This window comes from Adiantum capillus-veneris, chromosome 28 (genome assembly GCF_014529385.1).
Source record: "Adiantum capillus-veneris isolate H3 chromosome 28, ASM1452938v2, whole genome shotgun sequence".
Lineage (NCBI taxonomy): Eukaryota > Viridiplantae > Streptophyta > Polypodiopsida > Polypodiales > Pteridaceae > Adiantum > Adiantum capillus-veneris.
The window spans coordinates 78,065,664-78,137,752 of record NC_140958.1 but is presented as its reverse complement, the minus strand read 5'-3'; the positions used below and the strand labels follow the sequence as shown (position 1 = coordinate 78,137,752).

The 72,089-nt window shown below is 42.5% G+C and overlaps 1 pseudogene; it reads right to left on the bottom strand.

Moving 5' to 3' along the window:
* Positions 1-16,024: 16,024 nt before the first annotated feature.
* On the bottom strand, positions 16,025-69,131 carry LOC147420726 (uncharacterized; annotated as a pseudogene).
* Positions 69,132-72,089: the final 2,958 nt, after the last annotated feature.

Sequence of the window (72,089 nt, the reverse complement as noted above, 5' to 3'; positions counted from 1 at the left end):
GTTAGTAGTTTGTGAGATCTCCCCTTCTTGAAAGAGAGTAATTGTTCGTGATTACAACATATCTGCAAAACAACTCAAGTTAGCTCAAAAATTTCCGAGGGACATAAGCTTGCTCTTTTTGTTAAGGAGTTATCTTCTCCTTTTGGCTCTTTTGATCAAGGAGTTGGCTTCTCCTTTCGTCCAGATCGGAACTCTTGATATTCTGGCATAGTAAAATTAGCCATCACACCCAAACCGCATCGATCTTCCACGGGTGTCTTGATGCACTAAAATTACATACCCATGCAATCTCATCCAATTAGGAATATTCAGTGGTTGGCATATCACAATGCAACACAAATGCTCACATATGCATGTTATAAGACATAGAAACATAAAGCCTCCAATGAACACCCCTCCCCCCCACAGATAACCATCCACGTTGAGGCCATGAGCTATTCAATGACTCCCTCATCACTCCTCTCGCAAATAACCTAAAAATGTCCTTCGGGCCATGAGATATAGAGACCTTTTACAACCAAACACCCCCCAGACCGCAGCCTGCGTCGTTTGGAGGTACTGAGAGTAATCATTGCTCAGGTTTCTTCATAATCCCCCCATAAATAACCATGCAGGTCCAAGCCATGAGTAAACAACAATAATACCCCCCCATAAATAACCACAAGGGTGCGGGCCATGAGTAAAAACAACACTTTTGAATCACTGAATAGCCCCCCCCCCGCCCCTGCAAATAACCACAAGGGTGCGAGCCATGAGTATGAATGAGCAAGCATTCTCAAAAATCATTTATCACTACTCCACCCAGGTGTAAAATCACCAATCAATGAAATCAGTATTTAAACTAGAGTCAAATCGGCACCAAAACAGGTTCAAAACAGATCCCATCCATTTCAAACAAATTCCAAATAGGATCACCAAACAAGTTCTCAAGAAAATTTCAAACTTAAAAAGCAATCTCGACAGCAGTCAAGCTCAAAAAGTCGATTGACTTTCCATCCTTAAACCTGCACCAAAAATTAGGGTTAGGTTCATTCCATGAGGCCGTAGCCGAGCACAACATGGTCCATCAGCTCTTGGACAGACAATGATCCTCTGGTGGCGATGGTAGTCCCAAGATAGCAATCACACCGGACCTCCAAGGTCATCAGAGACATCTACTGAGAGATGTCGATAGATTTCAAATTGTAATCTACTAGGGTTTCCATGGCAAGCATTTGAGGATACCCCACTTTGCCAGAAGTTGCACTTCGAAGGAAGATGTCGAAAACCATAATAACTTCGGGTAAAATTTTTCTTGAAATCTTGCCAAATCCTTGGAAGTGTGCGTCTTGGTAGCTATAGAAATCAACATATGCATGGCACTGTTTTCGAGAAGAACAATGACTCGAAACAAACCTTGGATCCTTCTCTTGCAAGTGATCTTTTTGGCTTATGCCCTGTAAGACATGAGCAGTGAAGACGGGAGCGCGCCTGATGCGCGATATATGAAGGGTGGGAGTGGCTTATAAGTTCGGGGCCAGGATCCCAAGATACTTCAAATAAAATTCCTCTAGTCTCTGGTTCGCTTTGTCTGCATTTTGGTAGGACCGGTATGCTTTCAAAAAAGCACACGATTGAACACCTGCCAATAGAAAAGAAGTTACTGAACAGACTTTTAGCACTTCAATAACAATTGAACTGAGAGAGAGAGAGAGAGAGAGAGAGAGAGAGAGAGAGAGAGAGAGAGAGAGAGAGAGACAACACGCGACACGGAGTGGCAGAATTCCACCCCAGAGAGTATTGGCCCCAAACCTTGGTGCCCCTTTCGGTATTTCTTTATATTGCATCAACACAGTACAAGTCGGTACTCCAGATTGTGCACCTTCTTCAGGAAGCATGCCAGAGAATGAGCCCTTAAGACATATTTAAAGGCCCTTGGCCTATGAAAAGCAGTTTACATGAAAAGCCTTCAAACTCAAAAGCTTCTGGTCCAAAAGCAATGCCAAAGAGCTGCCAGTGTGTAGTCATGCAATTCCGTACAACTGCCACGTCAACAGTCAACGCAAAACGCAAAAAATTGTACAACCTGCCACATCAGCAGTGTCAACCTAATTTTTGGAAATTTGCCACATCATTAGTTCCTACGCAATTCTTTCTCTATTTGTGTGGGTCCTACTTTATTGTAATCCTTTATGTCACTTGGGCCCCATCGGACGAGGTCCCCATAAGTTGGTAGGACTTCTTCTTCTGCTACTTGTTCTTCTTAGGGTTTAGGCCCCTCTGCCAACATCTGTAAGTTGGCTCCATTCTTCAGGGCTTTGACACATCAGCAATTTGTGAGATCTCCCCTTCTTGAAAGAGAGTAATTGTCTGCGATTTCACATATCTTGAAAACAACTCAAGGTAGCTCAATACTTTGCGAGGTCATTCCGAGGGACATTCTGAGGGACAATCAGCTTGCTCTTTTTGTTAAGGAGTTAGCTTCTCCTTTTGCCTCTTTTGATCAAGGAGTTGGCTTCTCCTTTCGTCTAGATTGGAACTCTTGATATTCTGGTGTAGTAAAATTAGCCATCACACCCAGACCACATTGATCTTCCACGGGTGTCTTAATGCACTAAAATACATACCCATGAAATCTCATCCAATTAGGAATATTTAGTGGTTGGCATATCACAATGCAACACAAACGCTCACATATGCATGTTACAAGACATAGAAACGTAAAGCCGCCAATGAACATCCCTCCCCCACACAAATAACCATCCAGGTCCAGGCCATGAGTTGTTCAACGACTCCCTCATCAATTCTCCCACAAGTAACCTAAAAAGGTCCAGACCATGAGATGTAGAGGCCTTTTACAACCAAACACCCCCCAGACCGCAGCCTGCATTGTTTGGAGGTGCTGAGAGTAACCACTGCTCAAACTTCTTAATACTCCCCTCGTAAATAACCATACAGTTTTGGGCACGGAGTAAACAACAACAATACTCCCCATGTTAATAGCCACAAGGGTCCGGGCCATGAGTAAAAACAATACTTTTCAATCATTCAATACTCCCCCCGCAAATAACGACAAGGGTCCGGGCCATGAGTATGAATGAGCAAGCATTCTCAAACATCGTTTGTCACTACTCCACTCGGGTGTAAAATCACCAATCAATGAAATCAGTATTAAAACTAGAGTCAAATCAGCACCAAAACAGGTTCAAAACAGATACCATCCATTTCAAACAAATTGCAACCAGGAGCACCAATCAAGCTCTTAAACAGATCTCAAACTAAAAAAGGAATCTCGAGAGCAGTAGAGCTCAAAAATTTGATTGAATTTCCATCCTGAAACCCGCACCAAGAATTAGGGTTAGGTTCATTCATGAGGTTGTAGCCGAGCACAGCATGGTCAATCAGTGGATACACAATGTTCCTCTGGCGGCGATAGTTGTCAAGACAGCAATCTCATAGGACCTCCAAGATCATTAGCTCATGAAGAGAAATCTACTGAGAGATGTTGAGAAATTTCAAGTTATTATCTACTAGGGTTTCCATGGCAAGCATTTGAGGATACCCCACTTTGCCAGAAGTTGCACTCCGAAGGAAGATGTCAGAAACGATATAACTTCGGATTTTTTTTTTCTTAAAATCTTGCCAAGTCCTTGGAAGTGTGCGGCTTGATAGCTATAGACATCAACATCTGCATGGCACTACTTTCGAGAAAAACAATGACTCGAAACAAATCTTGGATCCGTCTCTTGCAAGTGATGTTTTTGGCTTATGCCCTGTAAGACATGAGCGGTGAAGACGGGAGCATGCCCGGTGCGCGATGTATGAAGGGTGGGAGTGGATAATAAGTCCGGGGTCGGGACCCAAAGATAATTCTAATAAAATTCCATTAGTCTTTGGTTTTCTTTGTCTGCTCTCTGGTAGGACCGGTATGCTTTTAGAAAAGCACACAATTGATGCTTTGATACCACTGTCACAATATGGGCACCATGTGCCAATAGAAAAGCACACAACTGATGCTTTGATACCACTGTCACAATATGGGCACCATGTGCCAATAGAAAAGAAGAGAGTGGACAAAATTTTAGCACTTCAATAACAACTGAACTGAGAGAGAGAGAGAGAGAGAGAGAGAGAGAGAGAGAGAGAGAGAGAGAGAGAGAGAGAGAGAGAGAGAGAGAGAGAGAGAGAGAGAGAGAGAGAGAGAGAGAGAGAGAGAGAGAGAGAGAGAGAGAGAGAGATGACACATGACATGGAGTGGCGGAATTCCACCCCAAAGAGTATTGGCCCTGAACCTTGGTGCCCCTTTTGGTATTTCTTTATATTGCATCAACACAATAAAAGCCGGTATTCCAAACTCTGCACCTTCTTCAGGAAGCATGCCAGAGAATGATCCCTTAGCACATATTTTAAGGCCCTTTGCCTATGAAAAGCAGTTTACATGAAAAGCCTTCAAACTCAAAAGCTTCTGGTCCAAAAGCAATGCCAAAAAGCTGTCAGCATAAATTACGCAATTCCATACAACTGTCATGTCAGCAGTCAGCACAAAACATGGACCGTACAGCCTGCCACATCAGCACTATCAGCGTAATTTCCAAAAATTTGCCAATTCATCAGTTCCTACATAATTCTTTCTCTCTGTGTGTGGGTCCTACTTTATTTCAATTCTTTATGTCGCTTGGGCACCATCAGACGGGGTCCCCATAAGTTGGTAGGACTTCTTCTTCTGTTACTTGTTCTTCTTAGGGTTTAGTCCCCTAGGTCGGCATCTGTAAGCTGGCTCCATTCTTCAGGGGTTTGACACATCAGCAGTTTGTGACAATGTTTGATTTGTGAGTATAGATTATCGTAGTAGAGTTGTTGATATAGTCATGTACATGCGCTTCATCTATAATACATGCACCTAAGGTACAATTGATCTCATCTAGCACTGGTTTTCTTTCAAGAATAATGATCAAGAACTGAAGCAATTCAAGGTTCGTTGCATGTCTTACAGAGCATGACATCTTGTACAAAGTTGCATGTAGCCAGTGGAGCGAGCTTGTGATATGGCATGTGTTACAAAAGCTCCCGTGCATAATTGCAAATTGAGGGTAGGTGGGCAAGATCAACGAGCAAGAGAAGACATTTAATGTTGGAGGGGTCTGCCAATGTACTGCTTGTTACGTTTGACATGTTGTCTTACGATAAAATTAAAAGTCGTTAGGGTTATCATGGATAGCTCGTCTATAATTATAATATCTACCTCTTTTATATCCAAATATTTCTCATCGGTCTCATGAATAGAGAGGGGATATTGTTGATTCGTGGTTGGTATCTTGAACTGGTACTGGACTGTAGATGCAATGCTGCTACGTCTTGTTGCTGCCACTCTGATGCCAAAGCGCCCAACAGTAATACAAACGTGAGGGCAGTAGGAGTGTCTATTTCATTCTTTTGACGACCTCGTTTACCACTATATATGTGAGGTATGCCGCTGTACAGGAGGACAATATTTCTAGATTGTTAGCAAAGATGTCACATTGCATGCTCCAATCTGTATACAATGTATTAGTTTCAAGCCATGACCTAACATATGGATGATAAGCTAGTTTCAAGTTGGCTGTAGTTTGCTTCCTAGATTATTGACGCTTGGATTGTAATCTTCTAGGTTTTGAGAACTTCATACTGACACCTGTACCGGAGAAACGAGGACATATATAGTATGGCATCAATTATTTAGACACCTAGTTTGGTATGAATTATTTAGAGCTAAAGTAAAGATGCACAAGGTGAATTCACTACTACGATAAACCACATGCATTTACTACTTGTGTATTCACTATTGTAATACATTTTGGCTAGCAACCGTATGCAAGGAGTTGCATGTGTAACTAACATGTGCACATGTTGATTGACGTTGAGTGTATAGTTCTGAAAACGAGATCCAAATAAAATGAAGCAAAGAAAGTAATGTGAAAAATTAAAAAAAAAGCAAATAAATAAAGCATGAATGAATTGCAACAATAAATGAGGTGCTTTACTGACGTGCAATGTTATACTGTCACTTTTCGATTTGTCGAATCTACAGGACGATATTTGAGTCAAGCTACAAAAAAGGCAATGTTAATAGTTAAACATATCATCTTGCAATGAAACCTCACATACTAAAAGTGCAAAGTACAAAAAAAGGCAATGTTAATAGTTAAACATATCATCTTGCAATGAAACATCACATACTAAAAGTGCAAAGTATACAGTGCACGTCATATAGAGGTGCCATACAAAAGTATGGTGGAGATCTGGCACTGTGGTCTCTCCAAAAAATTATAAGAAACAAAAGCCGTGCCTTGCCCCGTAGCGTTTATGTGCTGCGCCAAGCAAACGCATGCGCATGGAAAATTGGATGCAGATAATGGACCTTGTAGTGTTGTCGAGCTGGAGTCGCGCTTGTGCAATTTGAACATGAAGAGTTTGGGAATATATGTCCTCCTTGCCATACATAAAACACGTAGATGTACCTTTATGTTCTATGTCCTCTGATCAGTATTACTCTCTTTCTCTCTCTCTCTCTCTCTCTCTCTCGTAAGCTGCTTTGGTCAACAATTATGTCTTCTTGCCTCCTTGTTGACTAACCTACGTTATGTATTGTGCTTCCTAACTACACATGATAATGGGCATCTTGAGGTAGGCATCCCCATATCAAAAGACACTATATTCACTCCGTTCATCAATAATCCAAACGCACATCTGGCGAACTACCATTATGTGGCACTTATGGGCATTATTGGTACGGTTGGTGTTCCTCTTTATACAATTCACCTTTAACATAGAGCCAAAAAGTGGCGGGAACATTGTCATATTTAGGAGTTATGAAGTCCATACTACCTTACATTCAGCTACCTACTAGGCATTCAGCTACCTACTAGGCATTGTGGAAAAATCATCCTCTATTTCAACACTCTCTCTCTACACCATCTTCATTGCTGCAGCAAGGAAGCTCCTCTCTCCTCCCCTACCACCTTCCATTGCCACACCAAGCAAGGGTTATCCACTTTCTTCTCCCATTGCCACACCGAGCAAGGGTTAACCACGTTCTCCTATCACTTTATTCCACCTTCATTGTAGCAACAAGCAAGGTCCTGCTCCTCCTCCTAAGTTTCTTTGTTCAACCATGGCCAAGCTATACTTCGCAAAAGCGGCCAAAGGATGAGGTCACAACACTTGCATGCCACAACACAAGAGGTATAGATGATGAGTGGGTGCCACAAGAGTTCAACGAAGGTGCTTGGGTATACATGCAACCATCTGCTATTGGCCCTCATCGTGTGAGGAATCGTGAAAACTTGGATCATCATTGGAGAGGAAATCTCCTTGGCTTCAAGAAACGCAAAGACAAGGGGACCGTAGCCATTGTGCGATATGTTTTCTCAATGTCAAGCATGCAATTGCAACAACCACCTCGATTTCCAACACATTGTAAGTACATGTTTTGAGAATACAAAGCTAGGTGTGAAATCACAGTGTAATGTTATTATGGGTTCATACTTAAGATTTGCCATGGATTTATAGGCATATTTTCATCCACGTTGGTGGAGGAGTAGCCACTACATAGTCTCTCTGGCACATTCAACGCTATACATGCGGATATTGGAGCAACAATTTTCACACATCTTTGCCCAACCAAACTCGTTCAAAGAAGGATTTTCTTCTATTCTCACTCCTATATTGTGCCTACTTCTACACAAGATTTTGGAACGCTTGAACCCATCAAAGTAACTTCCTTATTAAGTATGGAGTTGTCGGTGCCAGATTTGTGGTCAGTAGCATCTTTCAAGCAAAAGATGATAATAGATGTCCAAAACTCTTTGAAATACTCTAAAGCTTCTAGGTCTGTGGGCTTGAGTTGGTCTTTTGCCTATTCATTGTCTTGTGCACATTTTTAAAGAGTTTGGATTTGTGGAGACTACCACAATGCTTGCATGTAAAGATGTGAATTTTGAGGAATTAGGAAGGCTTGTAGAAGAGGACTGGGGTTTTGTGGAGGGCATGCGCAATGGGGACCAGTACCATTGTAAGGTTGGAGCTTCAGGTATTGGAATGCGCTATTTGAAATCCCGCACCTCCATACGATTCCACTATGATCGTTGGATGTGCAAGCTTAGAATGTGGAATCCCTTACATAGTGTAGATGGCACTATTGCAAGCTTTGACATTGCAGTGAGGATGCCAACGATGCTTTGGAGGCAGTCCAAGTGAGCAAGCATTGGACTCTCAGTAATGTGCGAGAACATTTGGCTATTATGGGTTTTGAGGCCCTTCAACAAACGCAATTGTGTTTACAAGGTCACAAGGTGAGAATCCTTTCACGACATTTTCAATACATCATTGTTTGTCGATCATTGGATGCTTATTGTAATGAATGTCCGTAGATTGGGAAGAGAATGGAAGACAAATTGAAGGTCGAGGAGGACTAGGGCATGGATGGAACTATGCTATCACTCTTATAACTTTGTAACTCTTGCAATTTTGAAAACAATCCCCAATGTAATCAACATGATTTGCTTTGGCAAATCATGTCTTTGAATATAATTTTTTGTATTGAGATGAGAGATCATTTTTTGGTGAAAGTGCCTTTTTTTGGTGGAAAAAATGTCTTTAAAAAAGGGACCATTATAAAAGGAGGGCCGCATAACTCATTCGCACTTTTCACTTTCGTAACTCTTGAGCTCCTCCACTCTCTATCTACACCCCAGGCTAAACATGGACGCCTCCACAGCCTCTGCATCTGCACCCACATCCACCCCTTTGTCACACTTCATCCTCTTCCTTGAGGACACCAAATACAAAGGGAAGTTGGACCTCCACACCTTCTTTCCTCCTCTCCCTGACCTTGATGCCACAATTTCCCTTCACATGGATGCATTTGCCGAGATTTTTGCGTTCATGGAGGAGCACATCATAACATATTCTGTATCTATCTCCCCACATGCAGGGATCTGGGTGCCTTGCGATCTTTTGTGCTACATACACAAAGGTGATCGCCCATTATCCAAGTGGTTGTGACAATTCCAAGGAATTGCCGCCAATGCAGACCATTTCTTGGACGAGCAAGCCCTAGGGGTCTCAGCGCTCAAGAAGCGCAAGTTGGGGGTGGAGTACCTTTCTCGGCTAGCAAAATTCATCTTCTTGGTGAGCGAGGAACCTGATTTGGAGGAGCTCCGCCTACCACACCTTTAGGTTGGGTCCTTCATCAAGGACACCAAGGAGCAGGTGGTTGACCCCATGAATCTTGCAGCAGTGCAGAAGGACAAACACTTTAGCTCGAGTACCCCAAGGGGCTCAAGGAGGTGGTAGAGAAATCCATCGTCGTGGCTAGCCCTAGTGACATTTAGTTGCACTACCATCGACAGATGAGGCTCTCCCAGAGGTGGAAATAAGCCACTTCTTCTCAATGGTAGTGGATAGGGAGGAGTATGTGTTTATGCATGATTTAGAGAAAGAATTTGGCATGCGCATGGATGAATGCTTGAGCGTGCTATGCAACAACACCAAATTTCCCTTAGACAATACGCCAGATGCCCTTCAAAGCAAGCTCTTGCCACTTGGGGACTATGTTGTTGACACTATTGCAGTTGTGTGCGCGGAGGTCCTGACAGCAGAGCAGTTGCACGTGGTTGAGGAAGAATTCGAAGCCACACAAGCCAAGGTTGAGGTTGCTAGGATGTCTATGCCACTACACAACCCCCCATCAGATGATCCAAAGCTCGTAGCTGCGATGCATGGGAGCATTGACTTGGATGGAAAGGGCAACAGGGGGGAGGATGAAAATGAGCAGGAGGTAAACTCTATCCTAATTTTCATGTTAATTGTTTATCCTTCATTGTCTTTTTTCTCAACCTTGATTGGTTTATGACAGGATGTCGTGGAGGTTGATGATTTTGCAGCAAGGACGGGTGGCAAGCGGACGGGCTTTGCACCTCATTCTTCCCTTGCGCATTACCTAGGAAAACTCCCCCCTGGTGATGTGGCCATTGTCCATAATGAATTTAATCCCCAAGCCGATTTTATGACTTGGTTGTTGAAAGCTTTGAGCAAGATTTTTTGTTTCAGCACCATTGCTCAAACTGCACATCTTGTGTTCCTAGTGCATAGATCCCTTGTATGCACAAAATTTGGCACTGGCTTCCGTGGTAAAGTGCTTGCCTAGATAGGGAAGCATGCTTCCATTGGCTCAACTGACCCAAAGGCCATACCGCAGTCCCTCTTGACTGGGGAGTTGTTCTAAGCGCAAGAGAGGCGCCAAGAAATGGTCAAGAAAATTATGAACTCCTCAGATACATGATGTAAAATCAACATTTTGGAAGTAATAAAAAATATTTCGAATTGTCTCTCTATCTTGTACATTCTTCTAGATGTGATCTGTCAATTGTTGTAATTGGTGATATGTTTCAATAAGTTGTGTCTTTTTTGCTTGAAGTAACAACACAACAGAAGTTGGATGCACATGATACTCCTTTCAGATTACCTTAATTCTGGGGAAATTATAAAACACATATGAGTGAAAAAAAGTGGTATCCTATAGTAATGCTGCAAAAACAATTGCTTTCAATTAATCTATATTATTTAAGTATCCTGGGGGGCAGAGAAGCCTACCAAGTGCAAAAAAAGGGTGGCCACAAGGGTGGGCAAATGGCCCATCCATCAGTTTTGGATGGCCAATTTGCGCGCCCTTGTGGCCACCCTTTTTTTTGCATATGGAACCTATGTTTGCACTCAAGGACACTAGAAAAGGTGAGATCAACTCAGAATTTAAGTTTTCAAGTACACTATCACCTCCTTCAGCTCTACCTAATAGTTCCCTGCACCAAAAGGCCCAATTACATTGGACATTTGAAAAATCTAATTTAATGTTGCATAGAAACTTGGTTTCACAATATGTTAACTTTTCTCGTATCCTATGGGGTAAACAAAGCTTGAAAGTGAAAAAAAAAATGGTGGCCACAAGGGCGTGCAAATAGGTCATCCAAAACTGATGGATGGGCCATTTGCGTGCCCTTGTGGCCACCATTTTTTTTGCACTTTCTAGGCTTGTCTGCCCCAAGGATACCCGAAAAGTTAATGTTTGATTTATATTTAACTTTTCATGTTCAAAAGCAATAAACTCAAAACACATGGATAATAGACACAATAGACACAACTGTTAATCATTTTTCATTGCAAAGTCATCTCATCACAAAGATAAGGGTGTGCAATACAAAAAGAGGGCTAACTTCAGCTAATGCTCGAAGTCTCGTCACAATCGATGTGCAAGCTGCATATCTTTTGGCTTTATTGTCACTCGCTTTGGATGAATGGTGCATAGGTTGGTATCTTCCAACACCGAAATGATGTGGGCCTTTGCAGCTTCTTGAATAGGCTCTAGCGCTATTGTTTGCATTCCATATCTTTGAAGCACCTCCTTCACTGTGCGAGCAAATGGGGCACGTCGAATTAAAAGCTCTGTAGTCTTCTGGTAGTGCCAGATTTTTGCAAATGCCCTTGCTATTTTTCGACGCCGCTGCGGTTGTCTTGGGGGTACTTGCACATTTTCTGGTTGGCGGTGTTTAGGCTTCTTGAAAAACTTTGACTTGCACATGTTTACATGCTTAGTGGCTGGATTTGCAGCCTCTTCTAATTCATCCTCTTCTCTTGGCTCCTGATCTTGTGCTGTGGGGAGAGCTCCCTGGCCTCGAGGCAGTGTCTTCCCCCAACGGGCACCTGTTGTGTGTGCGATATATGAGCTCACTGCCATGGTGGCTCTGTCTTTGATTCAGTGTCTGTATGGACCACTCGAGTCCTGGATGGTCCTGCTTGTGATTTGTGGCGCGGCGGCTCCTCCCTATCGGACTCTGGAGTTTGCTGAGCCTCTTCTTCTCTCTAGCACTGGGTGCGTTGCTTCATTCTTTGTCTACGTGTTTCTTCTTGTGGACGTAAAGATTCTACAGCCCTCGATGACTCTTGTGCTCTACTACCATGCCCACTGCTAAAAGAGTGCCTGGAATGGCGAGGTGTTTGTGGCCGTTTTCTTGTGCCTTTAAGCCATGCCAGCTTCTCACATCCTTGGAGGGTGTTTTTGTTGGCAGGCCGATGCGCTTTTGCGGTTTGTTTGGTGCACTCCATTTGGTATGGTAAGAGCTCACCTGTGCTTAAGAAATGAGTGGTTTATAAGAGCATGCAATATTTATAAGGGCCCATTTAAAAAGGGCCCTGTTCACACTAATTTTAGAAAAAAACTATTACTTTTTAAATGAACATGTCGTTAAGAGTTGGACCCTACATTTATGTGTAGTCACTCGCGCAGAATCCACTTTGACCCTTGTCGCACTCTGCATTGGCACCATGCAACATGCTTGGTGGGGCCTTGCGACATTTGCCACTTGTTGCTATGCTCTTGACAACTCCATTTCTGCACTTCAATAGCAATCTTGGATTGTTGTGCACGCTCCATGTGAGCTTACGAGAAAATGTTGTGTAAAAAAACCAGCTGAACATCTCCTCTAAATAATTGGATTGCACCATTCCACCACCATGTCAAGTATTTTTTAAGTACACCCCCCTTGCTCGATAATGGGACTTCTCCATGCCTTGAGTGCTAAAAATTTCAAGCAAATCCATATTTGTGCATAAAAAATGTGCCATGCGCAAACAAGATATGATGTTCACATGAGTAAACGATCCACATTATTTAATGAAAACAATCCCTTGTAATAAGTTCACCACGTAACATGGCTTACCAAGTAATGTGTGATGTTATTTTCACCCCAAGAAAGGGTGAAGACCTTGGTAAAATCTGCCAAGGCTTCTTGAAATGATTGGCGTTGTTCTTCTGCTGTGCTGTTAAGGCCCATAAGCTTGAACATTTTATCAAAATGTGGCCAAACTTGCTTGCACTTGTTTGCAAGCTCGCCATTTGGACCATTGTCAGTAGTAGCTTTGCATAAATCCTTCCAAAGCTCCCAAAGGTTACCTGCCTATTGGTTGGAGCTATTTTGAGTAGCATATCGACCTGGCTTTCCTTGGGAAACTTTCTTCAAAAAGTGTCTGGCTTTTTGTCCACTCACTGACACTTGTTGAGCAATTTCATGGGCCACCCCTGTGTTCTTTGCAGCAATGATAGAGACAATTTCCACCGTGATAGCCAATGGAATTCAAGAGTACCTCCTCTCTCTCAATTGCTTCCTGGGACTTTTCCAATGGTTTCATTGTGAAATCATAGTTAATGTGGAGCTTCAATAGCCTATAAAAAATGCGCATAAATGCGTGTAATGTACAAAAATGTACATTCGATAGAGGAAATGGAAAGATTGGATTCCAAGCGTGGTCCTTTTGATCATCATTAACCTTTTGATCAACACGGTTTGGGGTATTGAGCATGGGACATCTCATAATAGACGCTTCCCATTCTCTACCTTCATCTCCGACATCATGACAATCTAACCCTTGTTCTCCATGCCCTTAGCATGGAAGCATGGAACCAACCTTTGCAGTGCTCTTGTGTGATTTTGTCCGTTAGGTTTGTGCCCTCAAGTACAAAATGGACAAGGCATGAGAGAAGGAGCCCCTTGTTTGTAGCCAAGCAAACACTTTATGGTCTTCAAGTCCCCACCTAAGTGCCACTGCACATTATAGCTACCAAAACCCTCAAACTCCAACTTCTGACCTGCAATTTGGGAGTGTATGACTTCTGTGATCCATGGAGTTCTCTCAAAAATCCATGAAAGTACTCCATTGGTCTCTTTGGGCACCTCAATAGCACCCAACCACCAAATGTCTTTCTCTGATTGCACGCTAAAAGACGGGGTGGGAGATGGCTTGATTGAATCCCTTCGCTTGGTTTGCAAAAGGGCCTCATTCATTAGAGTGACACTTAGCCTCTCTAACCTTCGACCTTTCACTATTTGACACTCATCGAGTTTCAGCACAAAAGCGACATTTGTGCCAAGCATTACAAAATAAATAGTGCCAAGACCTTATACTTCAAAGTTTATGATAAGAACAAAATCAAAAGAAAAAAGTATAGTGGGTCACCTTATTCAGGTAACTCGTAAAATCTAAGCACGGCTTGTTGAAGTCTTCTAAGGTCCACAAAAATATTGTTCCACATTGTGTCAGGGAAGCCCTTCTTCGAAGGTCTTTGGATTGTTTCTTACCTTTTCCCCTTTCCTTTGTTGTACATGAAGCATAAAGGGAAGTTGGCATTGTGTCCTCAATGTGTAGGTATGTCTCAATGCGGGAGAACACATCTTCGTTTGTGGCCTTCTTTGCGAGGTTGACCTTGTGCGGAACGGGAAATAGGTTTTGAGGGCATCCTTTAGGAGTTGGAAAATAGCCTGATAGGCTTTGGTGCTCATTCCATCCTCATCACAAGCTTGTTGCACATCATCATCACTAACCACAATTCTCAATTTATGCATAAGGTCCTTGGTGATTGCATCCTTAATGTGCTTACCTCCAGGTGATTGTAAGATAGAAATCACATCCTGGGTATTGAAACAACTAGTGAGAAGGTTGACTCGATCATCTTGGCTTGTTCGACTGCATGCCTCCTGGATGAAGTTTCTAGCAACCAATAAAAATAAATGTTAGAAAATAGTGTGAAGTAAGAATGCATTATGTAAGTAAAGACCAAATCACTTTGTGGCTATCACTCGTCTTTTGCGTGTCCACCCAAATGTGCAAGAGTTTCAATGGATGAATACGTGCGTTTGCGTTCCTTGCACCAAGGGGTGTTTCTTTCAAGTATGTGATGGTGTTGGCAAGCTTCATAATGTGGGATTCCTTTCATTGCATTTGTGGCTGAAGAGTTTCAACCACCCTCTCAGAAGAGGCAACAATCTCTTGTAATGCCGCCTTCTTGAGGTGAAGAGCTTAACATTCATGCATCCACATATGCAAAGAAGCACCTGCACCCATACACAACCACTTGCAATAGCCTAACAAGCCTTCTTCCCCCCTCCCAAGAAATTGAAGAAATGTCAAAATGCTACTAAAGGATGGATGGAAGCGGCTTATAGGATCATAAGGCTACAGATGGCCGTCCACCCAAATGTCAACTTTGGTCTCACCAGCAACGTGACGTTCTTGTGATTACCTTTGATCACCCTCACATGCGGTCTTCAGCGCAAACATCGTGGGTAAGCAAATATGTATGCTTTTGGTGTGCGGAGTATGTGGTGGTGAAAGCAAACGATTTGTGATGTCCGTGAGCACCATGGCAGCTGTTGCGTGAGGAAGCAAAGTATGAAAAGATAGAGGGGGAGGGGGAGGGGGAGGGGGAGGGAGAGGGAGGAAGATGGGAGGAGAGAAGGAGGGAGGGAGGGACGGAGGGAGAGATTGGGGAGGAGGAGGAAGGTAGGGGTAGGGAGGAGAGAGGAGGGAGGAGGGAGGAGGAGGAGAAAACAAAGTGTTTTTACTTTTTGGGAAAAAGTTTTTTGAAAAAATGGACTTTTTAGGCTTGTGGGTATAAAAAAGGGTCAAAAAATGATTTTTGGATATGTATATATGTTGGGAGGGAGTTTTAAGTAAAAAACAAGTAAAAATGAGTTTTTTTAAAAAGTCAAAGTTTGACTCTTAGTGACCCACGTTTTTGCTGATGTGGTCACACCCCTATACTTCCTTCACTTTAAAAAAGCTAGAGAGAGAAAGTTGCACCTTAGGTCCACATCCTACATTTGTCTAAAAAAAGGCTAGAAAAGCCTACTCAAAACTACCTTCTTCAATGCCCTTGTCCCCTTAACCTCACACAACATTAGCCTTAATCCCTAAAAATTATGATTCCTTACAAGGACCATGCAAGGTCCATATTTCTCCTAATGTTGAGATGATGTGAATAGACTTTCACTACCCGCCCTGGAGTAGCTTTCTTCCAAGAGAAAATGAGGATTTGTGTTGGCTACAATACCAAATTGATGTCTGCCATTTGTAGCCATCTGAACTTGATCCAATAGCTGTTGCGCACATGGACCTTTGCTCATAGAATCGACCACCAAATCGTGGTTTTTGGCAAGAAGGAGCTCCAAAGCAGTAACTACTCTGTGTTCAAATCCACAACACCAGTATTGCCTGCTTTGTATGCAGCTGTTGAAGAGAAATTTTGCTGTATACTCTTGTTGCTAATCTCAATTACACCCGCATTTGCTGCCACCTACATGCGGTTTAACAAGAGAAGCTCTTTATAGGCCTCAATATTGGCCATATTGTCTGTAAAGTTTCTACTATCCCACCCAGTTGTTGAATAGCCATCATTTAACTACTGTTGAAGGGTAATAGGTGCTGACATATTGGTATGCCTGCCTCCAGAAATACCATTACTCTGAAGCATGTGTCCTTTGGCTTCTCCAACAAATCTCTGTGTGGAAAAAAGAATTATCTTTCGCTTATGCTCTTTGACTTTTCTTTTGATCCTGGTTGGCAGCATAGGCACCTGCATGATTGACTACTTGACTTGCTGCAATATTGTTGCATCTCCTTGGAGCTATACACATTAACCAACTCCTGCGGACACCATATCTGCGTTGAATTGTTCATGAGAGATGTTTCTGTTTGTCTACAGATCATTCTAAAAAGCTTGCCTCATCAAATTTTCATATAGGCTATCAACAAAGCTGGACGAGGAGTCCCGATTGAAGCGAACGGCTCATTAGATCATGACTTGCACAAGTGGTAATATTACCCAATGCCTTTTCCTTAACATTGAGTTGTATGCCAATAATCCCCTCACACTCTCTCCTAAAAGTGCAAGCAGCTAGCATTGAAGCCGCTGGCTTAATTACTTGAGGATAAACATCATAAGCTTCGGTGTGATCGATTATACTAAGCCTTTTGGCCCTCATGTTCACTTCGATGTTTACTCTTTCCATTTCTTCGGCCTCTGCCATCTACATCGTCAAGAGTCTCATAGCATCAGCAGAAAAGTGTGTTGAATGAGCTTGCAAAGGCAATGAGGTTTGGTGATTCAACTCCAGATTAGGCCAACTGATCATCGATTGAAATCTAATATCTTCTATTTCAGTAGCACTAGAATAGACCTCTACCATGGGTTGACCGCACAAAATATCTGATCTTTGAGAGTGCTCATCACCTGGGCAAGCATACAAAGTACCCTCCAGCTTGATGATCTACAAAATTTAACCAGGGTTTGAAAGGTCTTCAGCACCCCTTTCTGGTTCTGCCCGACTTGCTGCTAGACATGCAAACTGTGTGGAAAAGAATTGGTGTGAATCTTGAGATTAGGCATGGGCACCTACTGCATAGCATTTCCATGAACATTGAAGGATGGTCGAGGGCACAGGGTTGTTGAATTTGCATGTGCTATACTTGGAGTGGCATAATGCTAGCCATAACTAGCTGCACCTGCAAAAACGAGCTGAGTAAGGTAGTTGAAGCTGGACATACTGTCGCTACGCAGGAAAGGTGTAGGTAGGCTTATAATTAGGTATTGACGCTTCACTACAAAAGAAGGCCGATTCCAATATGCCGATGGGGCAAACAATGACATTGTTGACCTTGTACTATTGTAATGAATAGGGAGGAGCTTGGCCTATAGACTCTATGTTACTGAAGAATGCTCTCATCATGTCAACGAGGTAGGCTTTTCTTCATGGATCTTCACTTTCATGTGAACAGGTATAAGGTGCCAGTACCCTAGATGCCACTTCCAACACCATAAATGGAAGTTGCTCCAACACCATAGATGGGTGTTGTCACTTCCTGCACTATAGATCAGAGGATGAGAAGGCAATAGGGTCTGCGTTTGATGGTTCCATTAAAGCTCGCAAGCAAAGCCATCATCACCTACGTACTAGCATCACAGCCTACTCTCTCTCTCTCTCTCTCTCTCTCTCTCTCTCTCTCTCTCTCTCTCTCTCTCTCTCTCTCTCTCTCTCTCTCTCTCTCTCTCTCTCTCTCTCTCTCTCTCTCGCAAAGAGTGGCCAGAGACAAATCTGCAGTTTTTTTAAATTTAGAGCTTTCCATTGCAATGATGTTTTCGATCTATACAATTACAATGGGGGGAAGGGATACCGACCACTCCCCCCGGACACATGTCATCCTCTAAGGAGTCCAACCAATGCACTCTAAGCCTCACGGGGAGAGAGAGAGAGAGAGAGAGAGAGAGAGAGAGAGAGAGAGAGAGAGAGAGAGAGAGAGAGAGAGAGAGAGAGAGAGAGAGGGAGGCTTTGAAAGACCTTAGTCACCACAGATGGGCGATCATGGGCCTGTGAAGCTGAGTTGGGTGCACAGTACATAGTAACTTTCTCTCTCACAAGTTACTATGTACTGTGCACCCAACTCAGCTTCACAGGCCCATGATCGCCCATCTGTGGTGACTAAGGTCTTTCAAAGCCTCCCTCTCTCTCTCTCTCTCTCTCTCTCTCTCTCTCTCTCTCTCTCTCTCTCTCTCTCTCTCCCCCTCCCTGAGAGATGCCTTGCCGTTTGATGACAAGCAAGGGTAGCAACTGCACACTGATATTCTCTATCTCTCTCTCTCTCTCTCTCTCTCTCTCTCTCTCTCTCTCTTCGCACTAGCAAGGCGGCAAGCAGAGTCAGACAAAGAGTAGTCAGCATCATAGGTAGATGAGGCACTAATCTATACAATGATAATGGGGGGAAGGGATTCCTGAAGTCGCGGAGCGGGGCGTGGGTCGACTCTCTCTCTCTCACACACACACAGTGAGCTTACACAGTACACAGTACGCAGAGATCTGTTAGAAGGGTTATCTCCCAAATTCTTAGTATTCACAAAGAATATGTTAGTATATACAAAGAGTTAGAGGTAAGTGAGTTAGGCGGGCGGCCGGCCATATCCGCATAAGAGGCCACTTGGGCTTTAATCCCAACAACCTCCCACTTAAAGTCCAATGTGGCACTTTAAGTAACTGTAAATCTATGAACATAAATGTACAAAGATTTACATGGCTGCCATCTATCCAATGCCCAATAACTCACGACAATGCACAAAGCCCTCTCCTGGAAGTCCCTTTGTGAGTAGATCAACAGGATTGTCCTTGGTGTGGATCTTCAGTAGTTGTATCTGCTTGTCTTCAAGTACTTCCCTAATGAAGTGATACTTCACATCAATATGCTTAGTCTTCGAATGGAACACTGGATTCTTTGCCAATTGTATAGCACTTTGACTATCACAATATAACTCTGGCATATCTGCATTGATTCCCAAGTCTGCAACCAATCTACCAAGCCAAATAGCTTCTTTGCATGCCTCATTTGCTGCAACATACTCAGCTTCTGTAGTAGACTGCGTAACACAATCTTGTAATCGAGATCGCCATGATATGGCACCTCCAGCCAATGTAAAGACATAGCCTGATGTAGATCTCCTCTTATCCAAGTCTCCTGCATAATCTGAGTCAGTGTATCCTCTGACACTCAAATCCTGACTACCATAGCATATGCGCATACTCTTTGTATGTTTTAAGTATCTCATGATACCTTTCACTGCCTCCCAATGTTTCTTGCCGGGATTTGACATATATCTGCTAACCACTCCCACTGCAAATGCAATATCCGGACGTGTAGCAATCATTGCATACATCAAACTACCCACTGCAGACGCATATGGAATCTTATCCATTTCAGCCTTTTCTTCCTCAGACACAGGACAATCTTGTTTGCTAAGTTTCACATATGGTGGCAATGGAACACTCAATGCCTTTCCCTTCTCCATATTGAAACGTTGCAAAACCTTGTCAATATACTCTGTTTGAGATAACCAAATCAACTTCTTTGATCTGTCTCTCTCAATGCGCATACCAAGTATATGACTTGCCTCACCCATGTCTTTCATGTCAAACGATTTTGCCATCTTTGACTTCAAAGCTGAAATTTCTTCCAAGTGTTTGCCAGCAATCAACATGTCATCCACATACAAAATAAGGATCAGCCAACTGCCATCCTTAGCCTTCTTTGTATATAGACAGTGATCGAACTCACTACGTTTGTAGCCTTGAGAAAGCATAAACTGGTGGAACTTATGGTACCATGCCCTCGGTGATTGTTTTAAGCCATAAAGACTCTTTAACAACTGGCATACCAAATGTTCCATGCCTTTCTCAACAAACCCTTCTGGCTGCTGCATGTAAATTTCCACATCTAAATCACCATGCAAGAACGCTGTCTTGACATCCATTTGGTGCAACACCAAATCCAATATAGCAACCAATGCAAGAAAGCATCTCAATGTAGTCATCTTGACCACTGGAGAGAAGACTTCATCAAAGTCAATGCCTTGTTCTTGCTTAAAGCCCTTGGCAACAAGCCTTGCTTTGTACTTTGGCTGACTATCATGAGCGGTGATCTTATACCTGTAAACCCATTTACAAGGTAGAGCCTTTTTGCCCTGTGGTAATTTAACCAACTTCCATGTCTGGTTTTTATGCAGAGCTGTCATCTCTGACTGCATGGCCAACTGCCATTTTTTCGAGTCAACCACTTGTAATGCTTCCTTGTAACAAGATGGTTCTCCGCAATCTGTGAGCATGACATAATTTAGAGATGGCACATAACGATCAGGTGGTTTGGAGACACGCTCAGAACGTCTCACCACAACTGATTCTGCCTCTCTAGCCACTATAGGCTGTTCCTGAGCCTGACCATGCTGTCTTGATGTGCTAGCACTAGGTCCATCTTCCCTGAAGACAACTCTTCTGATCTCCTCTATCTTCTCTGGCTTAGCGTGAAACTTGGCTTCATTGAAATGCACATCATTGCTACGAATAAGCTTTCTAGACTCAGGATCCCAAAGCCGGTAACCCATCTCGCCCGATTCTCCGTAGCCAAGAAATATACACTTCTTGCTCTTTGGTTCTAACTTATTTCTGAACTCCTTAGGAATATGGCTATAAGCTTCACAACCAAAGACTCTGAGATGCTTATACGAAGGTGCCTTGCCTGTCCATAGCATCTTGGCCACTGCACTCTTATCCAGAACCCTACTAGGAGACCTGTTGATCAAATGGACTGCTGTAGCCACTGCTTCCGCCCAAAATCCATCAGGCAACTCAGCATTTGACAACATGCTTCTGACCTTCTCTTGTATGGTCCTATTCATACGTTCTGCAACCCCATTCTGTGAAGGATTATATGGTGCAGTAAGTTCCCGCTTAATCCCTTTTTTGACAAAAGTCTTGAAAAGCTTTGGAAACGTACTCTCCACCATTGTCAGTTCTCAAGCACTTCAGCTTCTGACTACTCTGATTCTCCACCAGCTGCAAGAATGTCTTAAAGACCTTGAGCACCTCATCCTTGTGCTTCAAGAAGTAAACCCATACTTTGCGAGAATAGTCATCTATGAATGTACAAAAGTACGCTGCTCCCCCTAGTGACAAACTAGGCATTGGTCCGCATAGGTCACTGTGTACAAGAGCTAACCGTTCGTCCCTACGATTCCTCTTTGATCTGTGCGGTTCCTGTGTTTGCTTACCATAAACACAATGCTCACAAAACTCAAAATCTTGAAATGAAAAGCCAGGCAAATAACCATAATGAGAAAGTATTTCCATTCCTCTTTTTGACATATGTCCCCAACCTACGATGCCACAGTGACACACTTGGCTGCTCAATCACATTAATTACATGGTTTTTAACCTCTGAAACATGTAAAGTGTACAGAGTTCCTGACTTGCTGCCATGTGCTACAGTCATCGAACCTTTGGAGATCTTCCAAGCGCTGTTCCCAAAAACTGTCACATAACCCGCATCATCCAACTTCCCTGTACTAATCAAGCTCTTTCGGATTGCTGGAACATGTCTGACATTCTTGAGCCATAAAGAAGAGCCATTCTGAAACTTCAACTGCACATCTCCCACTCCAAGTATGTCACAAACCTGCTCATTGCCAAGTCTGACATAATCTTTAGTAGCCACATATGATGTAAACCACTCTTTGTGCGGAGAAACATGTAAAGATGCCCCTGAGTCGATAATCCAATCACTCATAGCATGTCCATCCTCTGCAGTCAAGAAAACAGAATCAAGATTGCTTGTAAGGAAGATGTCACCAGCTGCTATACCAGAATCACTGTCTGAACCAGATCCTGTGACATTCACCTCTTCAATCTTCACTGAACTCTTCTTTTCATCTTGCTCAGAACTCTTTGTTTTGCCTTTTTCTTGTTTCCACTTCGTACAGTCTCGCTTCATGTGACCCTTCTTGCCACAATGGTAGCATTCTATGTCATCCTTTGACTTCGAATCACGAGACTTACTTCGGTTTTGTGCCTTCTTACCCTTCTTCTCTTTAAACTGTTGTCTCCCTCGAACGACCAAAGCGCTATTGCCTTTGCCTTTGTCAATGTTCTTCCTGTTCACTTCCTCTGTGAGCAAGCTGCCTTCTACATTGGCACTTGTAAGACCTTCTGGCGCGACAGAATTACTTAACGCTGTACGAAAAGTATCCCAACTGTCTGGCAAAGTGATTAAGAGAAACATAGCCTTCACTGAATCTGGAAAGACTATCTCTTGTGCTGTTAACTGGCTGAAAATTGAGTGAAATTCATTCAGATGATTTGACATGGCTGTCCCTTCCTTCATCTTCAAATCCACCAATTTCTTGAGCCAGTAAATCTGAGAAGCAGCACTTTGTTTCTCGTACATATCACATAGCTTTTGCCATACGCCATACGCTGTAGTCTCTTCTGCTACGTTGAAGTAAACATTTTCTGCCAGTGTCAGCATGATTGTGGAACAAACTAACTCGTCAAGCTCTTCCCACTCATCTTGAGCCATAAATTCTGGTCTCTCCCCTTTGAGCTTCAATGGCTTCACTTGTTTTTTCTGCACCAAAACCTGCCAAATCTGCTTCTTCCAGAATGGAAAGTTTGTGCCATCCAGCTTCTTTATGTTGTAAAGAGTCTCACTGTGAGAAGATGCCATATCTGCCAAACTGTTTACTCCTGAGAAAAATCCGGCAGAGTTTCCCCTGTAAACTGGCCTCTGTACACAGTAAACAAGCTGTAATCAACAAGCTGAACACCTCTCCTCAGGAACTGTCAGTATTTTTGAAAATTTTTGACAGAGTCTCCCCTGTAAACTGAGCTCTGGGAACCAAAAGATAGCTCAAAAAACAATCATAAATAGCTGACCAGTGACAAATCCTGTAAGCATACACTGTCTCCTCTCTGGGCGATGACAGAACCTGTATCTGTCTCAAGACTGAACTCTGAACAATGCCTCAACGGCCTGACGCATAAGATGCAATCCAGTGTCTACACAAAGTCATACATCCTAAGGGATAAAAGTCGCCGAAGAAGATGCGTGTAGAGGGGAACTCCAGCAACCTAATCCACCTCACACTGGGTAACCCAGCCCCCAGTGCTTGGCTTCAAAAAACCTCACACACGACCCTCTCAGATGGCTCAGCAAACTGCCCAGAACTAGCATACATCCTATAATAGACCAATCACTGTCCTATGACCGCTGCGGCGGTCTGTCTGCTAGCGTGACTCACAACTAGCAGACCCACAATCACAGTACATCAATCTGCAATACATGCCAGTGGTGTCAAGCCGTCGTATGGCCACACCTCCCCTGGAACCTGGCAAGCACAAGAAGTAGCAATGCAGACTGCAATATATATATCTGATGATATATATGTGTACCTGGTCTATAGATGATGCTCTGAAGACGAATAAGTGATGTATGTCGATGTCGATATTGATGTCGACCACCTCCTGCTTGCCAATCTACACAAGACGGATTTCTTTGCGGCTGAAATCTATCTTCTGCTGTAGTGCTCAGAACGAAATTCTGAGGGCATAAACGGCTTCGAAAGGGGGGTAAAACCCCAGGTCGCCTGATGGAAACGCTCCCGGAACGCCGAGTGTGAATTTTCGAACTCCGGATCCAGAATCTGCCGGAAAAGTGCGCGCGCGCGCGATTGCGCAAATCCGCACTGAACCAAGGCTCTGATACCAATTGAAGTCGCGGAGCGGGGCGTGGGTCGACTCTCTCTCTCTCACACACACACAGTGAGCTTACACAGTACACAGTACGCAGAGATCTGTTAGAAGGGTTATCTCCCAAATTCTTAGTATTCACAAAGAATATGTTAGTATATACAAAGAGTTAGAGGTAAGTGAGTTAGGCGGGCGGCCGGCCATATCCGCATAAGAGGCCACTTGGGCTTTAATCCCAACAATTCCGACCACTCCCCCCCAGACACGTGTCACCCTTTAGGAGTCCCAGTCGAGTGCACTCTGAGCTTCAGGTGTGTGTGTGTGTGTGTGTGTGTGAGAGAGAGAGAGAGAGAGAGAGAGAGAGAGAGAGAGAGAGAGAGAGAGAGAGAGAGAGAGAGAGAGAGAGAGAGAGAGATACTGTGTACTATGCGGCCAACTCAGCTTCATAGGCCCATGATCGCCCATCTGTGGTGACTAAGGTCTTTCAAAGCCTCCCTCTCTCTCTCTCTCTCTCTCTCTCTCTCTTCTCTCTCTCTCTCTCTCTCTTCTCTCTCTCTCTCTCTCTCTCTCTCTCTCTCTCTCTCTCTCTCTCTCTCTCTCTCTCTCTCTCTCTCTCTCTTCTCTCTCTCTCTCTTCCTCTCTCTCTCAAAGCAAGGGCAACTGTCAAGCAAGCGCAACGGTGAGAGATGCCTTGCCGTTTGACAACAAGCAAGGGCAACTGTCAAGCAAGCGCAACGGTTGCACACTGATCTTCTCTCTCTCTCCTCTCTCTCTCTCTCTCTCTCTCTCTCTCTCTCTCTCTCTCTCTCTCTCTCTCTTTGCACTAGCAAGGTGGCAAGAAGAGTCAGACAAAGAGCAGTCAACATCATAGGCGGAGGAGGCACCAATAGCATTCACCCAGTCCGGCGAAGGTCCTGCTTCCACACATGTTGGTGTGTGTGAATCAAAAACGTTTAGAGAGAGAAGAGAAGAGGAGAGATGAAGAGGTGAGAGAGAGAGAGAGAAGAGAGAGATGAGAGAGAGTCCGGCGAAGGTCCTGCTTCCACACATGTTGAGTGTGTGAATCAAAAACGTTAGAGAGAGAGAGAGAAGAGAGAGAGAGAGAGAGAGAGAGAGAGAGAGAGAGAGAGAGAGAGAGCTCAAAATTGCTTGCAGCCTGCCTTCTATCAACACTTTTTCCCTGTAGACTGTATTGAAGGTGTAGAGCTTCTGCAATGCGCACACACACACACATGTGTGTGTGTGTGTGTGTGTGTGAGAGAGAGAGAGAGAGAGAGAGAGAGAGAGAGAGAGAGAGAGAAGAAAAATGAGAGGCAGTGGGAAAATGTCCTCAAGGAGGATGTTGCCTCATTTATAATACAGTGGGCTGAGACTCATGTAGTATAAAGTGCTGGTTAGGTGGTCGTAAGTGGTCCAAAGAGCTGGTCAAGTGGTTCAAGGGCTGGTAAATGGTGCTCAAGTGGAACAAAGTGATGTCCAAGTGGTTCAGGGGGTTGGTCAAGTGATTCAAATTGCTAGTCGAGTGGTTCAAAGTGCTTGTCAAATGGTATATAGTGCAGGCCAAGTGGTTTAGAGGGTGGTTAAGTAGTTCATAGTGCTTGTCAAGTAGTATAAAGTGCTTAAAAGTGTTCATCAGGTAGTCCAAAGTGTTGGTCAGGTGGTCCTAAGTGGTCCAAAGAGCTGGTCAAGTGGTTCAAGGGGCTGGTAAAGTTCTCTTAAGTGATTTTAAGTGTTTCAGGGGGCTGGTAAAGTGCTGGTCAATTGGTCAAGTGCTCAGAAGTGCTTTTCAAGTGTTTCAAAAGACATCTTTTATCACATTACTGTGAAAAGTGCTAGCTATTGAGCAGGGGTGATTAGCTGTAATTTTAGAGGGAAGTAGTCAGGTGATCCCCCCCACCAGCTTTGATGTAATCCTTCCAGAATCTCTTTAATATAGTTCATTGCCTTCTTTTTATTGATAAAAAAAGTGCTAGCTATTGTTTAAAGTGATGGCCAAGTCCGCAAGTCAAATTTATAGAGATAAATCTTACAAGTTCTCCTATGGAGGCATGATGTTATAGATTTGCTCGAATATGTCATTTGACATATCATATACATTATGCTCACCTTCCCTCGGAGACATAGAAAACCTAATACATTTCACCAGACCAGACTTATGTTGATGGTGGTTCCTGATTGGATGGTCATTGGGTAGAACCTTTCTTTTTGTGGTTTCTTCCTCTGTGTAGATGATCCTTCTGGGATTTAGATTCATGCTTTCTTTATGTGCTTCAAGAGATTCAATCCATTGGCTTGCTTTTGTTCAAATGCAATTGCTTAGGAGGGTCAACTTCTTTAGAGATTTTGGATTCTGAATCAGAGTCTGTATAGTTAACATAAAACCTTCTCTCTAGTCTTTGTACCATGATGTTCTATGTACTGCCACATTGGTATTGATCCATTTGGATTTATCTTTATCAGTCTGAAGTTTGAAAGGATATTATGAATCCAAAATAGTTTCTTCTTTTTTATAGAAATATTGGGTAGAGGAGTTTACCTTTTCTGCAGAAGTAAGAAATGGTAGATCTTCTGCGAGAATACCATCAATAATGATTGCTGGAGATTCCAAGATATCTTGCCTTTGTGCTTCACTAATTTCTTTTATTGCAATGGAGACATTATGTTTAGTTTGAGACTCTTTACCTTTACTTGCTGAAAGTTGAAGAAAATGGACGGGATTCTCCTATGAGAGGATTTTTGCCAATTACCATGATATCCGCCTTTGGTGGTAGGATATCTTTATTGACAATTTGGTATTTGTTGGCCACCGGTAGCTCTATAGGGTTGGCCCTTTGTAACTCTTAAATTATTCATTAGGTGGTTGATCCTTTTGTTGTTTCTTCATTAGGTGGTTGATATTGTTTTTATTGCAATGGAGACATTATCTTTATTTTGAGACTCTTTACCTTTACTCGTTGAAAGTTGAAGAAATTGGACGGGAGTCTCCTATGAGAGGAGTTTTGCCAATTACCATGATATCCGCCTTTGGTGGTAGGATATCTTTATTGCCAATTTAATATTTGTTGGCCATCGGTAGTTCTGTAGGGTTGGCCCTTTGTAACTATGTAACTTCTTCATTAGGTGGTTGATCCTTTTGTTGCTTAGGCAAAGTTAATGCTTCTGAGCTTTGTGTATCTTCTGTTGACTATACTTTTGGCTTACTGGGAAAATCTAATAATTCCTTAAGAATTTAAATTTCTTCAAAGGTGAAAGAATTACCTTTTGGTGACTGATTTTCTATTGGTGCAATTGTACCTATTGTTGGTGCAGTCATGCCTGCTGTAGATGCTATAGATAAGATGATTGTAGGTGCAACTATTGCGGTTGGGAGTTGGTTTGTAGGAAGAATTTTCCTAACTTCACCCCATCGTAAAGAGTGAAGAGTATGCTCTTTAACTTGAAGATCAGCTTCCCATTTGAGTAGTGCTTCTTGTTTGGCAAGAAGTTCTCCTCTTTGTTTGAGTTCTTTTTCCTTTTGGAGGAATGCATCATAAGAGAAAGGAATGGGTTGCTTGGATGTTGATCCCTGGTGGAGAGATATTCGTAATTTGAATCTGATGAAGAATATTGGGCTTTGCCTTTTTCACTTTCTAGATTACTAATAAAATGTTGGAATTAGGGTTGCATAGAAACGCACACAGCTTGGAGAAGACAAACGAAGCTCAAGGCACACAATAGAGAGTGTGTTACTTAGTGTGCTATGTAAAGATATATAGCCCTAAAGTGATGGGCGTATATACAATGCATGGGGGAAAAAACCTCCTAAAGAGGGAAAAAATGCCCTTGTGGTCCTAGTGTGTTCACACACATCATTACCACATGTATATGGTAACAAATCCCCCTGGAGATGCAGTGAATGAGAGCTGGGACATGAGTAAAGGGAAGTGACATGCCCTGAGGACACGATCAGTTCACAAAGGGGAGTAAGCCCAAAGCTTTGCGGAAAGCTTCAAGCTTCTCACGAGACAATGCCTTTGTGAAAAGATCTGCAAGGTTGTCCTATGTTGGCACATAAGCCAAGCTGATCCCTCCTGATGAGAGCCTCTCCCTGACATAGTGGTAATGCACCTCAATGTGCTTTGTGCGAGCATGAAAAACTGGGTTTCTCGCAACTGCCAATGCGCTCTGACTATCAGTGTAGATAGTGTTAACAGTGTCCTTTCCAACACCCAAATCAGCCATAAGGTGTCTGAGCTAGACACACTCAATCGTAGCTGTGAAGACTGCCCTGTACTCATCCTCACAACTCAAAGTGGTCACAGTAGGTTGCTTCTTGCTCAACCATGATATACATGAACTGTCAAGCATGAAACAAAAACCACTTGTGGACATTCGCGTGTCAAAACAACCAGCCCAATCTAAGTCTGAAAAAGCATGTAAATCTGGAGGCAATGATCTCCCCTTGGGATAAAACAAGCTAAGATGTAAAGTGCCACTAAGGTAGCAAAAAATCCTCCTGACAGCTTGCCAATGCTTAGACCCTGGGCTATGCATAAATCTGTTGACCTGTGAGACTGCAAACTGAATATCTGGTCTCATGTTGCATACATAAATGGGGCAGCCAACAACAGTCTGGTAAAGAGTGACATCAGCAGGATCGTCAGCATCATGTAGACTCAACTTCAAACCTGTTTCCATGGGAGTGGCAATAGGTTTGCAATCCTCAAGTCCAAACTTACATAACAATGTCTCTATGTAGATTTTTTGACACAAGGAAATACCACCATCAGACTGCTTAAACTGTATACCCAAGTAATGATGCAACATCCCCAAATCTTTCATCTTGAAAGTAGCATTCAAATCAGCCTTAAATTCAGCAATATGTCTCTCATTTGGTCTAGTGATTAGCAAATAATCTACATAAAGAACCACAATGAGAAGTACATCACCCTCACGCTTTACATACAATGTGCTTTCTGTTGGACTGTTGCGAAAGCCTCGTTTGACCAAATGAGTGTCAGCTTTCTCATACCAAGCACAAGGAGATTGCTTCAACCCATACAAAGCCGTCTTACATCTGCACACTTTGTCCTCTTGTCCTTTTATGACAAAACCACGAGGCTGCATTACATAGAATTCCTCAAAAATATGTCACCATCCAAGAAAGAAGTAACAATGTCTGATTGATGTACATCCCAACCAAAATGAGCTGCCAATGCACATAGAAAATTCACAATAGTCATACGACAAGTGGGAGAAAAAGTCTCTTCATAATCCATGCCTTTTTGCTGTGCAATAACCCTTTGCAACAAGTCGAGCCTTATGGCGATCGATCTCACCATCCGCCTTGCGTTTCAACTTGTAAACCCACTTCGTACCAATGGCCTTTTTGCTAGGAGGCAAATCACATAAAGTCCATGTGTCATTTTCTATAAGTGCATCATATTTTGATTGCATGGCAGCCATCCAATTTTTTGAATTTTGTGCTTCATCTAAAGTCAGAGGCTCCTCAACATTATGTAAGCTAGACGTAGCCAAAGCATAACAAAATGATGCATAAGATGCAATGCGAGACCCTAAATGATTACGACTAGACAAAGGTGCATCAAATTTACTATCACGTAAAGTGTGCACCAGCCATTTTGGCATACCTCTAGCCTTGCTCATTTTCAGCCCTTTCCTCATCAAGTACATCATGTACATCTGCATCAGTAATAGGCTGATCTGTAACATTTTCAAAAACCCCCATAGGCTGTATATTTGCCTCATTGGAACTTACATTTGTATTTCCACCACTGAAAAGAGGCAACAAAGTGTCATAAATGTCCTGTGAGCTTACACTACTATCTCTAGTACATGACAACAAGGGCTGAATAGAATCTTCCACAAACACTTCATCCCATGAAACCAGAACCCGTTTTGTTGCGGATGATATAACCTGTAACCTTTGCTTTCAGCACTATAACAAAAAAAATAAAATCATTTGACAGCTTTATCATCCAATTTTTTGCGCTGTGTTTGTGGCACCAAAGCATATGCCAAACAGCCAAAAACATGCATGTGCTCAATAGAAGGCTTTCTATCATGCCATGCTTCATATGGAGTAATAGATTGTAAAGCTTTAGTAGGACATCTGTTTAGTACATAAGTGGCACACATGATGGTCTCAAAGCTAGAAAGAATGCGGCAAAGCTTGACTTTTGACCATACATCATGCCATTTCCATAAGTGACTTGTTTTTCCTCTCAGCAACACCATTTTGTTGAGGTGTATTAGGCATTGTACATTGGTGTTTTATCCCACGACTAGCCAGAAATGCATTGAATTAATGAGACATATACTCCCCCCCTCGATCGGAACGGAGGGTGCCCATAGTACATTTCGAGACATTTTTCAGCCATAGCCAAAAATTGTTTGAAGCACATAAAAACTTTGTACTTCGCTTGAAGCGGAAATACCCATGCATGCCTGGAGTAATCATCAATGAAAGTCACGAAGTAAAGGCAATTTCCCAAGGATGGAGGGAGTTTGCCTGGGCCCACAAACATCATTATGCAGAAGCTGCAACCTGTATATGGCCCGAACTGAACCATCCTTTGGAAACTTAGAACGCTGCATCTTACCCAAAATACAGCCTTCACAAACATGTTTGACAAGTGCTTCAGGAGGAGGCAAAGAAGCAACCATATCAGACTTTTGCAAACATAGCAAACTGGAAAAATCCAGAAGACCAAAACGTGCATGCCAAAGTTTTGCATCTAAAATAGCCCTTGAATTTGCAACAGCATTTGCAAAATTTTGTCCACACTTGTCATACAATGTGAGCTTATACAGCCCACGGCACAAAAGGCCAGATGCAACAATTTCATCACCAAAACTGAGATCATGAACTGTACATTGTCATCCACAAATTTGACTACAAGTCCAAGTCTAGCAAGTGTGGATATAGACAAGAGATTCTTCTTGATCCCAGGTACATAAAGTGCATCAACAAGTGTGAAAGAACTGCCATTGGCAGCAGTAAGCACAATTTTTCCAACTCCCTGAACCGGATAAGAGGCATTGTTGGCATAAGTGACTGAATTCCCATGAGGGACCGACTCGAGAGAGGTGAACAATTCACGATGTGAGGTAATGTGGATTGTAGCACCACTATCAAAATACCACACATGTGAATCTACAGCAATTGACAAGCATGCATCATGGACAACAGGATTGTAAGTGCACTCTGCGCTAAAAGCCCATTCCGCATCGACATAAGCATTATAGTCTCCTTTCACAGAAGACTCAACAATGGCTGAATTTGTAGTGGAACCAGCATTTGCAGTGGAACCACCCTCTTTCTTCTTAGCCTCTTTGGCCTTCAACTTAGGACACTGCTTGATCAAGTGATCATTGGCTTTACAATAATGGCAACGCATCTTCTTTTTGCCCTTATCACCAGAATTGCCAGACGAAGTGCTACCAATAGAAGCATTAGGAAACGAAGTTTTGCCACTCACAACAAAACCATAAGAAGTGGCTGCATTGTTGTTACCACCCTTTCTTTGAGAAGTAATAAAAGCCTGTTCAACTGCACGTTGTCTAGTCTTGGATTTTCTTGAAAGTGACTCTTGCAACAACAGTGTGCATAATGCATCAAACTTGACAACTTCTGGATTTCCTTGGGTCATAAGTCTCCAAGTACTAGCAAAAGTCTGGTAAGAATCTGGTAAGGCATCAAGAACAGTTTGCACAAGGGAACTGTCTGAAATGACTTCACCTACAGAAATAAGTTGCTCATTGATTTCCTTGACACTAGCAAGGAAAGTGTCTATATCATCTTCCTCATGCATAATCTTTGACTCCAGCTCTTTACGCAGCAAAGCAATTTTAGCCTCATTTCCGCTTGCATAAAGACTTGCTAGAATATCCCAAGCCTATTTTGCAGATTTTGTTGAACGGATGTGAGGAACAATGGTGCGCTTCATAGAAAACGCAATCGATGCATGAGCCTACGCATCCTTTAAATCCCAATGAGCTTGTTCTGCTATAGGCAAAACAACTCTAATAGCAGCAATCCTTGTAGCAAGGCTTGCAACATTATCAACATCGCCTACATCCTCAGAACCAGGACGTACATCAATGCCTTGCACAATATTCCAGACGCCCTTTGACACAAGAACGTGTTGCATCATATAAGCCCACATAGGGTAATTGTCCCCATCCAACCTGTCCTTAGCATCAAACATCTTGAAGACATCTGTGTTGTTTTCAGCCATGGTAAATGCTGCACTTGATCTACTCGAAAATAGGAGAAACGGAGTGGGAACAACACGTGCTATATAACACAAACCGTAGAAGATTGTAAGACACTTGTTATGCAAAAATTGACACTCACAAAAATTCTGCACAAAATGACAAAATTGCCTGTGCAGACCTACCTGTAGTGGAAATGGAGGTTGAAATGAGCCCGAATCACAAAAATCTGAGCAGACTGAGCTCTACAAGTTCTCCTGACATATTTGTCGACTTGCAAACGCTCACCAAATCTCACTGTAATCAGAGAAAGTGAGCAGGCGTGTGTTGGAGCAGCTGGCGACTAAGCCCGGGAGGACGTAACCTGATCTGATACCAATTGTTGGAATTAGGGTTGCAGAGAAACACACAGAGCTTGGAGAAGACGAACGAAGCTCAAGGCACACAATAGAAAGTGTGTTACTTAGTGTGTTGTGGAAAGATAGATAGCCCTAGAGTGATGGGCGTATATACAATGCACGGGGGAAAAAACCTCCTAAAGAGGGAAAAAATGCCCCGGTGGCTCTAGTGTGTTCACACACATCACTACCACATGTATATGGTAACATAAAACTTCCATCAAAGAAAGGTTCACTCCCTTTGACTCTCTTTATCTTCATTTATTAGCCAAGACTGGTATTACCATTCTTTTTTATGCTCGTGCATAAGCTTGTTCTATTTCTTTAAGAGCTACTTTTAGCTGCTAGTAACAAATTAATATTTCAGAGTGGTCTTTCTTACTTGATTTCACAAACATCGAAGTAGAATTAGAATCACTTGCTTCAGATTGTTCAATCCTGTATCTTCTTGAAGAATGCTTGTCTTTAGAAGACTTTTCCCATCTGTGAGGATTAAAGGGTATTGGCATAAATTCTTTTATAGTCATCATATTGAACACTATGGGACTATCTTTGAATCTTGAATCTAAGCTTGAAGAGTCTTCTATCGTAGAAGAGTCTTTGTTTTTAAATTGGGTAATACTAAATTTGAAGTCTAAGATTTCATTGGAGGAAAGCTGTGAATAGCTGTAACTATCTTCAAGGATTATATTCTTGAATGCCACTGATTTATTCTTTTTAGGGCATTCGAAAGCCCAATGACCTATTTTGCCACATATGAAGCATTTGTTATCAGTTTTAGAAGAAGTGGACTTACGTTTCCTAAAAAGGCAATATTTAGGTCTTCTTCTCCTTGGGTTCTTTCTTCCTGTCCTTCCAAGCACATTTCTTCTTTGAAACAACACAGCCAAAGTCTTCACTATAACAGTTTTGCTTTGGAGAACTTCTTTGAAGGTTTAAGGTTTTTCAACTCTTTCTGTGCTTGCTTCTGGATGCAGAGATCCTGTATTACTATTTGGAGAGTTTGATTGATGTCACCTAGTGTTGTTGACTGAGGATGAAGATTTTGATTCTCTAGTCCAATAGTAGCTTTGTTATTGCTTTAGGTAATTTGTGGATGAATTCTGCTTTAGTTTCTCCAAAATGGTAGTTACTTGCTTTATAAATTAAATTTTTGTAGTAAATATAGAAATCCCAAATTGAAGAGAAATTATATATATGTGCGTCATGAAAAGATTGAAGGGCTAGGTTTGATTGATCTTCATGATATCCAATAGATTCTTTCAATTAATACAAGCATTGGAGATCTGTTATCAGGAGATTGTAAGATGACGCTTTTAACTTCTTGAGGAAGCATTTTCCACCATGAATTTAGAACCGTTTCGACAGCAGTTTGTTGCCTAATTCTTCCAGACATCATTTGTTGATAGATCCAATCGTGCATATAGTTTAAAACAAGGATGATTTAGCCTATTCCAAATTATCAATGTTGTAGAATGTGATATCACCTACCTTTAATACCTTTCACAAATTGGGGAGTTGGTGGAATGGTTGGTAAACTAGTAGAGGCTTCTCCCATGGGCTCATCCTTTTCCATATATAGAGGCACTTCAAAGATACACACCTTTAAGTTATCTGGTACTAAAGAAATTAATACTTGTGAATCATCAATTTCACTTTCACTAGTGTCTTCTTCTATGACAAAATTATTGTCACAAGGAGGAGATGGAATTTGAGCAGGGATATATTCTTCTTGGAGGCCATTGTAAACCATTTCTTCATAGAAATGATCAAATTGATTCCCTATCTACATTGTCCATTGGTTATATCCCATCTAGGCTCTTCAGTGTCTTCTTCCCAAGTATAATTAATTGTAGAAAATGATGTACACTTAATAGAACTTTGGAGGGGGTTTTGCCTGTGTTGTCAATAAGATTGTTGCGATATTTATGACAATGAGCAGTAGTGTATAAATCTCTCCCCGCCTTGAACTCACAATTAGGCAAGTTGCCTTGCAGCTTGTTATTAAGTCGTTCCGCGGCCTCCCAATTTTTCCACCCGGTTCTTTGTCTGAAGAATTTTCCTGCTCGTTAGTAAACTCCAAGACATTCAAGAATAGATGTTTGTTAGAGTGACCAGGAGTTTTATGCAAGGATGGTTTGGTGAGTGAAAATCTTGGTATAATGGGAGAAGAGGAAGTAACAAAGTGTTTTGTATGTAAAGAAGAATAGGCTTGAAGTAGCTTTGGCATACTAACAACCAACTTTTGTGAGCTAAACATATAACTAAATGAATCGAGATTAGTGATGCATAAGTCTTTATAAAGAATTCCATCTCCGCATTCTAATCTGAGAAGTCTATGTACGATTAGTAATCTAAGAACTTTGCAAACAGATACTAATCTAAGAATTATTTTTAGTGATTCAAATTTAAGAATTCTATTAACAAATTCTAAGAACCCAAAAATATCAAACATCCAAATTGAACAAAATCTTTGCCTCCCCAGATGGCTTCCATTCCCCAATCAGAAGCTAATAACTTGGAACGGGCATTTTTTGAAGATGAATGTTCACTAGCATTGCAAGCCCTTGGCAAGGAAAAGTCCCCTGGTTGGGATGGGATGACGGTGGAATTCTATAGAGAATTTTGGGGTGATCTCAAGGCCCCAATCACAAGTTTGGCCAATAAAGCCATGGTCAAAGGGTCGTTGGAGACAAGTGTGAAGAGAGGGCTTATCAAGCCCATCCCAAAATAGATTTTCTGTTCTAAACTGAAACATTGGTGCCCTATAACAATGATGTCGGTGGCCTGCAAAATTATAGCTAAAGTAGTGGCCCTCAGACTGGCCCCCTTACTAACCAAGATCATCTCCCCCCATCAGCATGGTTTCATAAAAGGAAGGTCCATTTACGATAACATCTTGGCAGCAATGGTGGGCATAGAATACACAACTGTCACAAAGCAGGAGTGCATTCTGCTACAGTTGGACCTGGACAAGGCTTATGACAGAATAACATGGACATATATAGAAGCTGTCATGGAAGCTCCAGGCTTTGGGACGTGCCTTTGTCGACTGGTTCGTGTAATGGGGGTTGGAAGTCAGTCAGAGCTCCTATTCAACGATAGAATTGTGGGCTCTTTTGAGGTCAAAAGGTCTATTAAACAGGGATGCCCTCTGGCCCCCCCACTTTTCGCCATAGGATCACATCCTCTAATCATGACGCTCGAAGCTAGTGCTGAACGAGGGGAGGTGCAAGGGCTTGTTTTACCAGGAAATTGCCAACTCTTGGCAAAACTTTTTGCAGACGATTCTCTCCTCTTCTTGAAGGCGTGCCCCCAGGTCATTAGAAAAGCTCTGGAGATTGTACAAATGTTCTCAGTAGCTTCGGGGTCCCACTGTAATATAGAGAAGTCAAGGATGATTTCCCTATCAAAAAATGACTCATTTGACCCTTCTGTCTAGTCGGGGGAGATTGTCACAAAAGGGAATATCTTTAGACATCTGGGAGCCCCCTTGGGGGTGGATGTAACTCACAAGCAAAGATTCGAGTGGGTGCTTGAAAAAATCGAAACAAAAATGAGTAGGTGGGAGTATTCTCTTCTCCCATTCCCAAGTCGGATAAGAGTGATGAATGCCTTTATGGTTCCTTATATTGCCTTCACTAGCTTGCTTCTCAAGATGTCTAAGTGTCACTAGAAAGAGTTCTTAAAACCAGAAAAAATATTTTTATGGAAAAATAACACGAAATCTTCCAGGCCATGGCAATGGGCCCGTTGGGAATCAGTTGCTTGGCTGGGGAATCAAGGAGGCCTCGGAATTCTCAACCCTGTGGCCCATGTAGAAGCTTATTGCGCCAAATTTGTTGTTTCCTTAGCTAAACAGGATCATGTTTGGGCTGTCATGATGAGAGATATGATAGAAGCAGCTAAACTTGGCTTAAGACTGGGGGGCAGTTCAGGAGAATTGGTAAGAAAATGCAATAGAGCAGCAGGAGTCTTAAAGTGGGGGGAAGAAGACAGATACTTCAAGAACTCCATCCTGCATTGGTCCCCCTGGCTCTTTAAAGTTGTAGATCCGCCACAAACTTGCTATTGGATTGAGACAGCCAGGAAGCTATAATAAGGGTCTGAACTGGCTTGAGCACTTCTGGGACAGTGGCAACAAGAGTTGGAAAACCATTGACCTTATGGTTGCCCAGTACCAACTTAATAGCTTGGAGGTCTTGCTTGTCCACAAAGTGATGAAAGAGCTTGACAATCTAGTGATGCCAATCTGTGATTCGGAGTTGGACTAGAATGCCTGGAAATGGCCCGGAAGCAGTCTATTGTGGAAACCCAATACTAAAAGCATTTATCAGACAATGATGCAGAAGAAGAATTGGTCTAGCCCCCTTAACAAGCTATGGAAAAAGCAATGGCCGGAGGAAAGGTGGGAGCATGTAATGGAGAACATTTGGAAGCCAAAGGTTCCACAGTACATGAAGGTTTTCTTATGGAAGGTTGTTTGGGGTGCTTTACCAACGGGGGTGAAGATTCAGGAGAGAGGGATTGGGTCAGATCGATGCTTGGGGTGCACGTTAGCTAGTGAAGATCTGGCCCACCTATTCATGGACTGCCAAACTATAAAAGGCCTCGCAGGGAAAGTATGCAAGTGGGTCTAGAGAACATGGAAAATTAGTTTTTTCAAGACTGACCTATGCCTTGGAGGGAAAAATTCAGGTAGCCTTGCACTCCTCGTCAGCACTCAGATTGTCAGATACTTCTTCTTTCATGATGTATGGCAGATAAGGAACCGCCGTGTTTTTGAAGGAGGATTTGAGGTGGCAAGCTTCGCAGAAATTATACAAGAAAGCAAAGTGCTAATATGGGCACTCGGACGCAAGCATCACTCAGAGGATTGGTCTAGGACTACTTGTGCCTTGTTGTCAACAGATGGAATGCCTAGAATAGGGGCAAATCTTGGCCATCGGTAAATAAAAGATATCAAAATGAGGCGGGGTGGTAGGGGTGGATGCCTTGATAGCCATTGTAATTATGATCCCTTGATGTTGTCATGGCTTAACATGAGCATGACAAACCCTTGTAATTTTTTGGGCTGCTCAATATAATCCACTCAAATTGTGAGTTTTTCTATTAAAAAAAAACATGGATAAAGTGCGCTTGGTGAAGTTTATATGTAATTATAGACAGATACATACATACACACACATATGTGTGTGTGTGTGTGTGTGTGTGTATACATACATGCATATATATGTATTATCCATGGATTATATATAGATCAAAATTAACACGACCTATTGGGTCTAACTTCGCAAAAACGAAATAATTTGTCCCGAAGATTCTGACAAAATCTGTAAATTTTGAAGGAAAGAGCAAGGCCTGCCACCATCATGGCTTGTGTGCGGATAGCAGCAATGATGCCATCGTTGTCTAGCACGCAGAGGGGTTGCACATTTGGCGAGCAGGCACGATAGGGAGCACAATCACAGGACATGCATTGCTTTGGCATTGTGGATATGAAGTGGTTGGCCATAGTGCTATGCAGGAGGCAGATGAGCATTGATGGCAGCTTTGAGTTTGGGTAGGCACGATGGCACAAAGGAGGACCCTGCTACCTTCGTAGAGCACCCCAAAATTTGAAAGGACGATCATCAGCCTTCTGGGTAGCACTGTGGCCAACCACCTCATACCTACGTAGTGCCCCCCCCCCCCCCCCCCCCCCCCCCCCTCACCTGCATATCCCTCCACAGCCCTGCCTTTGTGCGCACACGAGAGAGATTGGAGAGCTATTGCTTTCACTTGCACACCCCTCCTCGGTCTCCCTCTACCTGTGTGTGTGTGTGTGTGTGTGTGTGTGTGTGTGTGTGAGAGAGAGAGAGAGAGAGAGAGAGAGAGAGAGAGAGAGAGAGAGCAACCTGCTGCCGTGATTATCTCCTTCTTCCTTCAATAAAATTAGAAAAAATGGGAGTAGGTCGTGTCATCACCCGCCTCTGTCCCTTGCCGCTATCGTTGGCATCCACCACACGTGCACATTCTCAAGATGGAGGCTATTCGTGTCATCACATCCATTTGCTGCCACTTGGGTGCCTCACCAGGCACCCATGCTCCCAGCTATGCCACGTTAATCCCATTAGCATTTCCCTTCTCCAAAGCCTATTTACGTTCAAAACATTCTCTCTGATTCAAATTAATACATTAGTACACAAACGTAAAAGCAAATTGCATGCAAGCTCAAATATGTCCTTTTGCTTTCTCGTTTTTCCCAAGGGAACTTCTTAGATTCCTGCTAATAGAAATGGTGTCAAAATTGAACACATACGTACATATATATATACATACATATATATCTATCTATCTAGTTATAATCCATGGATTATATATATATATATATATATATATATATATATATATATATATATATATATATATATATATATATAAATATGCGCTTATATACACCTCAAAGTATATACCTATAAATGCATTATGTATCTATATCTACTAACATAATATGGCGGATGATGTGACCCTTTGCACGTGTCACCTTCTGCGAGATGAAGGCTATAAGCCAAAAGTGGGAGAGCGAAAAAGAGAGAGAGAGAGAGCTCAGAGGGGGAGAGAAGGAGAGAGACTGCCGAAGGCAACCGGTCGTATTTGTATATATATTTATATTAGTATGTCCCTACGATTTTAAAAAAATAGTAGAAGCTCAGAATCTCAACAGATGCCGCTTTGGCGTGGAAAAGAAAAAAGAAATCTGGCCAAGCAAAGAGGAGGTAAAGGCACAGGCAACCAGGCATGAGCGACAGCAGCGTAGGGCTCACGCAGGAGGACGGAACGCGTAGCACAGTAGGTCAACGAGGCAGGGCAGTTTATTTTTATTTAAGCTTGACGGATAGGGGGAATTGCATCTCAACGGAGTGGCTCAACTGGTTACGACACTGTTATAGGCTCCCTATACTCAGGGACGTGTTCGATTCCTCTAATCGTCCTTTTACAGGGTGTGGTCTTCATAATGGTGACAGTCCGCATGGAAATTGTGAAGAATTGAATATTACTACATTTTTATCTACAATAAAAACACAATAGACATGTACGTCTCTAAGATACTACCAAGTATGTATATGTTTGCATATGTTTATCTGCAATAAAAATACATAATAGATACGTATGTGTCTAAGACACTATCAGGTATGTATATGTTTGCATATGCAAGCTTCTACTTGAGTTACATGTTTATAAGCAGAAAGAAGTTAATTGCAAAAAACGATTACTTACATACGGGGATTTTTGAATTGCACTTGGTCAATTTAAACTTAAAGTCAATCAAGCTATCGTGGGAGAATCGTGTATTCATTGTTACTCCTAGCACAATTCACATGTGCTTGATCAATGACTCGATTCAAGACTTATTTACACATGTTGAATAAAATTCTCTCTCTCTCTCTCTCTCTCTCTCAATCAATGCATTGGGTTAATTGTGATCGTTCCTCACCATGGGGGATAGACAACCTTAGATTGAGGGATTGGGATGGGTAGGAATAAGAATCAAATTCTAGATGGGGTGAGGCTCTTTTCTACTGAGTGTACACTGTACAAGTCCATGACATTCTAAACTCAGGGCACCGAGGGTGGGTAAATTGGTTAGTAAATTAGTGTCTACTTAAATGTGTTGTTCAATATGGTTGCAATTTAGCAAATTCGCACTCTCCCAAGGCATGGTAGCTTGTACTCGTTTGCATCACATCAAGGGCAAAGGAAGCTTTTATTAATAAAGGAAATAAGAAAAGGGATGCTAATGTAACTATGCATCAGTGGCGATAACTTATGGTAGCTATTTAGGAAACATCTATGATAAGACCAAATAGGTGGCCCCAATTTTGGAACCACGTCGATCAACGGGTATCTTGGGAGATCCTTTGGATGGATTTGAAGTGAAAAAGGGTGGAGCAGGCACGTGCAGGCGAGAGAGAAAGGCACGTGGTTTTTGTATAGCTGGTTGCGATAACACGAAGTCGGAGAGAGAGAGAGACAGAGAGAAAGAGAGTGGAGCTCTCGGTGTGTGGGTGGCACAAGTCTTGTGTGTTGAGCCTGAACAAGGAGAGAGGCAAGGCCGCGTAGATTTGCACGATGCTGAGTCGTGTACGCAAGTGAGGTGCATCGCAGTGGTGGCAGTGGTCATGGCTATGGGAGGCGCAACATGGTGGAGGCACAAGGGGACGAGCCATCTCGCGATGGGCAGCACGTTGGTACGTAGAGCACCAGGCGATGGCGACGACGCAAGGCAAGCGAAGAGAGAGGAGAGAGAAGAATTGCTTTTGCTTTTGTTTGGAGTGGAGGCATCTGACGAGATTCGTGTTAATAGGCAAAGTAGAGCGAGTAGTAGACCATTAGATGTTTAGACGCCCATGTGTAAACATGATTTTCCACTGCCACCACTTCTTTAGCCAAACCATCAATCTTGCTACATTTGGATCGAAAATGCTTTCAATTGGTTTTTCATATACTTTGACTTTTATGATTTTACAGATTCTTTGAAATTCTCAATTTTTCTCATGAAAGTCTTAAGAGCGTGTGAGCATGAAAGTCTTCCGAGAGGAGTCATATCCCAACTTTAGTGAAATGTAGCTATGTGAAAAAAAGATGGGTAGGAAAATCATCCACCACTATACTAACACTAGTACAACGGCGCCGCCTCTGACGGTGCTATGTGGATGAGGGCATACACACTTGCATGCGCCTATATACAGATTTAATAGCACCATGGTCGACTGAACGACGCTGCCAAACTCCATGCCATTAACACCACCTTGTCTGCCTAAGACAACAATATTGCAGGTCATAATAGCTATGTGCCCTAGCTTCCCAACGTAAACTTGGTTGGCTCTCCCAACCTGGACTTGGTCTACCATTGTTTGCTGACTTGTAGCCGTCATGCCTTGAGAGAGAGAGAGAGAGAGAGAGAGAGAGAGAGAGAGAGAGAGAGAGTATCAATGCCCCTTGCCCTTCCTTGTTTTCAAACCGCAAGGCACCTCACACACACACACACAGATTGGGGGGGGGGGGGGGGGGGGGGGGGTTTGAAGGCTCTCATCCATTGCAGATGGGGAGATGAACGAAAGTGGGCCTTTTCTTGAATAGCAAGGTCTGAGAGGTAATTGAGAGCAATTCAAAGTGCACAATACACATAGCCGCTGTAATAAAAAAAGATAGTGAACGTGGAAAAAACAGTGGAGGTCGCATTTGTTGACATGTGGCCCCTTCACTCCTTTTGCGGTACCTCTTCTCTCTCTCTTTCTCTCTCTCTCTCTCTCTCTCTCTTGTACTCGTTGTCTCGTCGAGCGACCAAAGGTCGGAGGTTGGGTAATCTTATCCTTGCTTGCATTGAGTGTGACTTAGCCCTTATTTTAAGCTTTGGGGATCACAATAGTGTACTCTCTCTCTCTCTCCCCCCTCTTGTCCTCCACACTCCTACAGGAAAATCTTCTTTCTCTCTATGTGGTGGATGCAAAGCCAATGATTTGGCGTTCACAACAGTGCTCTCTCTCTCTCTCTCTCTCTCTCTCTCTCTCTCTCTCTCTCTCTCTCCTCCCCCCCTGATTTGTTGTAGAGCGCTCACGACTATTCTAGCATGACATGGGAGATGTCCAATTTGCCTTTTTACAGAGGCGGACATTGACGATGCTCTTCAGCAATCGATGCAATACTTTCCTTATCCTTGCCTGCATCGGGTATGACTTAGTCCTTATTTTGAGCTTTGGGGCTCACAGTAGTGCACTCCCTCTTTCTCTCCCCTCCTGTCCTCCACACTCCTACACACAAATCCTCTTTCTCTCTACGTGGACGCAAAGCCAATGATTTGGTGCTCACAGCAATGCTCTCTCTCTCTCTCTCTCTCTCTCTCTCTCTCTCTCTCTCCCCCCCCCCCCCCATTGAAGAGCACTCACGACTATTCTAGCATGACATGGGAGGCATCCAATATGACTATTTACAGAGGCGGACATTGACGATGCTCTTCAGCAACCGATGCAATACTTTCTTGGACAATGCACAATGCCGGGCACCAAGATTGTATCAATTTGGTCTCAAAAGCCATTTTGGCCTTTTGAAGACGTCTAATATAACATTTCATTTCATATCAGACACGTAAGGTCTCTCTCTCTCTCTCTCTCATTTCATATCAGACACGTAAGGTCTCTCTCTCTCTCTCTCTCTCTCTCTCTCTCTCTCTCTCTCTCTCTTTCTATATATATATATATATATTCAGGTCGAACTGTGGAATTTCTCCTTTTCCCCTTCTCCTCAATCGGCATTCGAAATTGAAAATGGCACGATATTAAGCTGAGAGAGTGGGCATCTCTCTCTCTCTCTCTCTCTCTCTCTCTCTCTCTCTCTCTCTCTCTCTCTCTCTCTCTCTCTCTCTCTCTCTCTCTCTCTCTCGGTGGAACCGTGGAATTTCTCCTTTTCCTGTTGCCCTCAACCGGCATTGGAAATCGAAAACGACACAATATTAAGCACCAAGCCATCAGGTGCATCGGAAAGAGTTTTCCTTCCCTTATTCGCTTGGTACTGACCTCAGAAAAGTGTAATAGCAGACATCACTTATATTTTCTGAGGTCAGTACCAAGCGAACAGGTGCATTGGAAAGAGTTTGCCTTCCCTTATTTGCTTGGTAGTGACCTCAAAAAATAGTAATAGCAGACATCACTTATATTTTTTGAGGTCAGTACCAAGCGAACAGGTGCATAGGAAAGAGTTTGCCTTGCCTTATTCGCTTGGTACTGACCTCAGAAAAGTGTAATAGCAGACATCAGATATATTTGCTGAGGTCAGTACCAAGCGAACAGGTGCATCGAAAAGAGTTTGCCTTCCCTTATTCGCTTGGTAGTGACGTCCGGAAAGTGTAATAGCATCCCCTACAACAAAATACCAATGTGAAGGAGACGTTTAAGTCCATGCGGTCCTAACTGTCATGTTGTTCCCTCCCATCACCTCCCCTAATCTAGGGGGGTGGTACCATTGCTTCTCCCTCCCACGTCTACCTTTCATGAAAACGCATGGCGGTACCACCCCTCACAGACCACTCATCGGCCAGAACCCAGGCTCTACTTTTCAGGCATGTCCATCTAGTCTATTTAACCAGCAGTTTTTTCAGAACCTCCCTCAAGGTTTCGCAGAGCAACTACAGGAAGCTTAGGATAGTGGTGATGCCTTTCCAAGGGACACTCCCGCAGCGCCAACAGGACCGCATCCGGGCCCTCCTCATGAGGTCCCCCCTTGGCCCTCCCCGGATGGTACCCTTAGTGTTCTCAACCGACACAGCCCGGGAGTCAATCCTTGAGGTAAGCCGCTGGTAATTCTTTCCTTTTTGTTCCCAATTTCCAAGCTCCTAGTTTGAAGATCTTATTTGCTAAATGCTCTGTGCAGGATGCTAGCCTCAAGCTGGAACAAATGATGATCGTCAGGCACACAGTCTCAATCCTCAAAGACTCTCTGGAAGCAAGAAGGCCTGAAGACCTGCAGCGATTGCTCAACCGAGAATGGCTCTCTAGATGCTATCTATAATTGGCTACCGGAGATGAAGGATAAAGTGCTTGAGCTAGCTAGTAAATATGAGGAAGCCCTAAACTTTGCCAACAAGCTTCAAGAATAGATAGTCTGGCTGTGAAGGAAAAGGATTAAATTCTAACTGGTTATTGCGAATCGTAAACCCCCGAAAATTAGTAGGCCACTTTCTGTAAAGTTTGAAACTTGGCCTTTGCGCGTGTCCCTAGTGTTTTCTAACTCAAAACCCCCTACATGGGTGTTAAGTTGTAATCTTGCTTCTCCCTTATAAATTCAAAACGCGTATTTGGTAAAAAAAACCCTAAACCCGCAACAAACAGGGTTTACCTTCCCCTTACTTGCTTAGTACTGACCTCTGTACTAGCAGATATCACTTATATTTTCCGAGGTCAGTACCAAGCGAATAGGTGCATCGAAACAAAGTGGCCTTCCCTTATTCGTTTGGTACTGACCTCAGAAAAGTGTAATAGCAAACATCCTTAATAAAGACGATGGTTAGTACCAAGCGAACAGGTGCAGCAAACAGGGTTTACCTTCCCTTATTCACTTGGTACTGACTACACAAAATACAAGTGCACAAAAGTGTAGTAGCATACCTCTTCACTGTGTGTAGAGTTCTGCGTCACTAAAGCACTGCAGAAGAGGAGTAAGAGACGGATGCGCGAGAGTAAGAGGAGATGCGCAAAAAGAGTTGGGATGGTTTTCTTACCGTGAAGCGTCGATGGGGGTAGAGTTAATTAAAATGATGGGCAGTAGAGGATGGGAAAAGAGGTAGAAGAGCGCTCATCTGGGGCGAGGGTATAGTTGAAATGTTTGGTGGGGGTACTGCCTCTAAACTTAGAATGCTTACCTTGGCGAGGGTGACAACTTCACTTATGCGCATGATTACACCCGAGATTGTGGTTGGTAAATCGTACTGCATGGGAATCTGAGACCATTTATTATTGGTTGTCCTTGTGAGCGCAGCCCACATGCCTTTTTTGAGTGACCGTTTAGAGTCAGGCAGACGCCAATCGCCCTTGCAGTCGCCATCTCCATCTCCAGTTGGAACAAACAGATCGCCGTTGCCTTTGCCTTTTCTGCGCTCTTCCCCTTGTGCACCTCTCGTGATCCTGCGTTGATCGACCTCCACTGGGTTGAGTCCTTTGTTGCCGTGTCGCCATCACCATCGTCACCTTCTGGTTCTTGTTGTCGACGTCCTGCGACATCACCATTCAACTTGGCGCCATTGGATATTGCAAAGATAGGTTCTTTCTCCCTACCTCTCTCCCCTTCCTATGTGTTGTTAACTGTGTGCGCACCGAAGCCACTACGTTAGGGTAAGATTAAAAGTCTCGCACCGCATGGTTGTAATAATTACTCCTTATGTGACCGTGCCTGAGTTTGGGCATAGTGAGTGAGTAGGCCTATATATTTATCACTGATAACATTAAATGCTCTGTTCTTATCCACCTGTTCTGAATGCTTAGGTCAGAACCAAGAGAATAGGGCCCTTCGGAGATTCTTGGGCCCCTATTCGCTTGGTTCTGACTCAAGTGACCTCACCTTTTATGACATTAGCGCACGGGACATAACCAAGCGAATAGGGCCCTTGGGAGATTCTTGGGGCCCCTATCGTTTGGTTCTGACTCAAGTGACATCACCTTTTATGACATTAGCGCATAGGACAGAACCAAGTGAATAGAGACCTTGAGGGGTACTCGAGGCTCAATATTCGCTTGGTTATGACACCAAATAGTTTTGGCTTGCTTTTTCTTTCAGTCATGGGGATCATAGTCTTGGAGACAGACGTTGTGAGCGAGGATACATGTGAAGAAAAACTTTTCACGTTCTTATACAACGCTCGTGCTCATCACCGTGCATCAGAACTATCAAGAATGTTTAATGTAGAGTTTTCTATACAGAGGATTATAGATTGCTCATTTGAGTACCTACAAACCCAGTTGCAACAGTATGAGGCAGTCACTTGTGACAATTCCATGACAGTTGAAGGCATCAGATATGTGCACCCAGCTGACCTTGACCCTGACAAGTGTGCTTCAAGGAGACTGAATCGCTATCTAGAAAAGTGTCCCTCCAATGCACTGCTTGTACAAGACAGGTGTATGAAGCACTTTAAAAAGTGTCTCTTAGTGGAATTCTACCACGGGTTTGTCTGTTACTTATACTTGTAGACGGATGGTGAGTCAGAGACTTACAATCAACAACTTTTGGTAGTTGTCCATTGGCATCGGAGGAAGAGATTGAGGATGTGGAGGTGCAGTTCGACCCAGAAGAAGAGCGGGTAAAGGTATTAAAGGAAACACTTAATGCAGGCTTAACTCTTGCTTCTCTTGCGGATGCAGCAATAGGGTGCAAGCAAGAAAGCCCAAAGTAAGGAAGTGACTTTGCCTCTAAATTGCGCTCCCAGCTTTGCTATGGCGGGCGACACCCACTATGTTCTGCTCACAGATATCATGCATGAGCTTAATATATGGGAGGACTACTGCCTAGCTGCAATTGCAAATTTTTGTGAGGCAGACATGGGGTTTGTGGATGATGATGGAATGGACCAACATCTTATTGCTGACATAGTTGCCCGCGACTCACAGTTCACTTCAGGGTGGCAACTGATCAAACATACATTCAATGAAGCGAAGTCCGGAGAGGCCAATTTTCCAACAGATGAGCAGTTTGAATCGACAACAAAACAAATCGGCTTGGAAAACATGGGTAGGCCCGTGGCACCCAGAGATCAGATAATGAATAGTCAGTCTATTCACTTGTGGGGGAGGTCAATGTTGGAAATGGACGAGAATCAGATGGTAACTTTTGTCGTGCATTCAGATGGTATTGGAGATGGCCCAGTGATAAAATATCATGATCATTTTTTTTTGGACAGGTGCTAGTGTATGACGATAGTTTTCTTAGAAGAGCGGGAGGCTCACGGCAAGGGCTTGTCATCACTGGAGTCCAAGGCAAGGATGCCGCGTTGTCTCACTACATCGGGCGTTTCAACCACAAAAAGGTTTGTAGAAACAATTCAAGTACTTGGCAATTGTACTCATCTCACTTACGGCCCATAAATTCATTATAATTTTTATGTAGATCATAATATACCACAAGGAATACTCCGAGGACAATGCAAAGTTCCCACTGTTTGCAATGAAAGTTATTACAAGATTGTGTGGTGGGCACCCCCTCCCACTAAACACAAAAAGACTAATTCTGATTGAGAAACAGTTTGCTCTACGCGTATTTGGCATTGGGTATGGGTGCCAAGCACTCAGAGCCCCCTATTTCATGTCCTACACAGCTCAGGCTCTGGCTGCAGGGGTTGAAGACCCAGAGAGATTAGATCCATACAACAAGCGACTGTTTCTGAGGGAAAGAAGACGCCTGATGCCTGTGGGGATGCTGCCATCAACAGAGGAATGAGCTTGTCTACAGAGCTTGCACATCGAAGAGGTACAAAGTGAGGAAGAAGGAGGTGCATCGAAGAGGATAAAAACGACGGGCTCAGGTCCATCTTCTCCCGCTCCTGACTCATGACCGTCGCCACCTCGCATGGCGCTACGCCGCATTTGAAGATCCCAAAGCCATCAGTTTCTTCTCTTTGCGGATGTGTTGTAAAGACTGTGTAATTTTTGAACTCTTAAGAAGTTCCTTTTTCCTTGCTCTATGAATTAGTCGTCTATAAGTCCATTGGTGTAACTCTAATAGGCTATTGGCCTTATCCTTTCCTCCCCCATGTCTAGTGTGCTTGAAATAACCCGTTCTTGCCATGTAGTGGGTTTTTCCATGCCTTGTGTGGGCCATATTGATAGTGATCCGTATGTCTTGGAAAAATATGGACCATGGTTGAACAGTATGTACTGCATTGAAATAAAACAAAATGGTCAGTAGAGTACAATTTAAAATTTTGTTTTGTATACGTAGAATGCTAACCCACCATGTAATGTGTGATATGTTGCCCACCCCACCCTGTAAGGTAAGCCTTTTTTCCAATCCAGCAAGGCTGCTTGAAATGATGTGAGCTTACTTTGGTCCCAAGAATGTTTCTCAACGTTGTGGAAAATTTTATCTAGTGATTTCCACACGTTCGCCTTGTGATTCTGGATTGCCCCACCACCAACATTGTCTTTAACCACTTTATGTAACTATTTCCATTTGTTGAACAGGTTTCTCCTTTCTTCTCTATCTGAATCTTTGACGCTAAACCCAAGAAACCTTCTTGCCTTCACGCCGCCTATCAATGCTTTCCTAGGTACCTTGTACCGACTTTGAGACATCTTAGGGTCCTTTTCGATTTTGACATTGCCTCCATGCAAACCAATGTCTGAGAGCACTCCCTCTAATGCTTTGATCACTCTTTTCGACTCACTCTCTGGCTTTAATGTCCATGCAAAACATATATACAAATGAACCACCTTTTCAATTATTCGACAGAGTGCATGAAGTGTAAAGACGTGAACTCTACTCAGAGGAATATCAAGCACTGGTCTAAAAATCTTATCTTGAAGATGTCTGTTGGGAGCTCTATTCCATTGCACACTCTCAAGAGATTGTGTATCAGCCATGCAATATAAGCATGGATTTGCCACAGCTGCTCCATGTGTTATGTTGTACATACACTTAAGAGTCTCTAAGTCACCTGCCATGTGCCATTCCACTGTATAGTCACCAAATCCTTCCACTGAAAGAACAGCTCCTTTTCTTTGTTCACTGATGATAGAAGGAATTTGGGTTTGACTAAAAACCCAATCGAGGATTTCAGAATTTTCCTTATCAACCTGCAATAAAAAACAAAAACACAAAATCAACAACCAAATAATCAATATTTTTGTTATCATAGAGTGAACGAAGTATACCTGAAATGATCCTAGAGTTAGAATGTTGTTTTCGGATTGCGCGCTGAAGTATCGTGATCCTCTTTCGTTATTGATGGATCCAGAGCTCTATTCATGAGGGTAATGGTGACTCTCTCCAGCTTCTTGTTCTTCAGGATCTCGCACTCGTTGAGCTTCAAAACAAACTTGAGAACCCCACCGCACTCCTCTCGACTGATGTCAAAGAAGTGAACTGCATACCTTTGCAATGCTTCAAGATCAATGAAGAGGTTTTTGTGCTCATTAAATTGTACCTCTTTGCCGCCCTTGCCTAAGACGTGCCGGCGAGCAGTTTTTACATGTGATGGCTTTGGCAGCAATGATCCTCTTTGTAGTTTATTTTGAGACTTTTTAGCTAATGCTTTGAAGAGTGCCTTGTATCCCATCTGCGAGATGCCACTCTCATCAAGTATTGCTTGCACTTTCATTGGTTCCAGCTGATTATCGTTCATGAAGGAGGTAAGGAGCCTCCCTTTCAACTTACAAATTTTTTTTTGAGTCATCATGTCTTCAGCTACTTCTTTTGGAACTAGACGGCTGTAGTGCACTCTGGCATTGAAGCCTGCACCGTTCGAGTCTGGATGCAGTAAAGACTTGCCAAAAAAGCACCATGCATTATGATCATGTATAGGAAATTGTATCTATTTTTTAGTGAAGCACATTGAAGATACAAAAGCAGAAATAAAATTCGAGTTACCTTAAATCTCGTATTCGTTTTTTCAGGCCACCACTACCAATCTTCATGTTCTCAATGTTGCACAGATCTCGTTTTCTTTTTCGACTACCAAGCACGGTGTCTTTCTCTCGCAAACTTGTGATCTTATTATCAAGGCCTTGGATTGTCTCTTTGTTTGATGAAATCTTTTGAGAGCATGCTTCATTAAGTTTCTTCAGCTACATGTTCTCCATCGCCAAGAAGCTTCTTTGCCTTTCCGCGTTCAATCCTCTCATTTCAAAATGTTCGGTGTATCTCAATAGCCCATCCTTGCCATCGCCTGTGAAATGTAAGAGGTTAGTGATATTAGCAAAGGGAGGTGGCGCATTTGTCGTAGGATCCTTTGGATAAATAGACCTATCGGTTCACAAATCCAAATGATGTTCCTTGTTTGTCCTTCCAAGTTCTTTCTCCCGTTGAGATAAGAAAGACTCCCTCCTATGTTTCTGCAACAATGCGTACTCTTGCAATACATCAACATGAAGATGATGTGTGTTCTTTCTTTGGGTAAGTGTTAAAGATGAAGGGGTTGAGGATTTCAAGTTCAAATTAGTGTTTTCATCAAGAAAAGAAGCGTTCTCCATTCTTAGAGTTGATAGAGAAAAAGATGGAGACTCGAAACTCATGAAATATCTCAGGTTTTGGGAGGGAAGACCATATTCTCAAGTTTAGAGTTGATAGAGTTCGTGTGGCCTATGTTTATGGAGGGAACGCTTGTAAGTGGGCATTTCAAATCATTAGTCATACGGCTAGTTGGATTCCTGACAAGAGAACGAAGGATAAGAATGATAAAGACGGCGGCTACCTCCAAAGAATGTCATTTTGGCTTTTTGTTGCGCAAAAAAGTATCACATAAAATGCACAATTTAACATTTTCATTTTCTCTCTCTAAGCCGACGTGGCACTTCTTACAGGGCCCAAAAGTGAGTCCAACTTTCTCCTACTGTGTATCTATTTTGGTTGGATTGATCAAGATTTTCTAATCATTATTCTTTTTTGACAATTGAGATTCGTTTTTGAGTGCGTAGCATGTAATTTGTCACAAATTATCTTGCAAAAAAGGCATGGGTTCAAAAATAATGAAGCAATTCATCTCCAAAGCTTAGCTACATAACCAACTCAAATTCTTGTTATAGCATCTTGTATTAATAGACAATCAATCTTCTTATGAAAAGCTACAAAAAATTTCATCTTTGGAGAAATTTAATCTCACAACCACAGGTTTTTCGGAAATTTGGAAAATTTGAAAGGCATTTTGGGAATTTATGACAAAGTATTTTGGGAATTTATGAAATTTGACGGGTATTTTGGGAATTTCCACAAAAGAGATTTTCGCTATATTATTTTGGCCTCGATTTTAATATATCTATTATCATTTTGGCCTCAATCATCAATTTCGGCTCGCTCTATCTCTCTCTCTCTCTCTCTCTCTCTCACACACACACACACACACACACACACACACACACACACACTTTCTCATGTGCGAATACACAGACGAGGGATTCTCTCTCTCTCTCTCTCTCTCTCTCTCTCTCTCTCTCTCTCTCTCTCTCGTCGGTGGGCAACGCCTTTATGTTGCTGCAGGCGACAGATTCCTTGCCTTCGCTTCATGCATTTCGCGGCTGGTCTCCTTTCTGTATGCTCAACATTGAACGAGAGAACGAGAGAGAGAGAGAGAGAGAGAGAGAGAGAGAGAGAGAGAGAGAGAGAGAGAGAGTGCAATAGAGCTGGACCAGGCCAGCAAATCTCATCGTCAGTCTCTCTTAGCCTGTACACATGCACGCCGTCGGCAGTAGCTTCCGATGGAAAAGCATAGTGAGCCCACCATAGGCCCACCACACCCCTGCACTAATTTAACGCTTCTTCACCTCTGACAATCGGCACGGCACCAAGTCCGCCTTCACGTTCAGCGCCGGTGGTAGCCGTTTGAGTGGCGGGAGTAGTACTGATTGATCTGGGAACTCTGCACGCTGCTGACAGAGTCTTTCTCTTCAGTTCTCTCACTAAAATGCCAGGCATCACAAGGCATGTGCGCGTTCCCCCGATCGATTGGCACTCGAACACCTTCATCGTACCTCTCTTCGTTGTTGGTGCATGTGCGTACTCTCTCTCTTGAAGGTGGCGCTCACTATGTGTGTGTGTCGTGCTCGTTGTCTCGTCCGGCTAACTTGTGAGACTCAGAGCACACTCGCCATCTCCCCTCACTCATATAAACCGGAACTTACCGGATGCAGCAAAGTTTTGACACATGGCATTGGAAAGCCAGTCTCCTTAATCTATAGTATAGTCTATACATATAGATAGATGCACGCTTCTAGGCTTTCTAGACAACCTCATCGAGATTGTACACTCTTCACTTTTTAACATTTACTCCCTTCCTTAACTTTGTCGTCATTTATTATCTGGATAGGGATCTAATTGCACTAAAAGCTTCAAGTTTGAAAATTGCATCAATAAGTTAGCGCCCTTTCTATGGAACTATAAATTGTGAAGCATTTTGCGAACATTGGCCCACGTCTTTGGTCTCCTATCTTTTAAATTGTTCTCATTCTTTAAAACAGGTGTAGGGATTTGTGACTACATACATTAAGAGTTTGCAATAAGCCACAAACTAAATCAACTCATACTATCAAAAGTTGCTGAACACATGGCACCATAAGCAACAAAGCACAAACTCAATCATCTCAAAGTATCAAAAATTGATGAATGCATGGCACTATGCTTGGTATGAAGTAGCTATCTTAGAAATTGATTCGGGGTGCATAAAATCCTATGTGTCATTGTTGGCCTTGTGCGCGAAAGCTAATACATCATCATTATCATCATTCCATCCTCCATGCCACTCCAATGTGTACAAATGTTCCCATTTGTGTGTGAAGATTGCGAATAGAAACAAACTTGAAAGTTGTCGGTTGCCCAGGAGAAGGCATGAAGCATTACATAAAGCTAGATGATGAGAAAGGGAATACAATTCAAAACCAAGATGAGATGGTTGGACCTATGCTCAAGTATCTCAGCCAGATTATCGGCTAGCCAGAGACCCAATCTCAGGAAGTGGAAGAAGCCCGAGCGTCTTTACTTGGGAGTGTTGAAAAGAAGGTTCCCCAGGAGGAAGCCAACCGCATGGAAAAGGCCTTCGCTGAGGAGGAATGCTCAGCGGGACTAAAAGCTCTTGGCAATGAAAAGTCCCCCAGCTGGGATGGACTGACGGCTGGTTTCTTCAGAGAATTTTGGGATGATCTCAAGGATCCAGTCACACGGATGGCTAATCAAGCTGTTTGCGAAGAGTTGTTGGATGCAAGCGTTAAGAGAGGGCTTATCAAGCCCATCCCCAAACAGATCTGCTGCTCTCAACTTAAACATTGGCGTCCCATTACGATGATGTCAGTAGCATACAAAATTATTGCCAAGGTGATAGCTCTCAGACATGCCCCCCTCCTGAGTCGGATCATCTCTCCCCATCAACAAGGGTTCATTAAAGGGAGATCTATATATGACAATATCTTGACAGCAATGGTAGGAATAGAATATGCATCCTTCTCCAAGCAAGAGTGCATCTTGCTACAGATGGACCTAGACAAAGCCTATGATAGAATAGAATGGTCCTATATGGAAGAAGTCATGGGAGCTCTAGGCTTTGGGCCTCACCTTTGTCGCCTCATACGCACACTAGGCGTTGGCGCCAATCAGAGCTCCTCTTTAATGACAGAATGTGGGCTCTTTTGAGGTTTAAAGGTCTATTAAGCAAGGATGTCCCCTGGCCCCCTTGCTTTTCGCCAGCGGGTCGCATTATCTCATTACGATGCTCGAAGCCAGTGCTACGAGGGGAGAGAATCAAGATCTGGCATTTCTGGGCAACGACCAACTACTGGCCAAAATATTCGCAGATGATTTGCTCCTATTCTTGAAGGCGTGCCCTCAAGTTGTCAGAAGAGCTCTGGAGATTGTACAAACATTTGCCGTGGCCTCGAGATCCAAGTGCAATATAGAGAAGTCAAGACTAATATCCCTGTCGGAGAATGACTCTTTTGACCCTGCAGTCTGGACATGAGAGATTATCTCAAAAGGGAGTGTATTGAGACATCTGGGAGCCCCCGTTGGGGTGGACGTAACCCACATGCAAAGATTTCAATGGGTCCTTGAAAAAATAAGTTTGAAAATGAGAAGATGGGAGTTTGTTCTCCTCCCCTTCCAAAGCCGGATTAGAGTGATTAATGCTTTTATGATCCCGTATATTTCTTTCCTTAGCCCCGTGCTCAAGATGGCTAAGTGTAATTGGAAAGAATTCTTAAAACCAATGAAAAGGTTTCTTTGGAAGAACAACATGAAAACCTCCCGGCCATGGCAATGGGCTAGATGGGAGGTAGTTGCTCGCCCGTTAGACCAAGGAGGGCTTGGCATTCTGATATCCAATGCTGATGCCCTTTGTGCCAAGTTTATGGTCTCATTGGCTAAACAGGACCAAGCTTGGGCTATCATGACTAAGGAAATACTTGATGTAGTAAAACTGGGATTGAAAGGGGGAAAGTGTAAGGGGGTTGTGATGCACGACAAAATTCTCGCCCCAAAGTGGTCTTATCTTAGATCTGGTGGAGTCTCAGGGGAGCTAATGAGGAAGTGTAGCTGAGGTTTTGGAATGGGGGGAAGTAACCAGATACTTTAAGAACTCCAATTTGCACTGGTCCCCTTGGCTCTCTAAAATATTGGGGCCGCCACATAGCCCCTATTGGATAGAAATGGCCAAGAATGTGAATAATAAGGGGCTCGTCGACTTGAGCAATTCTGGGATGGCAACATGAAGTGCTGGAAAACTGTTGACTCTTTAGCCACCCAATTTCAACTGAATGGCTTTGAGATCTTACTAGTCTACAGGGTGATGAAAGAGCTTGATAAGATGGTGATGCCAATTTGTGAATCCAACTTTGAATGGGACGCTTGGAGATGGCCAGGGAGTAGCCTCTTCTGGAAACCACATTCTAAAGGCATTTACCATGCATCAATGCACGAGGCTAATTGGTGTAGCCCCCTCAACAAATTATGGAAGAGGCACTGGACGGAAAAATGGTGGGAAGGAGTCATGGAGAACATCTAGAAGCCAAGGTGGCCTCAGTATATGAAGATATTTTTGTGGAAAGTGATGTGGGGTGCTCTGCCGACGGGCGTGAAGATACAAGAAAGAGGAATCGGGTCCTATCGTTGCTCGGGGTGCAGAATAGCTAGCGAAGACCTAGCCCAACTTTTCATAGGATGCCAGGCAATCAGTGGCATGGCTGGAAAAATATGCAAGTGGATTCAAAGGACATGGAAAATTAAGCTCTTCAAGAATGATCTGTTCTTTGGTAGTAACAAATTGGGAAGTCCTGCTAGGCTTCTTGTCTGCACTCAAATAATCAGGTACTACTTCTTTCACCATATTTGGCAAGCAAGGAACCGCCGTGTGTTTGAGGGGGATCTGACGTTGGCAAGCTTTGGTGAAATAATACAAGAGAGGAGAGTGACGACCACATGATCGGAGGCAAACAAGCCTCAGAGGTCTGGTCTAGAACAATACATGACATCTGGTAATAAGTAAAGCCTAGGAGTAGTTGTGGTCTCTATGTCAAGCAGAAAACTTGTAATCCTTTGACCCTCAAGGCTCGGTCCGAGCTCGAGGTTGGTGTATATATCTGATGTTCTTAATACTATCCACTCACAATTGTGAGTTTTGCAAAAAAAAAAAAAAAGAGCCTGTGTAGTTTTAAGATTACAAGCATAGACATTAATAGTGGGACTGCACAATGAAGGATCGAATAACTCAATATGAAATACGCTAATGTACATTTTCACTGAAAGACGACAGCCACCTTGAGATGGGGCTCAAGGTCTTCTCCTTGATTACTTATGCAGCTCCATCACCATGATCTCATCGATCCCCCCACTATTGTCTCATACTTCTGTGATATAATTTTTGCATGCACCTTTCTGGTTGTATCTGTCACATAATTGAAGTCCCGCAAATCCTCGGAATGTCGTTAAGTGTGTCGCAACCTCGACAAGTGATGGTGCAACGGCCATGCCAAGGAAAACAGAGCCCAATATAGAAATTCGACTCAACACCTGGAAAAGAGTCAGAACAAGTAAATCCTAGTGTCAATAATTTGTAGCCAAAGAGGAATGCACTGCCTCAAAGAACATATAAGAATTCTATAACGTGATTGCAATAAGGAGGTGCTTCTTTGTTCTATCTCTTTCCCTAAAACTCAGAACCAGTCACTAGACGGCCAAGAAATTGAAATAAGACTTTGTTGTGGTAAAGCATACTTGGATTTTCAAAACCTTGGCTATACCAAGGATCACACGTAGGAACAAATACTTTATATAAAAAATAACCAAACTACAGAAAAATGTAAAATTGTGTCTCAGATTTGGGTATACTGATTTAAAAATAATCCTAGAGCAGTATCTCAATAGTGCAAATCTAGTGTGCATGGACTCCATAGTATATGCCTTTGAGCTTCCTAATTATGATGATCTAGTTTCGTACTTCATTATCATTTTAAAATATTTATTTTCTCATTTGATTTGCAATTTTTTTTTTAATAGCAAAACTCACAATTGTGAGTGGATTATATTGAGCAGCCCAAAAAATTACAAGGTTTTGTCATGCTCATGTTAAGCCATGACAACATCCAGGGATCATAATTACAACGGCTATCAGGGCAGCCACCCCTACCACCCCGCCTCCACATCCTTTACATTGGTTATAAATGTTGCAGTTGCTCTGCCTGGTCTTATGGCTAGTATTGAAGCACCTTGACATTTCAGATGGTCACTCACATCATCAGGATCAAGCTGAAGGAACGTGTAGAAGTAATTACAAAATGCAAATCAAAAAGACATTTGAAGGAAGATAAAGTGCACCTGAAGCAAAGAAAATGCTGAGTCAAATTAAAACGAAGGATCTCATTGGGCACTATCAAAAGCACATAAGAAAAGATTTAATCACAAGATTACTGCCTGGATAAAGCGCCACCGCCACATTTTTAAAAACTTCAGCACTAGTAAATCGAGCTAATGCACTAGGAGCAGACAGCATTGGCGTTGAAAAAATAATTGACATAACTCCTGAGCTATTCACCTTAAACAACAAGCATGCACGCAAACAAATCTCTCTCTCTCTCTCTCTCTCTCTCTCTCTCTCACTCACTCACTCACACACACACACACACACACACACACACACACACACACACACACACACAATCTCCAAGCATCATGCTGAAGGATCCAGCATAGGAACATATTTCTCTTCCGAACATAAGGACGGTGGCAGCTCCAAGCGGTGGGGGCTCTACCATTGAAACTTGAATTCTCCTTTGGGAAGGAGATGCGTCAAGTAGTAGATTTTTGAGCCCTTCGTACGGATCCTCTTCTTCCTCCCTTATCAGAGAGAGGCCTCTTTTGGAAGTCTCACAAGGAGGCTTCCTAGGTACTCTCTCTTCTTAGTGGGGAGTTTGGAGAATCCCATGAGCACGTAGCTGCCGTTGCACTTCACTTTGGAGGGATGGATTTCCCATGGCTTGTTGAAGCCTAGAAACAAGGTAATTAACAAGCATAGGGGCATCATTAGTAGCCTGTTCATTAGCAAAATTAAAGCTATCAACATTAATTTCAATCTCTTTACTATTGTCAGCCATTCTAACAACTTTTAGGTGTAAATGTTTTAAGTGTACTTTGGCACTTCAAGCCCTAGTTGCTACTCCTCTTAACCCCTTTACAAAAGCAGTAAGCTTCTGTACCCGTGGCTCGAATATCATTAATTGCAAGGAGTAGAAGAGAGGGTCTTTCACCACCAAAATAGTACCGGCTCCAGTCAAACTTTTAATAGCTCAATAGTGGTTAAAGCCGTAGGCAAGCCCTGTAGGACTCCACTATTCAGACCATAGATCTCGACGGTGATGCCCCGTTATCTACACGAAGCAGTCGCACTGCAATGCTGAAAAATCCCTATTCTACTTACTCAATTGCAATTAATAATCCAACCATTCATAGTCAGCTTGAGGACCTCTCTTCTTGAGCAAGAAAAGAGAAACCTTGTGCTCTGATACCAATGTAACATTTAATGGTCCAGTAACTTGTGTGTAGCGGAAAATAACATAAACATAGTGAGCATTTCATTAGAATAGATTCCTAATGAGCATAGCAAGAGCGCTTGGATGGAGAGAGCAAACAAAAGCATAACACCTAGTTAGAAAGACATGAACAATACTTTAAAAAGAGAGAGAAATTAAGTTACTGACAACAGTTAAGGACTGGATTTTCATGGAGCCGGTCCCCCCTCCAAAAGGCTTTGTATTATAGGTTTTCCCCATCAAAGGAGACATTTTACAATACACTACTTTGTGCTCCTTCAATAACTCGCCAGTGCAATGAAGATGGAAGTTTCAAGCACCAAGATCACACTTGTAAAACACAACATCAATTTCTTCAAACCCAAGACCTCACACACCTTCGAAGATGGTGAGAGTTAGCGGGATATGAGAGTAGATCGAGAGGAAGAAGGAGTAATCTTACGAGAAAAAAGTATGTCTCCTCACATAATCACTCATAATAGCTTAGCATAGCTTAGTAATTAGCATGGTAGAGGAGATGAGTATGCATTGGAGCTTGGCTCTTGGTTGGATTTGCATCACAAAGCCAAGAGTTGTTGGTGTAGGCCTCCCTTCTCACAAGCTTGGAGTAGATGATGAGCTGTCATTAAAGCTTGAGAAGGAGAGATAGTCTTCTTTACTTCACACATGAGCTTGTGTGTGTGAGTGTGTGTGTGTGTGTGTGTGTGTGTGTGTGTGTGTAAGTGATAATGCCTTGCAAAAATCAGCCCCCTCTCTCTCTCTTGGTCGACCCCTCTTGCTAATTGCACATGTTGGCATCCTATTGGACCCTGTAAAGCTTAGACAATGATAATTAAGAAGCATAAGTGATAGCCTTGTGACATCTGTCCCCCTTTCCCCAGTTTGTGAGAGCTTTAGGTATTTAAATCATGCAATTCAATCCTCATTGGGCCCCTTAGTCTTCTGGCCAATAGAAATCGGGCAAGCCATTGGGTTGTTGAATGCTCATTGGACCCTGGGGAGACTGTCCAATAGTCTTCTAGAGAGCTTAGTTTCTATTGGTTCTTTTGTTTTTAAATGAATTAAACTAAAAAAGAATACACATAACTACATGACTACGAATCCCTTCTACAAGGTGTAGCCTCAACCCCTAAAGTATCCAACACAAAATAGTTGTAACTACCCAAAAGAAGTTCTTGGTAAAATATATGACTCAATAGAAATTAGACTCAACAGAAATCCGACTCAACACTGAAATCGGACTTCAGACAAATATCAGACTTAGCAGCAGTAATCCAAAATCCGACTCAACAAGATGTGATTGACCAACATCTGACTAACCAACATCCGACTCATCAATAATCTGACTGACCAAATATCAGACTCAACAATATCCTAGTCAACACATGGCACGTCCCGGTGGTGGATTTTGTAGAAATCCGACTCAGATCCACACATCCCTTTATCAAAGTCAAATACCTTATCCTATTTTCCCAAAACTCCCTAGTTACTATATAGCATAAAGTATAGTGCTTGTAACTCAATCCAAGATATACAAATACACCATACAGCACTGTGACAAACTCAATGCTAGGATCTTCATATGAAGCAAAGTGTAGTGCCTGGTACTTAAACCAAGCTACACAAAATACATCATAGAGAGAAACTAAACATCACCCAAACATTTCCCAAGGGATTACATCACTGTGCCATTTCACAAAGTAAAGATACTTCCATGAGAGTTTATACAAAATGAACTTATGAAACCAAAATTGAATAACTATGTCCATTCTCCAAGATAATGGAGTAAACATTAGTAGAATCAGTCTGTGCAACCTTTGAAACATGAGAGCCGGACTCTAAAAATCAAGTTTTTTCAATTCAGACACCAAAACTTGAATACAATGTTGTACCTTCTTCAAACCTCCTTGAACCTAAAAATTTGCATATTCAACCTTCAACAACCTGTGCATAAAGACATAATGCTCCCAACATCCAAATAAAATATGATCCACATTGTCATAATAATCAATATCTAATTCTCCTAAATGATTTTCTCATATTAAACTGATCATTTAATGTGGGGAAGTGCCAGGGGAGAAAAAGCTAGAATATTGGTTAAGCTAGCAGACCGGCCACAGTAGGGATCCAAAGGAGGGAAAATAGGGATCCAAAGGGGGGGCCATCTGCAAAAGAGACATGTGCAACAATGGGCTAAAAAGACCCTAAGGTTCAGCCCATTAAGACTTCCAAAATGCTAAGGTTCCAAAATTCAAAGGTTGTGTCCAAAGGTCAACCCTAGGGGAAATTGGATGCTTTGTGTGTGACAAAAAAGTCTTTTAAAATCCCTACATAGGAGGGGCCGAGCCTTGGGAGTAGGGGATGAGAGAGAAAGTCACACACACACACACACAGGCTCCCTTTACACAAAGGGAATTAGGGACACATGTCAGCTCCCTAGCCCAGATGCCCACAAGGTGTGCCCAATTCCTATTGGATGGCCTTGGAGGTGGACCAATGAGAATTAGGCTAGAGTAAATCTAGTTTAATTAATTTAAAAACACTTAATAAAAGAACCAATGAGAATTAAGTCTCCTAGAAGACTATTGGGCAGTCTCCCAAGGGGTCCAATGAGCATTCAGGAGCCCAATGGCTTGCCTGATTCCTATTGGCTAGGAGGCAAAGGGGTCCAATGAGAGTTTAGTTTAATTATTAAATTACCTAAAGCTCTCACAAAAGGGGAAAGGGGGACACATGTCAAAAGGCTATCACTTATGCTGCTTAATGGTCATTGGCTTGACTTGGGGAGGGCCAATGAGGCTGGAGCAAGAGAAAATAGCAAGAGGGCTCGCCCAAGAGAGAGAGGGGGCTGATTTTTGCAAAGCATTATCACACACACACTCACACAATCTCATGTGTGAAGAAAGAGAAGACTATCTCTTCCCAAGCTTTAATGGAGAACTCATCACCTACTCCAAGCTTGTGAGATAGAAGCCTACATCAACACACTCTTGGCATGTGGATGCAAATCCAACCAAGAGACAAGCTTCAATGCATGCTCATCTCCTCTACCAAGCTAATTACTAAGCTAAGCTATGCTAATATGAGTGATTATGTGAGGAGATGTACATCTTTCTCGTAAGATACTCCTTTTTCCTCTCAATCTACTTTCATACCCTACTAGCTCTCACCATCTTCAAAGGTGTGTGAGGTCTTGGGTCTGAGAACGGGGATAATTCAAGTTGTGTTTGCTAAGTGTTTGCTTAGTGCATGAAGCTTTCATCTTCATTGCACTAGCTAGTCTTGAAGGAACACAAAGAATTGTATTGTACAATGTCTCTCTTGATGGGAGAAACCATAATACAAAGCCTTTTGGAGGGGGGACCGGCTCCATGCAAATCCGGTCCTCAACTGTTGTCATTAGCTTAATTTCTCTCTCTTTTGAAAGTATTGTCGATGCTATCTAACTAGGTGTTATGCTTTTTGTTGCTCTCTCCACCCAAGCACTCTTGTAATTCTCATTAGGAATCTATTCTAATGAAATGCCCACTATGTTCATGCTCATTTCCGCTACACACAAGTTATTAGGCCATTAAAAGTTACATTGGTATCAGAGCACAAGGTTTCTCTTTTCTTGCTTAAGAAGGGAGGTCCTCAAGCTAGCTACGAATGGTTGGTATTATTAATTTCCTGTGAGTAAGTAGAATAGGGATTTTTCAGCCTTGCAGTGCGCCTGCCTTCGTGCAGTTAACGGGGCATCACCGTCGAGAGCTATGGTCTTAATAGTGGAGTCCTACGGGGCTTGGCTATGGCTTAACCACTATTGAGCTATTAGAAGCTTGACAGGAGCCGGTGCTGTTTTGGTGTCGAAAGACCCTCTCTTCTATTCCTTGCAATTAATGGTATTCGAGCCGTGGGTACAGTAGCTTGAGTGCTTTTTCTAAAGGGGTAAAGAGGAGTAGCAACTAGGGCTTGAAGTGCCAAAGTACACCTAAAACGTTTACACCTAAAAGTTGTTAGAATGGATGACAATAGTAAAGAGAGTGAAATTAATGTTGACAACTTTGATTTTGCTCATGAGCAAGCTACTAATGATGCTTCAATGCTTGTTAACTATCTTGTTTCTAGGCTTCAACAAGCCATGGGCAATCCATCTCTCCAAAGTGAAGTGCAATGGCAGCTCCGTGCTCACGGGATTCTCCAAGCTCATCACCATGAAGAGAGAACACCTAGGAAGCCTCCTTGTGAGACTCTCAAAAGAGGTCTCTCTCCGATTCGGGAAGAAGAAGAGAATCCGTACGAAGGGCTCAAGAATTTACTTCTTGATTATGCATCTCCTTCCCAAAGGAGAACTCAAGAGCCTCCACCGAAGGAACGAGAAAGAAGTGAGTCTCCCGCCACCTCGGCGAAGATGGCTCCACGAAGACGGCGGGCTAAACGCTCTCCATCACCACCAAAGCGGAGAAGACCATCACACTCTTCTCCACGCCATAATTCAAAGAGGAATGATAAAAAGCAAGAGAAGAAAAAGGCGAGAAAGAGGACACCCTCTTCTCCATCTTCTTCCTCTTATGAAAGTGATGGTGAAGACAACGAAGATCAAGACAAGAAAAAGGCAAGAAAGAGGTCACCCTCTTCTCCACCTTCTTCAAATTCTTCACCTTTTGAAGAAAGTGATGGTGCAATCTTTGAACCATCAAAAAGAAGAGGCCATAGGAAATCCTATGCCGCATGGAAGAGGTCGTCCAAGTTGAAGAAATTCAAAGAGGGAGGGAAGAGCATCTCTTTCCTTACCTATGATGGTACCCTTGGTGCTACGGACAAAGTTTTGGCCTTTATCCAACAATTCGATGCGGTGTTTGGAGATGAGGGCTTCACGGAGTCCTCTAAGCTATGACATGTAGCTATGCACTTTCAAAAGTACGCCAGGCAATGGTGGTCTAGCCTACGAGCCAACGATGAAGCTCCACGAACATGGAAAGCTTTAAGAGATTCCATTATGAAGCAGTTTTTGGCCACCGATGCCAAAGACAAAGTACTCACCGAATGGCGAAGCTTAAAGCTCTCTCCCAATGAATCCATCCACAAATATGTAGACAAGTTTTGGGACCTACAACTCAAAGCCAGTGTCTTCAAAAAGTTGGATTTTGGAGAGCAAAAGCAACAATTTTGTGCGGGCTTAACCAAAGAAATGGCGGAATATGTCAACTCCCAAAGGCCACGTACCATATCGGCGGTAATACACCACACTATGGTGGCCTCTCGAATCAATTTCCAAACGGGGGCTAAAAGAAATAATAAGCCCCCGGAAAACAAGGGTTCCAATGAGCCTAAGGGGAAGGACAATGTCCAAAATTCTCCTAAGGGCAACTCCAACAAAGCTAAAGAGAAGGGAGTTTACAAAGGTAAGAATAAACTCTCTCCTGAAGAGCTTGAGCGTTATCGTAAGGATAACCGGTGTTTCAAGTGCGGTGAACAAGGGCATGTGTACAGCGCTTGCCCCCAGAAGAACAACCGCCAAGATCCTCCTAGAGCTTCCTTGGTTGAAATCCAAGAGGAGGAGACTCACCAAAATCACCACAAAGGATCTCCTCTATTCCATGCTTGGGGAAAGGTAAGAGAACATGATGCTTTTATTCTCTTTGACCCTGGTTCTACTCACAATTTTATATCTATGGAGTTAGCCACCAAGCTAGGCATACAATCCTACGAGATGGGAGATGTCCTACCTGCAGACAGTGCCTTCAAGGGGCAAGAAGCTTCAGTCACTCCCTTAATTGGGAAATTGAGGTTTCATGTCCAAGGCTATGTGGACAAAGAGGACTTCTTTATCTCTCCTCTCAAGCATGAGGATGTAATCCTAGGGGCACCATGGTTTGACCGCCTAGCTACCGATGTTAAATTTCCTGAAACGAGAATCTCCTTTAAGTTCAGGGAAAAAGACATGTATATAGATGCTAAGGAAATGGGTAACACCATCCCCATTGTACGTACACTAGCTTTCAACAAGTCAATAAAGAGCTCTATTTCCGTGTACATGATTTTTGTTAAAGATTCTCAAAATGAACCTAATGCTTTAACAAAAGAAAATAAAAGCAACCAAAAGGAATTAGAGTTATCCAATTTTCTCAAGGGGTTTCAAGATTTTTTTATTGACGACATCCCTTGTGAGCTACCTCCTAAACAGGGTAATGATGACCATGCAATTGAACTTCTTCCAGGAAGTTCACCGCCTAACAAACCTCCTTATAGAGTGTCTCAAGCTCAACAAGAGGAGATTATGCGGAAAGTGCATGAGTTAGTTGAGAAGGGTATGGTTAGGCCAAGCTCATCTCCATTTTGCTCACCTGTGCTATTAGTGCAAAAGAAAGACGGCACATATCGTATGTGTGTCGACTATAGAGCACTAAATAGGATCACTATCAAGAATAGGTTTCCCATTCCACGGGTAGAAGACCTATTTGATAAGCTACAAGGATCGACCTACTTCAGTAGGATTGACCTAAAAAGTGGCTATCATCAAATAAGGATAGTTGATCAAGACATTGTAAAGACCGCATTTCGCACCACATTTGGTCTTTACAAATACATTGTCATGCCTTTTGGCTTGACCAATGCACCAGCCACATTCAACCGCTTGATGGAGAAGCTGTTCAGGCCTCATCGAACCTTCACTGGAGTGTTCTTTGATGATATTATCATCTACTTTAATTCATTGGAGGAACACAAGCAACACCTCCAGGTAATATTTCAAGTTTTAAGAGAGAATAAACTTTATGTTAATCGAAAGAAAAGTGAATTTTTCTTGCAAGAGATTCAGTATTTAGGTCATATTATCTCTCAAGATGGCATCCAAATGGATCCATCTAAGTTAGAGGTAATAAAAGGATGGCCTAAACCAAGGAATCTTCATGAACTAAGAAGCTTTATAGGTATGTGTGCATACTATAGACGCTTCATAGAAAAGTTCTCACAAATTGCGGGACCATTACATGACCTAACAAAGAAAAGCGTTAGGTATACATGGTATGCTAAGGAGAAAAATGCTTTCGAAAAGCTTATCTCTCAACCTGTGCTTACACTACCGGATCTCTCAAAACCATTTGAGGTCCAATGTGATGCTTGTGGTGATTGCCTTGGAGCTGTTTTGCTCCAAGAAGGGCATGCCATAGGCTATGAGAGTCGAAGGCTCGACCCTGTTGAGCAAGCTCTAGGCATATATGAAAAGGAACTCCTTGTAGTTCTACATGCCTTAGACTCATGGAAGCACTATTTATTGGGGTCTCCTTTCATTCTGCGAACAGATCATCAAAGTCTTAAGTACTTCATGATGCAGACCAAGCTCTCCGAAAAACAAATGAGGTGGGAAAATTTCCTTTGGCAATTTCATTTTCATATTGCTCACATTGCTGGAAAGCATAATCAAGTAGCTGATGCACTCTCAAGACGGCTGAGAGTGAATGCGGTTTCTATAGCAACTCACAATGATCTATCTTCAATGATAGATGAGTATGCTATTGATCCCGATTTTAGAGATGTGATTTCAGCCCTTGCATTAGGGAAGAAAGAAGAACCATTTACCTTACAAGATGGTTATCTTCTCTATGGCAATAGACTAGGCGTTACTAACTCACTACGTGAGAAAGTAATGTATGAATCTCATGCTCCACCTTATGCGGGGCATAGAGGGATTCAATCTACCTTAAAGGGAATTGAAACATATTTCTATTGGCCTACCATAAAAGTGAACATACAAGAGTATGTTTCTAAATGTGTGGTATGCCAAAAGACAAAATTTGATAGAGGGAAGCAACTTGGATTGCTTCAACCCTTGCCAATCCCTAATTCACCATGGGGGAGCATATCCATGGATTTTATCTTTGGATTGCCTAAGTCTATCCATGGGAATACGAGAATATGGACGATAGTAGACAGGTTCAGTAAACAAGCTCATTTTATACCTGTCAAAAAGACTATCAAAGCCCATCAAATGGCAACCCTCTTAATTTCAACAGGTTCAGTAAACAAGCTCATTTTATACCTGTCAAAAAGACTATCAAAGCCCATCAAATGGCAACCCTCTTAATTTCACAAATTTTCAAGTACCATGGCTTGCCAATGTCCATAGTGTCGGATAGAGATCCTAGAATGACCAGTAATTTCTGGAAGGGTCTCTTTGAGAATTTAGGGACAAGGCTAAACTTCTCTTCGGCCTATCATCCACAAACGGATGGCCAAAGTGAAATAGCTAACCTAACCATTCTTGATCTACTAAAAGCCTATGTAACGGAAGTAGATCAAAGATCCCAATGGGAGAAGTACTTACCCTTAGTGGAGTATGCTTACAATAACACTGTACATACTTCCACGGGAAAAGCACCTTTCGAGGTAATTGAGGGAAGATCAAAAAGTCCCTTGCTACTTAAGGTACATGGGAAGATCTTCGCTGCAGATGAGTATAGCCGAGACCTACAAGAATCTTTCCAAAAGATTAAGGATGCTATCTCTATCTCATAGCAAAGGCAAAAGGCTGCTGCTGACAAGCACAGAAGAGCCCAAGCCTTTAAAGAAAATGATTGGGTCTTGTTAAAGTTTCCCAAGGCTCGATTAAAGCACACGACGGGCAAGAATCCTACGGGCCACCAAAAGTACTATGCTAAACTAGAAAAAAGGTACTATGGTCCCTTTCAGATTCTTAGGCCAATCAATGAGATGGCCTATCAACTCAAGTTGCCCAATCATTGGCTCATACACAATGCTTTTTATGTGAGCCTATTAAAGCCTTACAAAGGAGAGCCACCTCAAGAACCAACTATTGAAGACCCACCGGAGATCGAGGACCAAGAGGAGGTGCTGCAGCCCGAGTCCATTCTTTGACATGAAGACAAGGTACTAAGAGGCGGTAAGACTATCCGACGATATCTTATTAAGTTTAAGAATTATCCTTTTGAAGATGCTAGATGGATGCAAGGCATACAATTAAAGGATAACCTAAACCTTGTCAATGCTTACAATGCTTCCCAAGAGTAAGCAAATGTACAAAATGTTAAAAATGAACAAAGTTTTTGTCTTATAAGACTCTCTTTTCCTTTATTGTGCACAAAAATGAAGTAGTATGCATGCTTAGATCAAGTTTGCGGAGACGACGTCTCCCAAACACCAAGTAGAGCTTGTCACTCTACTATGGAAGATTGATAGGACTAATATGCAGACATGCTTGCGGCAGCCTCAGGCTCTCAAGCGCCAAATGGACTAGTCATCCATTGAGGAATGATGTCGTAGGGTAATATAGGGATCCTCTACCCGCTAAGAAAAGGACTCATGAATATGCTTTATCTTCTCTACACCATAGTCGAGGACGACTATGATTTCAAGAGAGAGGTAATGTCATAATAATCAATATCTAATTCTCCTAAATGATTTTCTCATATTAAACTGATCATTGAATGTGGGGAAGTGCCAGGGGAGAAAAAGCTAGAATATTGGTTAAGCTAGCAGACCGGCCACAGTAGGGATCCAAAGGAGGGAAAATAGGGATCCAAAGGGGGGGCCATCTACAAAAGAGCCATGTGCAACAATGGGCTAAAAAGACCCTAAGGTTCAGCCCATTAAGACTTCCAAAATGCTAAGGTTCCAAAATTCAAAGGTTGTGTCCAAAGGTCAACCCTAGGGGAAATTGGATGCTTTGTGTGTGACAAAAAAGTCTTTTAAAATCCCTACATAGGAGGGGCCGAGCCTTGGGAGTAGGGGATGAGAGAGAAAGTCACACACACACACACACACAGGCTCCCTTTACACAAAGGGAATTAGGGACACATGTCAGCTCCCTAGCCCAGATGCCCACAAGGTGTGCCCAATTCCTATTGGATGGCCTTGGAGGTGGACCAATGAGAATTAGGCTAGAGTAAATCTAGTTTAATTAATTTAAAAACACTTAATAAAAGAACCAATGAGAATTAAGTCTCCTAGAAGACTATTGGGCAGTCTCCCAAGGGGTCCAATGAGCATTCAGGAGCCCAATGGCTTGCCTGATTCCTATTGGCCAGGAGGCAAAGGGGTCCAATGAGAGTTTAGTTTAATTATTAAATTACCTAAAGCTCTCACAAAAGGGGAAAGGGGGACACATGTCAAAAGGCTATCACTTATGCTGCTTAATGGTCATTGGCTTGACTTGGGGAGGGCCAATGAGGCTGGAGTAAAAGAAAATAGCAAGAGGGCTCGCCCAAGAGAGAGAGGGGGCTGATTTTTGCAAAGCATTATCACACACACACTCACACAATCTCATGTGTGAAGAAAGAGAAGACTATCTCTTCCCAAGCTTTAATGGAGAACTCATCACCTACTCCAAGCTTGTGAGATAGAAGCCTACATCAACACACTCTTGGCATGTGGATGCAAATCCAACCAAGAGACAAGCTTCAATGCATGCTCATCTCCTCTACCAAGCTAATTACTAAGCTAAGCTATGCTAATATGAGTGATTATGTGAGGAGATGTACATCTTTCTCGTAAGATACTCCTTTTTCCTCTCAATCTACTCTCATACCCTGCTAGCTCTCACCATCTTCAAAGGTGTGTGAGGTCTTGGGTCTGAGAACGGGGATAATTCAAGTTGTGTTTGCTAAGTGTTTGCTTAGTGCATGAAGCTTTCATCTTCATTGCACTAGCTAGTCTTGAAGGAACACAAAGAATTGTATTGTACAATGTCTCTCTTGATGGGAGAAACCATAATACAAAGCCTTTTGGAGGGGGGACCGGCTCCATGCAAATCCGGTCCTCAACTGTTGTCATTAGCTTAATTTCTCTCTCTTTTGAAAGTATTGTCGATGCTATCTAACTAGGTGTTATGCTTTTTGTTGCTCTCTCCACCCAAGCACTCTTGTAATTCTCATTAGGAATCTATTCTAATGAAATGCCCACTATGTTCATGCTCATTTCCGCTACACACAAGTTATTAGGCCATTAAAAGTTACACACATGATCCATAAAAATTTGTTCTTGAAAATCAAACAGTTTAGGCAGATTTGAGACAAAACAACTGCTTCCATTGGAAGCAATCATTCCATTCAGCCAACTCTGTAATTTTATCACGAAAAACATCCAAAATATCATATCCCTTTGATTTCCACTTGACGTTTGTAAAATCAGGGAAAAACCCTCTTTGCCTGATCATCAATCTGCAAAATTGGATTTAAACAATATGAAAGATGGATCATTGAGTTATCAGCCTCAACATCTAGGATCTGTAAAATTTGATTTGCAACTTTACCATTGAGAAAATTAGCAATATGCACTTCAGACATAGAAATTTGATCTTGAAAAACTCCAAAATTTTGAATATCTGCAACTTCTGACTTTGAGAAGAAGCTCAAACAGTTGAGATACATGTCCATAATCAACTTTAGCCACCGATTTGCAACAAATAACACTTCTAACAAATAAAATTTCACTTCATAATGACCTAGAATTGGTTCAAGATGAAAAAACCTCTATGCAACCATCAAGCAAAGATTCTTCAGCATCTGCAACATCTCAGAACACTGATACTTTGCTTCAAAATTTGAATTAGGCTCCAAAACTCCACTTTCTTGATTTTGCATATTCAAGAAACAATCAATCTTATCTTCCTTTAGTTCAATCTAAATTGATTTATAGCTATAAAATAGAGTATTAGCATCATCTTCACACAAATTTTGTAGACCTACATTAGTTTGCTCAAGTTCCTCCTCAAAAACATCATAAAGATCTGAGTTTGCCTCGAAAAATTTTGAATCAACACCTTGCATTTTAGCATGCTCTTGTTGGCATTCAGGAACTATGTCTGATCTTCCATTTGAACGAAATAGTCTTCAAAATCAGCGAACATAACTTCATCTGGCTTACGAGTTGGACCTTGCATTGCAAAATGAAGAAACCTTGGAGTGTGCTGCATCACATCAGAATTTGAATCAAGTACTTGCGACGTTGTTTTTGGATCATCTCCCACTTTGAAATTGTTCCCTTGTGAATAGTTGAAAGATGTTTTGAAATAAAGGCAGAGTTTTGCAAAGCCTCTTTGTCTGATATTGAAGCTCGCCCTCTGCAAAAGACTTTTTGAATGCTGAAATTTGGATCAAAAAGTGTAGACATCTAATTTTGATCCATTCCACCTATCAAAAATTTCCCATTCTGATCTATGGGATCACTTCCACAGTAATTCTCAATATTCAAAATTGGAGCAAAAACTTGGTCAGGAGCAATGAAAAACATATTGGCATTGATTTCATTTCATGTGCATGAAATATGAAGTTCTGGATAATCAGGGTGACTTCCTTCATCTGATTTTTGATGATTTTCAGCCCTATCTCGGTGAGTTGAAGTATGCATTGAGGTTGTGTTTTTATGTTGCCCCAATAGGTCAAAAAAACTTGCAAAAATAATCGCTTTTGCAACATCAGATCTAGGAGTGCTTTAAACTAAAATCTGATTTGATTTACAGACTGAATTTTCAAAGTTAAGACCGTCAGATGCAAAAATAATGTTCACACATGTTTTCATCATCGTGTTGGTTGTTTGAATGTGTATGGTGAAGAATTTTCCCATTTGGTGTAATATCTGATGCCGGCTTAGGGGTATCTATGGGTCCTTGGTGGCTCCTTTGGCTCACTCCTCCCACTGGTACTTCCTTTCCATGACTTGTTGACACTCCCATTGGGTAGCTCCACTCCTCTTTCTCATCATCCCTAATCTCATCAACCTCAAACTCCTCTTCAATTTTCTCTCTCAAATGCAAATATGCCTTTTGAAAACATTTGATTCCCTTCTTGGTAGAACAAGATTTCAGTCTTCTACCCTTATATTCATAAATATATTCCAATGCATCTTCAAGTAGACAATCCAAATCATCCAACTTCTCCTTGGATACCCGAAACTTCCCCCTTGATGATGCTTTATGAAAATGCTTGACAACTTGCAAGACCTTTGTGCACAAATCAACCATACAAAAATACTTGCAAGCATCTCCCTTAGTACAATCTACACTCAAATAAGGACAATCACCCATGATAGAGTCATGATTTAACAACTCTTTTTCTTCTTCTTCTTACCCATTTCCAAAATTCAGAAATCACATAACAAGTTAGCCCTCATATTTAGTGTACCACAGACTACATGTAATCCGGAAGTGAAGAGCATAGGATACAGTACCTAGATCCACTCCCATCTTGACATATAGCTGCTTCATCATGCTATACAACTTCTAAAATTAGAAATTTAGGTAAACTTTGTGAAAATCTGAAATAAGTCTTACTTGAAATACTCCAAACTCCTCAAGGTTTCGTGCGCTGCTCAAGTGGTTTGAAATAAATCTCAGCTTCAGCCGCATTTGCAGGATTTGATGCAGTAGCTCACATAAATTTGAATTCATCAACTTCAAATGTTGATTCAACAGCGTCAATTTGAACTTGCAGATTCAAATTCAGCAAACTGGATCCTCTGTCTTCTTGCAGCCCTTCACATTGTCCCTATTGCTCCCCTCACATGGTACATTGCTTCGTCTATCTTTGCTTCCAAGAAACCACATTGTCCACCATTCGCTCTACAATCACAGTGTCTCATGCTTCCCCCCCAATCAACATCAAATGGTCTCTCTAAAATGCATCATCTCCCAATGTAACACACAACCCAAATCAGGTAATGTTGGTACAGAAATACATCAGGCACAATATCCAAACAAGTGTAGCACAAAAATAGGTGCAGCAGCAAAGAGATGCAGCAGGATTGCCAAATGTGTTGGGGTTCATCAACACATGAATAAAACGTGTAATGGTAGACAATTCAAACACTCACATACATCAGAATTGGATTCTGTCAGAGCAAGACTACACACAAGAAAGTTTAGACACAGTACGAAACCCTAATGTATTCAGGAAAAAGAACACCTTACATCACACAAGACTCCCACACACCATTTCTTACATAGGAACAACTCAAGAAACACTTCAAGCATATCAAAACTCACACAGACGACTTCAGATTGAGCAGGATACAACACAGAAGTAGATCAGACAGAGCGGAAAACATAGTAGAATACACATAACTATGTGACTACGAATCCCTTCTACAAGGCATAGCCTCAACCCCTAAAGTATCCAACACAATACAGTTGTAACTACCCAAAAGAAGTTATTGGCACAATATCAAACTCAACAAAAATCCATCTCAACAAAAAGTGGACTCAACACTGAAATCCGACTTCAGACAAATATCAGACTCAGGAGCAGTAATCTAGAATCCAACTCAATAAGATCTGATTGACCAACGTCTGACTAACCAACATCTGACTCACCAATAATCTGACTGACCAG